Genomic DNA, 72,089 nt, shown 5'->3' on the forward strand with positions numbered 1-72,089 from the left:
CCAAAACCGTGAAGTAAAAATGGGATCTTTATTCGAAACAATATTGGAAGGCACTCCGTGCAATCTCATAATCTCTCTGATTTACAATTGTGCCAACTTGGCCATAGATATCCTCAAATTAACAGGAAGAAAGTGAGTTCTTTGTCAGTCGATCAACTATCACCCAGACTACATCATGACCCTTTACTTATCTTGGTAATGAGTAACAAAAACCATAACAATCGTTATCCCATTTCCACTTAGGAATATCTAATTGCTGCAACAAACCAACAGGTCTTTAATGTTCTACCTTTTCCTTCTGACATGTCAACCATGCAACATCATATTAAGCTATTTCTTTCTTCATGTCTGACCACTAATAAGTGTCATATTTCAATTCATATTAAAATTCAAGCACTTATGGATGTTTATTGATAAAATAACTATAATTTAACCTCTAATTTATGAATTTAAACTTTTTTACATATTTTGTGATTATAATATGAATAAGAACGATTTATTCCCAAATTTGTTTTAATTTCAGAATTTTAGGGAAAAATGGAGATGAAAGGGCAAAAGGAGAATATACAAGACAAAAAGGGAAAGTTGGAACGCTCCTACACTCGCCCAAACTCGCCTAAACCAAAAGCCTCCTAGAGGATTTCACCCAAGCAAGCCCAATCTCACCCAGGAGAGATCATTCCAGAGATGTTGGGCTTGTTTTCGTCCAACTCGCCCAAGCGAGCCCAATCACACCCAAACAATAAGTCACTTAGCCCAAGTCCAATTAGGTTAAATATGAGGCATAAGGCACAACCCTAGAAATTCATTGGGAGAATAGGAGGTGATAAAAACTGTAAAGGAAGCAGCCGTCAAGGAGAAACATCCTGGGTCTTCTTTTCTTGCTTTCCATACTTGTAATGGCCAACATATGTGACTAATTCTACCATTTTATATTGGGAGTAATTTGTTCAAACTCTTATGTATTAGGTGATATTTAAATATAATATTTTGTTCTTGTTGATGATTGGTATTGTTATTTTATTTGTAATGTTTATGTTACCATGATTTTGATTCTTACATTTAACTAAAAAGTATTTCTAAGTTTCTGACCTAAATGATAATGCTTAACATATTTGAAAGCTAAGAATAGATTTGAAATATTAATTGATATCAACATTTAATCGTAATGATAAAGAGTTTTTATAAATATGCGAGGAATCGATATTTAGGACATTCTCTCAATAAGAAATCTATATAAATGAAATTTATAAGGGCATCAACATCAATCAAAGGATATAATTAATATTACTATGCTTTTCAAAATACAAAAAAAGTAAGATGGATGAACCCCAATTCCAATTTTTCTAATTGAATCAACAACATTTTACCTTGTTTTTATTTAATTTTCATGTAAACTATTGTCAATATCAAATCAAATTATTGTACATATTCTTAAACTTAATGAATGTTACTATTAGGATTTTAAATAACTGTACTTTATGGGTCTCTTTAAGGACCAATTATTACTTTTAACTTTGTACATTTACCGTAAAAAGAGTCATCAAGATTTTAGCATCATCGGGGAACAATTTTGTTTAAAATTTGAAAGTATAATTTGTTAAGTATAATGAATATTTTTTAGATGTGAATATTTTTCTGTTGAAGTTTTTTTTATGTGAATATTTTTTAAAGCTTTTTTTTATATGAATATTTTTTAAAGTTTTTTTAATTATTTTTTTTATGTTGGTTAGTGTATTTGTTTTAGTTTGTGTTTACTGTATTTATTTCATTTAATTTTTTTATTTAGTTTTATTGTATTTATTATTTTAATTTATTTTTTTAGTGTATTTATTTGATTTAGTTTTTATTTAGTGTATTTTATTTAACCTTTTAGTGTATTTATTATTTTATTTTGTTTTATTTAGTTTTTTTAGTGTAATTAATTTATTTAATTTTTTCAGTGATTTTATTTAAGTTAGTTTTAGTGTATTTATTTTTTATTTTATTTTATTTAGTGCATTTTTTATTTTATGTATTTTTTTATTTTTATTTTAGTTTTTAGTTTTTTTAATTCACGCAGTGTTTTTTTTAGTTAGTTATTTGCAATTACAAGTTTCCTGTTTTATTTTGTTTTAGTTTTATTTTTTTATTTATTCTTAGTATTTATTTCTTTTTTTATTTATTTAGTTATTTATTTATTATTTTTATTTTTTGAATATTTCTGTTTTAGTTTCATTTTATTCTTAGTATTTTCGTTTCAATTTTCTTTTATTTTATTCTTAGTTTTTATTTTTCGTAAGTTTTTTTTATGGTTATTTCTTTTTTTTCTGAATTTTTTCTTACTTTTAATTTTTCGTAACTTGTTTTTATTTTTATTCTTATTTTTTTATTTTTCTGATTTTTTTATTTAGATAATTTTAATTATACGCTTCTTGTTTTGATTTTTTTTTAATTTATTTATATTTTTTTCTTTATTTAAATTTTTTTTATTTCTAAAAAAAATATTATTTATTTTTTTCTTTATTTAAAATTTTTAGTTTTTCTATTTTATTTTATTTTTTATTTGTTTTTTGTGTTAATAATTGCTTTAGTTGTCTTATTATATATGATATCTAAAGAACATGTTTTTAAGAGATATATTGCACTTAGATTTAGAAATTGAGAAGACAACTCAAAAAATAGAAGAAAAGAAAGAAAAGAAAAGTAAGGAGAAGTTAGAAAAGAATCTTCAACTCTGTCTACCCTTCACATTGAGATAATTCAAGAAAAAAGTAACATGGTCGAGGAAGGACAACCACCACCTAGAATAACACTTATTAAATCTTATGAAGAAGTGGAGTTAGAGGACTCAATGTCACACAAAAGTTGGGTAGTCAATGTTAAAGGCTAAAGCCTTATTTAGGTGGTGTAAATGAAAGGCTCATCACCGTGATTTTGTTGAAAGAACAATCAAGAAATAGGCGTCAAGCTATATGTTAAACAAACGCTTGCTGGGAGGCAACCAAGTATTTTAATTATTATGTTTTATTTTTGTGTATTTTGTTTAAATTCTATGTTATGTGGTGAAACAAAATTTGATGGCCCCAAAACCGTTCAGATTGTATATTGATCTAGGAATAGGTATTATTTTTCTAGAGGGGCAAGTCGACCATCTACAATTGTAGATGAAGATTTTAACACAAAGTTGGTTGAGTTGCTAAGAAGAGATGATTGAACACAAAACATGATTTTATCTTTTAATGACATTTTTCCATTTAATGTACACAAATTATCTTTTTGTTTTACCATTCTTGATAATTTTAAGTTATAATATAAAATTTAAAGTATCAATTTAAAAAAATGGAGGAAAAAATAAACAGATAAAAAATTAATAAAATAGTAGAAAGATATGTCCATTTAAATGTAAATTAAGAAAAGTAATTGATCATATTTTTAAGTTAAGTTAAATTGTAATTAATTAACTTGTTATTATAATATATATTACACTGTTATTATTATTATTAACTACTTTTGATGTTTTTAATTTATTATTCGTAACCTTACAATATATCAATCTTAAAGTAACTACGCAATTTTCAAGTAAAATAAGCGTTTTATTCTTTCATTCTTTTTTTACAAAATCACCTTTTATACGGCCCCACGGTGGGCGCCAGAGAAACCGATATCGCGAGAGCGCTGATCGCCAGCGAAAGGAAACCTCAGCCAGTAGAGGAATGACTCGAGAAGGAGATCAGCGACAAGGTGTTTAAGTTGGAAGGATCCTGGATAGCAAGACGCAAGACCAAATCGCCAAGGTGGATGCGTTCGTGTGGGCTGCTTCAGATATGCTGGGAATCGATCCCGATTTTTTATGCCATCGTTTGGCAATGGACCCCCAGATCAGGCCCATCCGCCAGAGAAGAAGAAAGTTCAACGAGGAGAAAAGGCAAGCGATCAAAGAAGAGACACAGAAACTCCTTGCAGCGGGCCACGTCAGGGAAATCCAATATCCAGAATGGCTCGCTAATGTTGTCCTGGTCAAGAAGAGCAGCGGAAAATGGCGGATGTGCGTTGACTTTACGGACCTGAACAAGGCCTGTCCGAAGGACTCTTACCCTTTGCCAAGCATAGACGCCCTGGTAGACAGTGCATCAGGGTGCAAGCTGCTCAGTTTTCTGGATGCCTTCTCGGGGTACAACCAAATCAAAATGCACCCCATGGACGAAGAGAAGACCGCCTTCATGACGGAAAGGTCGTGTTATTGCTACAAGGTAATGCCCTTCGGGCTGAAGAATGCAGGGGCCACATACCAAAGGCTGGTGGACAAGGTGCTTGCACCCATGCTCGGAAGGAATGTGCAGGCATACGTCGACGACATGGTCGTGACATCCCTGGAAAAAGAAAAGCACGTCGCAGACCTGGAAGAGTTGTTCATCACGATAGCCAGGTACAAGCTAAAACTGAATCCTAAAAAGTGCGTTTTTGGTGTAGAAGCAGGGAAATTTCTGGGGTTTCTCCTGTCAGAGAGGGGAATTGAGGCTAACCCCGAGAAGTGCGCCGCCATTTTGGCAATGAGGAGCCCCGCCAATATGAAGGAGGTGCAGCAACTCACAGGGCGGATGGTCGCCCTGTCCCGATTCGTATCGGCAAGCGGAGAGAAGGGCCACCCATACTTCCAATGTTTGAAGAGGAACAACAGGTTTGTTTGGACAAAGGAGTGTGAGGAGGCCTTCGTAAAGCTCAAGGAATATTTGGCGAGCCCTCCAGTTCTGTGCAAGCCCCAACTCATGACACCGCTTAGGCTGTACTTTGCCATAACTGAGAGGGCGATCAGCGCAGTGTTGGTGCAAGATCAAGATCAGATCCAAAAGCCTATATATTTCGTTAGAAAGGTGCTACAAGGCCCGGAGGTGAGGTACCAGGCCCTAGAAAAGGCAGCATTGGCGGTTGTATTCTCGGCGAGGAGATTGCGCCATTACTTCCAAAGCTTCACGGTACTGGTAATGACCAATCTGCCAATCCAGAAGGTTTTGAAGAAGCCCGATGTGGCTGGAAGGATGGTAAAGTGGGCAGTCGAGCTTTCAAAGTTCGACATCAAATATGAACCCCGGGGGTCGATCAAAGGGCAAGTTTTCGCCGATTTCGTGGTCGAGTTGTCCTCCGAGGTGGCACAGAACGCCGAGGGTGATTTTTGTTGGGTACTCTCAGTTGATGGGTCGTCCAACCAGCTGGGCAGCGGGGTTGGGGTCATTTTGGAAGGTCCCAATAGAGTGTTGATAGAGCAGTCATTGAGGTTCGCTTTCAAAGCAAGCAACAACCAAGCAGAGTATGAGGCTTTGATCGCCGGAATCCTGTTGGCTAAGGAAATGGGGGCGAGAGTGCTGATGGCCAAGAGCGACTCGCTGTTGGTCACAGGACAGGTAATCGGCGAGTTCCAAGCCAAGGACCCGCAAATGGCAGCCTACTTGGAGTACGTGCAAGAGCTAAGAAGATCTTTCACTTTGTTTGAAGTGGTGCACGTGTCAAGAGAACAGAATGCCCGAGCTGACTTGCTAGCCAAGCTCGCCAGTTCGGGCAAGGGGGGCAGGCAGAGGACTGTCATTCAAGAAACCTTGAAAGCGCCTCGAGCATTCGTGGCAGACCACCAGGTTCTCCATGTTTGCAGATCAATGGAAAGACCGACGAGAAGTCATAGATCCCTAACGCAGGAAACTCTGAGGAAGCCGAGGGTCAGAGCGCGCCCAGCGGAAGAGGCAAGACCGATGCAGGTTTTCGCTGTCCACGAACCAGACACGTGGATAACGCCTTACCAACGTTATTTGGCGGATGGCGTGCTTCCAGTTGACTCAACTGAGGCCAGAAAAATAAATAAGAGCTCCAGCAAGTTTACCCTTATTGACGGCGAGCTATACAGGTTTGGATTCACACACCCTCTTCTTGTATGCATACATGGAGAGAAGTGCACGAGGATTATGGCTGAGCTCCATGAGGGAATTTGCGGGAGCCACATTGGAGGTCGATCGTTGGCGACAAGGACTATCCGTGCAGGCTATTACTGGCCCACGATGAGAGAAGATTGCAAGAGATACGCCCAGCGCTGCAAGCAATGCCAGCAGCACACCGATTGGCACAAGGCACCCCAGAAGAGCTGAAGTCAATTTACAGCCCCTGGCCGTTTCATACTTGGGGAATTGACATTCTGGGACCCTTCCCATTGGCGGTCAGGCAGATGAAGTACTTGGTAGTGGCGATCGAATACTTCACCAAGTGGATCGAAGCGGAGCCTGTGGCCCAGATCACCGCACACAAGATCGAGAGCTTTGTATGGAAGAACATAGTGTGCCGATTCGGTGTGCCTAAACGCCTGGTGTCAGACAATGGGACTTAGTTTGCAAGTCACCTCTTGAAAAAGTTGTGCGAAGAGGTGGGAATACAACAGGTGTTTGCATCCATCGAGCAACCACAGACGAATGGCCAAGTGGAGTCTGCCAATCGGGTGTTGCTGAGAGGTTTAAAGAGAAGATTAGAAAAAGCTAAGGGATCGTGGGCTGAAGAGGTACCCCGCATAGTTTGGGCATAGCATACCACTGAGCAGTCAGGAACCCACGAGACCCCGTTTAGTTTGGTTTATGGATGTGATGCGATGATTCCAGTCGAAATCCAGGAAAGCTCGCCGAGATTCCAGAACTTTGTGGCGGAAGACTCGAACGAAGAAAGAAGAATGAACTTGGATTTACTGGATGAGGTCAGGGAGGAGGCGAGAGTGAAGGCCGAAGTAGTAAAGAGAAGAATTGAGCGAAGGTACAACTCTAAGGTAATGTCAAGGCAGTTTAGAATCGGCAATCTGGTGATGAGGAAGGCCCATCAATATGAGATGCAGAACAAGTTATCGCCTAAGTGGACGGGACCGTTCAGAATAACCGAGGTGTTCGGGAATGGCGCCTACCGCTTGGAGACGTTAGAAGGAGGGGCGATTCCTCGCACTTGGAACGCCACAAATCTCAAGTTGTATTACAGTTAAAGCCTTGTAAGTAAAGACGAACATGAGGAGATTGGAATAGTTTCTGTTAAAACAATTTCAAGGGGGCACTCTTTTTTTCCTAAGGAGGGTTTTTTAATGAGGCCACCCAATAAAGAAGAGTTTTTCAAGTTTAAAGCTTCTAAGTTTGCGTGCTCATCGCTTTGAAAGTTTTAGAGAAAGGACCTTATCACTCGTACGTGATCTAGGGCAACATTAAAGTCATATTGCATGCTTCAATAGTTAAAAGTTTTAAAGTCCCCATCGTTTTTCGGCGATCGGTGGCAATAGTTAAAGATTTTGAAGTCCCCGTCGTTTTTCGGCGATCGGTGGCAGTAGTTAAAAGTTTTAGAGACCTCATCGTCTTTCAGCGATCGGAGGTACCAGTAGTGCAGAAGCCCTCAGCGCTCTCGTGCATTTTGAGGCAAGAGAAAAAGTCCTCCTCGCCCTTGAGCGAGTGCAGGCGAGAAAGAGAAGAAGTCCTCCTCGCCTTTGAGCGAGTAAAGGCAAGATTAAAAGTCTTCAGTGCATCCAGGGGGGAGGAGATGTACACCATGGGCAAGTTGAGGCACCAGAGAAAGTCCTTCTCACCTCAGAGTGAGTTCAGGCAAGATGAAACTGAAAAGTCAGGGGTGTTCGTGACCTTAAACGGTGGGAAGGGAAGGTCGATGGAAAATGCCTTCTGCCCTTTAAGTGAAACATAAATATTGACCCAGTAAGACCAGATAAAGCTTCCACGCTTGCGGGCGGTGTGAAGATAGATAAAATCCTTCTCGTCTTGAATGAGTTCAGGTACGGCGTGAAGGGTGGAAGAAGATAAAGGATAACTGAGGTAGGTTCGAAGAGAATACCTCGCTATCCAGATCATTGTTCTAAAACTTAGGAAGTAGAGAAGGATCCGAAAGGCGCCTTTACCCCCAGATAAGGGAACAAGGATCAAGTTATACAAAGAAGAAAGGTAACAACGCCAGAACCCTATGGCGTGAAGGTTGAGACAGTGAAGGGGTTGTACGGCGAGTGCCAGACATAAAGACGACCCAGGTCAACCGGCCGGAACATTTGGCGCCCACCGTGGGGCTCGATATAAAACATCAGTCCCACCACACAAGTTTTTCAGTTCCAGTTGCAGTTTCCCACCTAGTTCCAGCCCTCAAATCGCAGATAGTCAAGGGGGGCTTCCAGAAACCACGAACATGAGACCCGCACGCACTAGGAGCGAAGAGATGACCATACAACAAATCGTGGAGAAGCCCTCCAATCAGTGAATGAAGAAGCCAAGGCTGACTAGTTAAGGCCATTCCTTGAGCGTGGAATGTGGCAAACCTTAAGTTGTATTTCAGCTAAGATATTCGTGCTTAATGCTTTCTCTTTGAACAATGTGTGATAAATCTGTTCTTGGAAGAAGATGCACTTAACTTTGTTGATTTATCTAAATTGGCACATGAAAAGTTGACCTAGCTCGGTATAAGTACGAGCATAGGCGCTCTGTGGAATTGATCTGTTTGTTGATTTGTTTAAGCACAACACAGGTAAAGTTAACCTAGCTCGGTGTCAGTGCAACCACTCGAGTATAGCCCCTTCTCATAATGAGAATGTATATAACCCCATTTCGGTTGGGTCCGGTATAGAATGAACTTAGAATCATGGAATCGACTCGATCATCAGATTTTCGATTCTAAGTTCATAACCCTAGCCCATTGCCATTTTGGGCGGAGCATATCTACTAATTCTTTGATTCCAGTTAGTAAAGCTGGAACTAATCAAGATCAATAGGAAGAGGAGTTAGCTATCCATTCATTTTTTTACAAAGTTCTGGAGTTTGATTCCTTCTTTCTTGCTTTCATATTCATAATAAGAAAGGGAACCTCAATCCAGGGCCCCGTGAGTAAATGGTTACCTAGTGCTAGGTAAGACAGGGGCATGAGTACCATGCAGGAGAGCCCGTCAGCTCGACCCAAGGGTTCGGGGGAGGTCATCGGTGATTGGGCACAAGAGGTGAGTTGTGAGCTCAACTCAGATATTGGTCAGCCCAGAAAAGGTAACAAAGATAAAGAAATATTTTATTTGTTGTGATATTATATTTCTTACGATATTATTATGGAGATAAAAGATAAAAAGATATTTTATTTGTTGTAATATTGTTCTAGAGATAAAAGATAAAGAAATATTTTATCTGTTGAGATATTATTCTAGGAATAAAAGATAAAGAAATATATTATTTTAGAGATAAAAGATAAAGAGATATTTTATCTGTTGAGATATTCTTTTGGAGATAAAAGATAAAGAAATATTTTATCTGTTGTGATATTATTCTAGGGATAAAAGATAAAGAAATATATTATTCTAGAGATAAAAGATAAAGAAATATATTGTTCTAGAGATAAAAGATAAAGAAATATTTTATCTGTTGTGATATTATTCTAGAGATAAAAGATAAAGAAATATATTATTCTAGAGATAAAAGATAAAGAAATATATTATTCTAGAGATAAAAGATAAAGAAATATATTATTCTAGAGATAAAAGATAAGGAAATATTTTATCTGTTGAGATATTATTTTGGAGATAAAAGATAAATAAATATTTTATTTGTTGAATATTATTTTGGAGATAAGAGATAAAAGGATATTTTATCTGTTGTGATATTATGCTGGAGATAAGAGATAAAAAGATATTTTATCTGTTGTGATATTATGCTGGAGATAAAAGATAAAAAGATATTTTATCTGTTGTGATATTATTATGAAGATATTGTGATATTATTCTGGAGATAAAAGATAAATAAATATTTTATCTGTTGTAATGTTATTCCCAAAGATAAATGATTATTATTTTTATCATGTTATTCTGAAGATGACGTGAACAATTAATTATCATTTAAATTTGTTGTGATATTGTTATCATGATCATGATCTCTCACAGTAGAGAAGTTATTCTTGTTGCTGGTCATAGAGCATAGTAGTGAAAAAGTACATGTCTAGGAAAGTTCTGGCGAGGAAAGACTTGGTATTTAAGCATGTCCGTTGATGACCCACCTCTCTTTCCTGGGAACTTACCTGGTGTACTAGTTCACGATCTACAACATGCAAAAAATATCAACTTTGACAAATTTTGCAGAACTCGTGTGTCGAGAATGACAAATTATTATGTCCTACCGTAGCTCGACGGTAAAGGGCAGTACAACTTCAAACTTTTACACCATGCAGAGTCATAAAAGTGTTGGACGACAAAGCCTGTCTGATGTGATTCCACTAGCCATATAGAGAATGATTCTTGACATTCTTAGGAATCACCTTGAGCTGGACATTATTGAGGCACTTTTCTTAGAGTTGGATCATTGTTCTAAGACAAGAACTCACCAAAAACTAGTACCAAATCCCAAACTCATTTGGATGTTCCACATATTGTCAAATTGAACCAACAAAAAGAGGTAAAACTAAAAAGCACCGAATAGAATTGAATAAGAACACATTTGAACCGAACAAAGTGAAATTAAAAAGGCAAGAACAACAAATAGGTGCTGGAAAAACAGAATAGCCGAACCAAACAACAAGACAACAAGCTAGAACAAAGAATTAACAAAGAAGAAAGGAAGGAGAGAAGAATTGCTCATGAAGATGGAAGGATGATGGATGATCTCGCCACTAGAAGTGTGGAATGCTCCTAGATGAGAGTGTTGCCGCCACTTGAGGACTCCATGGATCCATCAAGATAAGACTAGAGAAGAAGGCTCAAAAGCTCTCCAATGATCACTCAAAATTTGAGTATAGTTTTCTTAGATTAATTCCAATCTGAATTGTACAAGCTAAGCACCTTTATTTATAGCCTAGAGGTGCTGAAAAATAGGTGGGAAAATTCAAATAAACTCATTTGAAATTCCCACAAAAAACAAGTCACATGGGAGGTGTGACCTTTTTCTACTATGACACCTCCTAAAAACTACACCTACACCACTCTCCTAAGCCACATGGACAATGTGACTTTATTTTACATTTTTCACACTCCTTTATTTAATAACCACACCTCCTAAAACTATACAAGAGTATTTCAAAGCTTGGCCTTGCCCCTCATGGGATGGACTTGGGCTCTTTGGGCTTTGGCCTTCTTGGGCTTGGGCTTGGGCTTTGGGCTTGGGCCTCATCTTTATTTTATGTCTTCTTTTAATTTTGAGAAGACTAGAAGGAAGAACTTCAAATGTGAGGGTGGATGTCCTCTTCCTCCATTAATAAAAGCCTCCTTTATTTGATTCTCATCACTGTCGGTGAAAAGTCAAGCCATCAGGACAACTCCTCTAACAAATACATTACGACTCATGTGCACTGACCCTTGGCTCAGAGACAATCTGGACATGGGCACCCTTGATCGCAGCTCGCCACCATTGTGGTTTGAGCCTTTGAACAGGTCCGTAGCGACTCTCAAGTCGCCGCTCGCCACCGTTTTGGTTTGCCCCTTTGTCTTTGCAGGTGAGAGGTTTCTTGATCAAGGAAATACGATTCTCCGACGGAGATAGAAGGGCTAAAGTCTACCGTTGGAGTTAACCAACGAGAAGAGGCCTCAGCCAGTCGAGGAGTGGCTTGAGAAGAAGATCAACGGCAAGACGTTTAAGCTGGGGAAAACTTTAGACGGCGAGACACAAGACCAGATCGCCAAGGTAATAATTAGAAGTAGTTTCAGTTAAAGCAGTTTTTCAAGGGGCACTCTTTAAGAAGTAGTTTCAGTTAAAAAAGTTTTATCAAAGTTTCCAAGTTATTTAAGTTCGCATGCTTACCGTTTCAAGTTTTCAGAAAAAAAACCTTATTGCTTTTATGAGATTTAAGGCAACAGTTTAAAGATTATGGCATGCATTCAGTACAAGGTTTTAAAGCATAATGTTTTAAACTCCTCATCGCCATATGGCGATCGGAGGCACAAGTGTGAAGTTTTTTAGTCCTCCTCGCCGTGAGCGAGCGTAGGCGAGAAAAGTTGAGAAAGACCTTCCTCGCCGTGAGCGAGTGTAGGCGAGAAAAGTTGAGAAAGACCTTCCTCGCCGTAAGCAAGTGTAGGCGAGAAGAGTTTAAAAAGACCTTTCTCGCCGTGAGCGGGTGTAGGCGAGAAGAGATTAAGATACATTTGCCTTAGTTTTTCCCTTCCATGTAAAATCAAAGATCAATGAAGAGAACCAAGATGACGTCGCCAGAACAAGGCACTGCCAAGACAAGGCGTCGCCGAGATAGCGATGCCAAGAACAGGTATCACTAGAACAAAGTATCGCCAGAAGTAGGCGTTGCAGCCATATAATCAATCAGATAACATGTATGTTCATCATAAGTTAATATCCAATTTATCAAAGTTTCCTAGTTATTGAGTTTGCATGTTTGTCATTTTAAGTTTTCGAAGAGAAGACTTTGTCGTCCTTGTGTAATTTGGGGCAGATTCAGATCGCATGCATTCAGTCCAAAGTTTTAAAGTATAAAGTTTTAAGACCTCATCGCCACCTGGCGATCGGAGGCACAAGTATAAAGTTTTTAAGTCCTTGTCACCACCTGGCAATCAGAGGTGAAAGTTAAGTTTTAAGTCATACTCGCCAAGAACGAGTTTAGGCGAGAACATATCAGAAGTCCTACTCGCCAAGAACGAGTTTAGGTGAGAACAGATCAAAAGTCCTACTCGCCAAGAACGAGTTTAGGCGAGAACAGATCAGAAGTCCTACTCGCCAAGAACGAGTTTAGGCGAGAGCGATTAGAAGTCCTACTCGCCAAGAACGATTTTAGGCAGTCCTACTCGCCAAGAACGAGTATAGGCGAGAGTTCAGAGCAAGATGACAGGTATGTCCAGTATGAGTTAAAATCCGGGCGCCTAGCCCTTGAGCAGGGGTTAAGGGATTCCTTCGGGACGCCCCCTCCTCAAGTAGGAATACCTAGCCCCGGTACCAGAGAAAGTCCTCCTCACCCTCGAGTGAGTTCAGGCAAGATGAGATTAAAAGTCCTCAGTGCATCCAGGGAAAAGGTAGCCCCTGGGCAAGTTGAGGCACCAGAGAAAGTCCTCCTCACCCTCGAGTGAGTTCAGGAAAGATGAGATTAAAAGTCCTCAGTGCATCCAGGGAAAAGGTAGCCCCTGGGCAAGTTAAGGCACCAGAGAAAATCCTCCTCGCCCTCGAGCGAAGCTGAGGTCAGTTATCAGTTAAATCCTCCTCGCCCTCGAGCGAAGTTGAGGTCAGTTAATAGTTATCAGTTAAATCCTCCTCGCCCTCGAGCGAAGCTGAGGTCAGTTATCAGTTAAATCCTCCTCGCCCTCGAGTGAAGCTGATGTCAGATATCAGATAAATCCTCCTCGCCCTCGAGCGAAGCTGAGGTCAGTTAAATAGTTATGAGATAAATTCTCCTCGCCTAGAACGGGTGCAGGCCAGAACAGATACAAGACCTCTTTGCTTAAGCAAATTGAGGCACTAGAAAGAGTCTGCCTCACCCTCGAGTGAGTTCAGGCAAGAACAGAATACAAGACCTCTTTGCGTAAGAAAATTGAGGCAAGTTCGAAAGTCCTCAATGCAGAACCAGGCCAACAAAGTTTTAGGCGATGACCTAGAAATACACATGTCACTTGGCAGATCAGGCAAGCGAGATTTCAGATACTAAAAATGACTCCCGCCTACTGCTCAGTAAGTAATTTCGTGTCAAATGTTATTGTTATAGACTAACCGTTTGTTCAAGATAAGTTGATTTCCAAGAAATTAAGCATCAGTTTATGCTAAGTTAATTGGGTTGAGTAAAAACCAACCAAGTTATCAGGTGATCGTACAACAGATAAGTTATCAGGGTGGAAGAAGTCACAGGGTGGCTGAGGTAGGTTCGTAAAAGACACCTCACTACTCAGATCAAGTTGTTTCAGATTAAAGGCTCAGGGAAGGCAGAGGGAGGTCTGTTAAAGGCAGCTCTCCTCCCAGAATGAGCAGAATTGATAGCTCAATGTATGAGGCCGCTCCCCAGAGGACGCCTTAGCAGATAAAAAGAAAAATAGCATCCAAAGAAGCCCACGGCTTTGTGATTGAAGCTCGAAAGAAGAAGTACACGGCGAGAACTAAGTTAGCAGAGTTTGAGGCGATGACATAGAAGTGCGCATGTCACTTGGCAGATCAGGCGAGCTAGATTTCAGATACTAAGACTGACCCACGCCTACTGCCCAGTAAGTGATTTTGCGTTAAATGTTATTGTTATAAACTAATAGTTTGTCCAGTTAAGTTGATTTTCACAGAGCTAAGCACCAGTTGGCGCTAAGTCGATTTCTTTAAAGCAAGAGTTAGTCAGTTATATCAGATGATTACACAGCAGATAAAAGCGAAACCATGTGCACATTTATATGTATTGAAGAAGAAAATGGAACAGTGAACTTCTTAGTCTTTTTGCTGAAAACAAGTTATCAGCTCAAGACTGGGGGGCTTGTGTACCGTCCAGGTCATCGGGTGTGATGACGTGGACAAGAGAAAGGTAGGTGGTCAAGAAGTCAACATAGTCGCCGTATAGTCAACATAGCGCAAGAGATACGACGCTTAAGTTAAAGCCCAAGTGGCCGCAAGGTTATACATTGCACTCCATATAAGGGAAGTCCATGGGCCGGATACGCTAAGATCCTAAAGATAGCGGCGCAAGGACCTTCTCCAAGGAACCCTAGATAATAGCAAGCAACGCATAGGTAAACCCTAGTTTTCACCTATATAAAGGGCACGAAGAGCCCCAGTAAGGTACGCTTTCATAGTTATACAGAGCACTAAACCCTAGTTGTTCTTGACGGCACACCCAGCTGTGAGCACAAGGCAATTAGGGCAACACAGTTCCAGTCATTGAGATAATCATACAGTCTCTAGTCACTTTGGTGTTTCTCGCTAGCTGACTTGATCGTCGGAGTGCAAACGGCCGCGAGGGCGCCCCTTTGTTCTTCTTTTTCAGGTACTCGTAGACAAGGCAGAACGAAGGTGTTTTAGCTCGTGGGGACAAGCCACTCATAAAGACGACCCAGGTCAACCGGCCGGAACAACTAGCAAGAACATATGTGTATTTTTAGGTATATGTTGTATTCATATTTTTATTAGATTAAAATATAAATTATTTTATAGTTTTATTATTTTTATAAATAATTAATTAAAAAATAATACAATTTATATATATATATATTTGAAAAAATTATATAATTTTTATTTTTAAAAATAAATTTATTTATTTATTTTAAAATAAAAAAAAATATTTAATTATTTACTTTATTATATAAATAAATAATTAATTTTATTTATTTATTAAAATATAAAATTATCTAATTAAAAAATAAGACCAAACACATATAATGGTAATTGAAATCCATACCTATAGTTACAAATTCCAAAGATTAGGTTTCTAACCTATTTAAAAAAGCACAAATGTTTAAATTTCACTTCCATAATATTATAAATTAACAGAGTGAATGAAATTCTCATTCTCCCACACTTTCTCAATTGGATTTTATTTGATATATAGTTTTGAAGCAATAATTTTGGAAATTTGAAGGGTTATTTTTTTTTTTTACTAAAATGGGGTCCGTTTAAAAAAAAATACAAATTTAGGTAAGTCGTGTCAATTCGGCACTACTTCATATGCACAAATCGTCCCAATTAGACATGACTCTGCCATGTCATACTGAAGTCGTGTCAACTTGGCACGACTTCTGCCTTGTCATACTGAAGTCGTGCCAAGTTGGCACGACTTCTGCCTTGTCATACTGAAGTCGTGCCAAGTTGACACGACTTCTGCCATGTCATACTGAAGTCGTGCCAAGTTGACACGACTTCTGCCATGTCATACTGAAGTCATGTCAACTTGACACGACTTCTGCCACGTCATAAATTTTTATTTTTTATTTTAATTTTATTTTTTTATATATTGGGTAGTAAGTTATGTAATGTTAAAAATTAATTTGGTACACAATTTTCTAAGAGTGTTAGTTTTAAGGAACAAAAAATTGGATAATCGTGTATGGATCATGTTTGAATTGAATGAATAAATACATAGATAAAAAAAATGAGGAAATTAATAATCAAACTTGAATTGAATTTTATTATTAAGCTTGTCTGTGCGGACAATTGCTTCTATTGTGACCTTTCATTCTACAATATGAACATTTTTTTAGCTTATTTGGAATTGAATCATTCATTTCATTACGAATGTGTTGAGTTCTAGGTCTTCCTGATTGATGTCGACGCGTGATGGGGTCAGGTAAGAAATTTGGTCCCGTGTAAGTAGACCAATAATCCTGATTTCGAACTGGATTAAATTGGACCTCATAAGCTTTTAAAATATGTGCAGACGGTATACTGGGGCCACAAATGTCGTTACCTTTAAATGACAAAATGAGCAAACAACAATTACATGTGAACAAAGCAGATGTAAAGCTTGAAATTACTTCTAAAACTATTTATTTTGCAAATTCACAACAATAATTCTCTATTTATTTTCCAAATACAATAAATTTTCATTTATTTATTTCCAAATTCAATAACAATTTTCTTCATTTTTTAATTAATCAAATAATCAAGTTATTATATTACACTACCGTCAAACATGATCCATACATGATTATACAATTTTTTGTTACTTAAAACTAACACTCTTAGAAAATTATGTATCAAATTAATTTTTAGCATTACATAACTTACTACCAATTGTATAAACAATAAAATTTATTAAAAAAAAATTATGACATGACAGAAGTCGTGCCAAGGCACGACTTCAGTATGACATGACAAAGTCGTGTCTAATTGAAACGATTTATGCCTATGAAGTTGTGCCGAATTGACACGACTTGTCTAAATTTGTAATTTTTTTTAAACGGACTCCATTTTAGTAAAAAAAAAATAAAAAAGTCAAAAACCCAATATTTTTTCTTGTTTGAATATGCATTTTGAAACAATGCCCTTTGAATCTTATGTACATTTATATCTTGTTTCTTTAAATTAGTATAATTTCTTAATCATCTCTTTCAATCTCTTATATATTCTGATCTTTATTTCTAAATTCAGTTTATTTTCTAAATCAAATATCTCTATCAATTTATAAACTTTATATCTTTTTATCTCCAAATCAAATTATAAGAGTCTCAATAAAAATTACCAGCTATTCAAATAAAATATATCCATAAGTTTATTAGTTTAATTAAAAATAAGATACAAGAGAGAATAAGGAGCAAGATCGTGTCGGTTGAGGATTAGGTTTCCTTACCTAACATAAAAAAATTTAAAAACTTAATAACTATTTTACATTATATGATATGATATTATTAAATTATTATTTATCTCGAAGGTTATCATTTTTTATTTTATTATATATTTCTAAACACCTATATAAGGAGTAGAAGAGGGCAACACGAGTGCGTGCATTCCCTACTCAGTTCAGAGAAGAACATGGCTGCGGAGAACAACAACGTGGTTCAGTTCTCAGACTTACCCGTCAAGAGACCCAGAGAAGAAGAACAAGACGGCGGAGGAAATGGCGTCCCCGACACCCTTTCAAAGCTCCCCAATCACGCTGGTCTCTCTGCGGTTATTCCTGGTTGGTTCTCTGAAATCAGCCCAATGTGGCCTGGTTAGTAAAAACCCTCTCTTTTCCTCCTCCCCCTTCTCTCTAAACCTTAAATTTCAAGACTTTTCATCAACCCTCTGTTTAATTGCTTATTGGGTATGAAGTGTTTGTTTTTGTGGAGTCCTTGTTTCAATTGTTACATGTTGGTTATCGTATAACGGACTATAGAGTGTTTTCAAATCTGTGTCCTTTAATACTTTTTTATTTTTGTTTTCCGGGTTTGGTTTTATTGGGTAGAATCTAGACTATGTTTAGTTTTTCAGTTCTTTTGTTATGTCGCTACATTTTTTTTTTCGTATTTTATGAAGAGGGAGATTTTGTTTTTAAATCAATGAGAAGTGTATGTATCATTGTTAGAAGGATGCACATGATGTTAGTAGTAGAAGCGCATCGTCAAGTTTTTGTTCTTGTGAATGTTTGTGCTGGTGTTTTGCAATAACACACGAGAGATGGAATCTGATTTTAATTTTGCAGGGGAGGCGCATTCTTTGAAGGTGGAAAAGATTCTTTTTGAAGGGAAGTCTGAATATCAGAATGTCATGGTCTTCCAGGTAAATATCTACTTTCTGTTAAATTTGATAATTTTATTATGTTTGCCCCCCTTTTAGTCGTCTTGGTTTTATTTGATGATGTATTCTATGATTTTTTTTCGGCAGTCGTCAACTTATGGCAAGGTTCTTGTTCTGGATGGGGTCATTCAGCTTACAGAGAGGGATGAGTGTGCCTACCAAGAGATGATAACACATCTTCCTCTTTGCTCTATTCCAAACCCCAAAAAGGTAATTTAGAGTATGAGTAGTTTGATCACTTTGTGTGGTTTGACAACGTTAGCAGAGTGGGGAAGGCGAGGGTTTTCCAGAAGAATTTTGTGAAAAAATGTTCATATTGATTTGTTTACTCGGATTGTTGATGTGTCCATCCATCATCATGCTGGCTTGGGCTGCATTGCTGGTGTGGTGTGTATTTAGCATGTCAATATTAGTTTGTCTGCAGTCTTTTTATGTATTTGGTTGTTGAGTTTACATTTTATTAGAAGAGTAAAGAAGGGCATTTATTGATGAGAGTAGAAAGAATCATACTGGTGGGGGAAGGCATTTGAGATATGTCTTGAACCATGAGAATGGAATGTTCCAAACTATAAGCAATAATCTTTTTGTGGAATATATTAGCCTGTTTGGATAACATTCTATGCATTTATGTATGGAATTAATTGTTCTTTTCCTTGCTCCTTTTCTTCTGTTAGGTTTTGGTTATTGGAGGAGGAGATGGTGGAGTCCTGCGTGAAGTAGCACGCCATTCCTCAGTAGAAAAGATAGACATTTGCGAAATAGACAAGATGGTTGTTGACGTAAGTAATAGCCATAAAACTATTATTTCCAATCTCTAATCAAAGCAAACCATTTTAGTAACAGACTACTATCTTGCATAATATGTTTCTCTTGCTTTTTCTAGTTCTTCTAACTTGAGAGAGGGTTTTCTACTTTAGTATATTGGTTATTGCCATACTTTTTCCCCCTTCGCCTAAAAAAATAATCTTTTTATGCTAAATGTGGAATAACCTCTATTATAGCAGTGTATGAGTTCAATGTTTGAAGTTGTTACAATTTGCAGGTCTCCAAACAATTTTTTCCAGATGTATCTGTAGGTTTCGAAGATCCACGCGTGACACTTAATATTGGTGATGGTATGATTAGCTACTCTCCATATTTTATTATGTTCCTGAACTACTTTACTGTTGAAGATAACTTTTCTCACGGTGGTTTGTCTCTATGATCTAGGAGTTGCATTTTTGAAGGCTGTTGAAGAAGGAACTTATGATGCAGTTATAGTGGATTCATCCGACCCTATTGGTAGGATTTACTGTAATTCCTTTCATTTGAATTTTCCTGGTCTTTTACAGTCAAATGTAAATGTTTCTAAATGAGATTATATTTGATATCTTTAAGGTCCTGCTCAAGAACTGTTTGAAAAGCCTTTTTTCAACTCGGTTGCAAGGGCTCTTCGTCCAGGAGGAGTTATGTGTACTCAAGCAGAAAGTATATGGCTTCATATGGATATCATTGAGGGCATTGTGGCAAATTGTCGCCAGATATTCAAAGGCTCTGTCAACTATGCATGGACCACAGTTCCTACATACCCAAGGTATGTATGCTGCTTCAAAATTTGTTATCTATTTCCCATTTGCATGGATGTCTTCAAAACAAGCATACCCTTATGATTGTCCTCATTTATGCTGCTTTGATTTTCTCCATTTCAGTGGGATGATTGGTTTTATGCTTTGTTCAACTGAGGGTCCTACTGTGGACTTCAAGAATCCAGTGTATTCTATAGATGAGGATGATAAACAGTCAACTAGACCATTGAAATTTTACAACTCTGAGGTTTGCTGCTCCAACCATGATCTTTTTTCCCTTTCACCTCAACTACCAATTGTTTTTTCATTTTCTTACAGAACTGTTATATTTTGTCTACGTTTTTTACTACAGATTCATTCTGCGGCTTTCTGTTTGCCATCTTTTGCCAAAAGGGCTATTGGTTCTAAAGCAAATTGAGAACATTTTTCATGGGATTGAAGGAGAAAGTGTGGCTGTAACGTTCATGCTTTTACTGGATTGGTCCATCTGTCAATGAACAGTGGAATAAGTTAAGAGCTTCAAGGTGATAACTATGAAGAGTAACTTTTATTTCATGAAATGAGTTGATAGATGACGGATTCAGTTCCTAGTAATTTACGTTGTTGACAGTTTAGAACTTCGGTTGAAGATAACATTTTGTTTAATGCGTATGTTTTGCTTAGTTCCTTTTAGTAGTAAGTATATAGTTTGGTTATTTACGCATGATAAATTTTTGTTTTTATATTATTAGAATTTATAATAAAAGTAGCTTTCAGTATGCATTTTATTACAATTATAGACATTTTTTTAATAAATATTAAATATCAATTTAGAGAATAATAACGAGAAAAGATAAATGATGAGTAAACAAGCACTTTAGGGTTTTTTTTTATAGTTAGGTCCTTAAAAAATTGTCAAGTTAAGTCCTTGAATGGTTGGTTGTTAAGTGTTATTATGATAATTAGTCCTAAGTTCTTTTTACTTTTATATCCTCCATTGGAAATCAGAGTTTGTGAGTGCTTGTGTTTTTGAAGAGGAACTTCCTTGTATGTTCATCATGGTTCAAATTGATGATTTTTTTTTTGTTTAGTATGGTTAGTATGAGTTAGTGAGACTCTAAATTAATTTGATATCGATTGGTATTTTTTTTTTTGGAAATCAATTTTAGGTCAAAAATATTTTAAAATTATTATGCAATTTATAAGAATAAAAATGTATTTGGATATATCATATTTCATAAGATGTGTAATTAATGAATAATTCAAAAAATAAATTAATTATTTTATACTTTGTATATATTTTTATTATAATTGACTATAATGTTTCATACATTCTAAAACATCAGTCTCCCAAAAATATAAATACTTTATTCTTTTAAAATTTTATATATAAATATAACTTAACAAGTTTAAATCTATCAATACTCATATATCAAGGGTTTATAAAAATCATAATTAATTGACCAACAACACATAAACATTTGACTCTACTTCTTAAAGATCAATGTATTAAAGTAACACTCTCTGTACACATATACATAATTAAATAAAAATAAAAATTTGTACTCGATAAAAATAATAAAAAATATAATAAATTAAGCTTCCGTAGGCAAAAGTAAATTTTTTAGTTTTTTTAGTTTTTTTAGTTTGAGCGAAAATAATCTTGCTTAAGCATAAATAAATATTAAGACACCGATATTTCATTCTACTTTTGGTTGAGCTTCCCTCTCAGTTGGAAAAAAATAGGTCTTGCCTGAGCAAGATTCATTTTCACTTAGTGAAAACGAATTCGAGAGTACCCCCATTTTTCACTCTATTCTCGCTTGAGCGAGAATTTTCTTCCTTGAGTGAGATATGCACCAAAATATGATATATTACACATTCAATTTTTTTATTCAAACTTGTATATATTTAAGCATATCAAATTAAAAAAAAGCAATTTCTTGCTAGAATTGGGTAGTTACTCCTTAAATCCATAATACCCTATATGTATTTAACATTTCTAAATCAAAATCATCACAAACAACTAAAAAATAGGATTTTTGTACATCAATTATATCACAATAAAATTCAATTCACTCATATTAACATTAATACCAAACAAAACACATTTGATACTTATTCTCATAAAAAACAACATATAATGTACAAAATCAACTATTTCACAATTTATGTTCAGTCAAAACACTACTTTACTCATAATCAAACAATCCTGCAAGAAAATTTAAGGTTGGTGACCACATCTCCCCCACAAGCAGATCCTCTAACCTAGGATTCTATTTGAAAATAAAATCAGTTTCCCTTACCTAAGTTTGAGCAGGTGTTCACTAAGAGTTCCAACTTCTACAGGACCTCAAGGATAGCTTAACATGCACCACATGATAAAAAAACTATGTCACTAGGACTCTGAGCCAACAAGGACTAATCTCGAAGCTAAAAGTGTCACATGCAAACACCTATACTAAAGAAAAAAACTAACTAAATCCAAACTGACTCAAAGGAAAGAAGCCAAAAGAGATTACTTTGTCTAAGATTATAATCGGGTAGTCTTGTAGTGATCACTGCCAGGAGTCCAATGGCGGACTTTGATCATCAATTTGATGAGCGTGTAGGTTAGAATTTTAGAGAGAAGGTAGAGGAAGGGAAAAAAAGAAGTTTTAGAGAGATTGTGGTTCTTTTAAAATAAAATCTGAATAACTGAATTTTCCATTTATATATTATTTTCACTTTAATAATAAAATATTCAGGTGTCATTTAAAATATATCACTTCTACTCTAAAGTTATTTTCTAGATTCTTACAAGTGTATATGTGTATGTGTGAACACATGTGTGTTTGTTTATGCGTGTAAGTGCATATATGTGTATGTTTGTCTGTCAATGAATGCATATTTGTGTGTGTGCATGTAAGAAATTCTCGAGAAACCCTTTCAATTTATTCAATATACCAAAAGTTGTTTACAAATAAATGAGAATGTTATTTATATACTCATAAATCCGAACACTACAAGAAAATCATGAAATAAAAGCCAATTTTTAGAGACCAAAATAATTATTTGCAATAGTAACTAAATTAGATACCATTTTAGAAACTAAAAAAAAAATTGGTTTCTAAATTAATTTCTATTATTGTTAAATAGTTTCTAAATTGATATTTAGTTAGCAACCAAGGTTTTAACTACCAATTGTAGTATTTGTCCCAAAGCTAAACAGACAAGGCTACCCTTTTCTTTAAGCACAATAAAATCTCATTCTCCATTTAATCTATTGCATTGTGACATTTGGGGTCCTCATAAAACCCCAACTCATTTTGGAAAACGTTTTTTCTCACTATAGTCGATGACTATACTAGATGTACTTGGCTATTTCTTATGAATCACAAATCTGAAACCCAACATCTCTTAGAGTCATTCATTACATTTGCACAAAATCAATTTCAGGCATCTATTAAAACCATCCGCGTTGACAACGGACTGGAATTTATTTTAATGTATGATTTTTTTCTCAAAAAAGGTATTGAATGTCAACGCACTTGTGTCTACACTCCTTAACAAAATGGAGTAGTAGAACGTAAACATAGACACATTTTAAACACAGCACGAGCCCTCCTTTGGGGAGAATGTGTTTTAACCGCCACATATATCATTAATCGCTTGCCATCACCTTTACTAAAAAATAAATCACCTTTTGAGCTACTATATAATCAACCACCTTCACTTTCTCACCTAAAAACTTTTGGTTGCCTCTGTTACGCAATTGTTGTTTCACCTAAGCAAAAATTTGATCCGCGCGCCCGACAATGCATCTTCATTGGTTATACTCACAGTAAAAAAGCATACAAATTATTTGATATAGATGCAGACACTTTTTTTACAAGTCGGGATGTCATCTTCCATGAAAATGTTTTCCCATTTTGCCAACAGCCACAAACACAATCCTCACCTCCATTACAAGGTATTTTGCCCACTATTGACATTTACTTACCCACTCCTGTCCAACATTCACTCGATCAACCTTCTTCTCTTACTCATCACAATGCACCTGAACCTCCATCAAACCAACCTTCTTCCCCTACTCATCATAATACACCTGAACCTCTAGTAGACCAACTTTCTTCTCCCATGCCAAGAAGTCTAACACCCATTACCAAACCTTCTCCAACCGACCTTCCTGTTCGACGATCCAGTCGCACATCAACCCCACCTTCCTGGCTTCAAGACTACGTAACGGGATCCCAAGCCATTCATTCGACCACTGCCCAAATTCGGCCGACTGGAACCAGGTATCCTATGCATCATTTTCTTTCTAATTCACGATTTTCTTCTACACATAGTGCATATCCTGCTAACATCACAGCCACCAAAGAACCTCACACTTATGCTCAAGCTATCCTTGATCCAAATTGGCAAAAAGCAATGGACAAAGAGCTTTCCGCCTTGCAGCTAAATCAAACGTGGACCTTGACATCATTACCCGCTGGGCAGAAACCCATCGGATGCAAATTGGTCTATAAAATAAAGTACAACTCAGATGGTAGCGTCGACAAATATATGGCGCGCCTTGTCGCAAAGGGGTACACTCAGATTGAAGGTGTCGACTATTCTGAAAATTTTTCACCAACAACAAAATTAACAACTTTGAGGTGTCTCCTCACCATTGCAGCAGCCAGAAATTGGTTTACTCACCAGCTAGATGTGCAAAATGCCTTCTTACATGGCACATTGCATGAAATTATTTACATGGACTTGCCACCCAGGCATCATCGATAGGGGGAGAATATTGTATGTCGACTCAACAAATCCCTTTATGGTCTCAAACAAGCATCTCGAACATGGTTTTTAACATTTTCTCATGTGATTAAATCTGTAGGATTTCAACAGTCCAAGACAGATTACTCTCTATTCACAAGACAGAACAACTCATCATTTACTGTTCTTTTGATTTATGTGGATGATATTCTTTTGACAAAAATTCAGCGTGTTAAAGATTGTCTATTACAACAATTTCGCATTAAAGATCTTGCAGACTTAAAATATTTTCTAGGGATTGAATTTTCCCGTTCCAAAGCTGGTATTTACATGTCCCAAAGAAAATATGCGCTTGATATTTTGTAGGATACGGGACTCACAGGTGCTCGTCCAAACAAATTTCCAATGGAACAATACCTAAAACTCACACCAGACGATGGAAAGTTATTAAAGGATCCAGTCAAATACAGGCGACTCGTGGGACGACTGATATACCTCACGATTACTCGGCCTAACATAGCATTTTCGGTTCGGACCCTAAGTCAATATATACAGGATACACGGAAACCTCATTGGGATGCCTCAATTCGAGTCCTAAAGTACATCAAAGGATCACCAGGACAAGGATTGTTATTGCCATCCGAAAACAATCTGACATTAACAGCTTATTGCGACTCAGACTGGGGAGGTTGTCAGACAACTCGGAGATCAGTATCGGGGTATTGCATTTTTCTTGGTTCTTCTATTATCTCATGGAAGTAAAAAAAACAGACAAACGTATCAAGATCATCAGCGGAAGCAGAATACCGCACGATGGCCAATACTTGTTTGGAGATAGTTTGGTTGCGATATCTGTTGCAGGATTTAAAGGTGTCATGTAACTTGCCAGCTCAACTTTTCTGTGACAATCAAGCGATATTACATATAGCAGCAAACCCAGTATTATTTCATGAACGCACAAAACACATTGAGATAGACTGTCACATTGTGCGAGAAAAATTACAAGTTGGGATAATCAGTCCTTCATATGTACCGACACAGTATCAGCTCGCAGATATTTTTACAAAGGCACTAGGCAAGGAACGATTTTTGACGCTACGACAGAAGTTGAGGGTTCATGATCTTCACCTACCAACTTGAAGGGGAGAATTAAGGAAATAATAATTATCATATTATATGCAATTATTGTATGCAATATTGTACGATATTATACCCAATTATATGAAATTAATTTAATAATGATAGAATCTCATGATTAGTATCCCTACCTAATTAGATTGTAATTTGGAGAGAGAAACTCCCTATATATTTCCTATACATGAAGTGATGTAACTATACACATAAGAGAATAAAAAACATCTCTTCTTCTTACCATTTTCTATCATTTTCTTATATATATTGATTAAATTAGATAGTATTTTATAAACTAAAAAAATTATTGGTTTCTAAAGTAATTTCTATTATTAGTAAAAATTTATAAATTAATTTCTAAGTTGACAAGGAAATGCAATATTGTTTATTCTATTTCATTACAAACTACTTTTAATTCATTTCGAAACACTAAAATTATAATGGGTTATTTCTTGGGATGTACAATCCAACAAAATATCTTGTATGATTTTTTTTTATTAGTAATGAATAAATAAAATTAAAGGAGATACTTCAGGGGTATCCCAACCCATATACATTATCCAGAAGTGGATTTCCTAAAAATAACCAACATCGGCGACCACCGACTACACCTATGGGTAACGCTGTTTCATCGATCGGCGATCATGCTGACAGAACGCCGCTTCATCAACCGGCGATCATGGTGACCTTTGCTTACATACGGCGACCACCGACTACACACATGGAGATCGTCGTTTCATACCGGCGATCATGGTGACCTTGTATAGCTTTTGCACCCTCCGACTACACACAACCAGCGATCATGTTGACCTTTACATACCTACGGCTACCACCGACTGAGCACATGGTGATCGCCGTTTCATCGACCGGCGATCATATTGACCTTGTATAACTTCAGCAACCTCCAACTACACATAACCAGCGATCATGTTGACCTTTGCATACTTACGGCGACCACCGACTACACACATGGAGATCGCCGTTTCATACCGGCGATCATGTTGACCTTGTATAGCTTCTGCACCCTCCGACTACACACAACCAACGATCATGTTGACCTTTACATACTTACGGCAACCACCGGCTAAGCACATGGTGATCGTCGTTTCATCGACCGGCGATCATATTGACCTTGTATAACTTCAGCAACCTCCAACTACACATAACCAGCGATCATGTTGACCTTTGCATACTTACCGACTACACATGGAGATCGCCAATTATGATGACCTTGTATAACTTCAGCAACCTCCGATAACACACTTATGGAGAACGCCTCTTCTTCGATCGGCGATCATGTTGAATGGAGAACGCTGCTTCATCAACCGGCGATCATGACAACCATGCAAGAGGTCACTAAGCTTAGAAGATGTCACCGGTCTCCTCTCGCTTAGAAGAGGTCACTACGCTTGACGTGTATGAACGTATTTTCCTGCGTCCTCATCCACCCTTGCCACAATCCACCCCTGCCACAACCGAGTGCACACTATGCCCTTCCTACCCAGACCCTCGTACAGCCAACTTCCCTTGGAAGATTGATATACACCCGCTCGACCAGATAGCAGCTGCGACAGAACCTCAGTTTATTGCTAACACACGCCCCACCTCTACACTAACCCGCACCTCCAAGCCTCCAATTTTCCAAATTGAGCATATGTTGCTTCCAGGCTACTGCACCCTTAGGTACTGGAGCACCAACCCCCTCCCTTACGAACATAACTATGCAAGCGAGACAGCATCATCCTACTTACACTACTCCATCTCGATTTTATGCAACCACCTTCCTACTTACAGATTTTTAGGCAGATATTTGGGTTGAGAACCCATTCTACGAAGGAGTGATTAAAGGATTGCATCTTATGTTTCATCCACATCCAAGTCTTAAGTTGCACCTTTTGGAAAATCTCCTCCGCGTCTACTACCCCTTGCTTGAAGATGATCAGGTTCCTTTGATCCCATTTGCATCTGACAACAGCTACCCATACTCCTTTCCAAATCAGATTTTGGTTGTTACTGACTTGGAACATGTGGAAGCTAAGGAAGTGTGACCTCAGGTCATTCTGCTGGACAAAGGAGATATCTAACCACCGGAAACACATACACCACACTCTTTGAGCGTGACAACACTCCATGAAGAGATGTTGAGCCGACTCCTCCTCCTGCTGGCATAGGGGACACTCCATGGAACTTAACTGCACCCCTCTCATGTTTAAGTTCACTCTCGTAGGAAGTTTGTCCAACAACACCCTCCACGCTGTCACAACTGCATTTGGAAAAGCCTTAGTCTTCCACAAGAGTTCGTACACCTCGGACTGATGACCTCTAACTTGATTGGACAGTATCTCATATGCAGACGTCACGGAGAACTGCCCTGGTTCCTCCTTCCCCCACACCTGAATATCCGAAACATTGTATTTCATATTGACCCTGGACAAAAGCAAGACAAGCTCCTGTTCCAGATCTGACTCCCATAAAAATTTATCACGTCTCCACCTTAGCCTCCACCTCCATACCGAATTACTCCATTCACCAACCTCGCCTACTTTTTGTCCCTTATTCATGGACATGGAGAATAGCCGTGGGAACAAAGTCTTTAAATCCTTCCTACCAAACCATCTTTCCTCCCAGAAATAAGCTTTGTCACCACAACCTAGCTCCCATCCTAACTCTGCTTGAAACCACCCTTTACCTCCTCCCTCCTTACATATTTTCAATAAATCTCTTCACCACCACGATTGGAATTTGAAGGGTGTATGGCCACTTTCATGCCCCAGAATATACTTCGAGTCCAAAATCTGCTTCCACCTCCCAGTCTCTTCCGATATACATCTCCACCTCCATTTGGCTAGAAGAGCTTGATTGAATCTTCTTATGTCCCTACATCCCAACCCTCCCTCCTCCTTTGCTTTACAAACGTCTTTCCAGCTGACCCAGGCAATAGGTTTATTTACCTTTCCCCATCCCCACAAAAATCTCGATTGAATGCTTATAATCTTTTTACAAATCGAGGACGGTGCTTTGAACATAGATAAGTAGAACAGCGGAACAGCAGTAAGAACAGAATTAATAAGACAGATTCTCCCTGCCATGGATAAAAACCTTCCTTTCCACACACTGAGTCTTGCTTTTAGCTTGTCTAATACTGGTTCCCAGAACTGCTTCTTTCTTGGATTTCCTCCCACTTCCAAACCCAAATACTTGAACGGCACTCCCATTTGAGTACAATTCAAAATCTTCGAGTAATATGTAACGACATTGCTTTGTACATTTATGCCTGCTAGCCTTGACTTATGGAAATTAATCCTCAGGCCTGAGGCTATCTCAAACCCCCTCAAAATAGCCTTCAGGGTAATCACATTATCTAGTGAATCCTCACAAAGGAAGAGAGTATCATCTGCGAATTGGAGAATACTCATCTCTACCTCTTTACTACCAATCTTTAGACCCGTCAGCATATTGGCCCTTAGAGCTTGTCTTACTATCCCAGCAAGGCCTTCTGCAACCACTAAGAAGAGAAAAGGTGCTAAGGGGTCGCCCTGCCTCAATCCTCTAGATGGCTTAAACTCTTCCGTGGGGCTCCCATTAACTAACACAGACACGGTTGCGGATTCAAGGCATCCTTTAATCCATAAAATCCATAAACTATGAAATCCCATCCTTTGTAACATATCATATAGGAATTCCCATTTGACCGAGTCGTATGCTTTCTCGAAGTCCACCTTAAGGCACAACCCACTTCTCCCTTTCTTTCTAAGTTCCTCCACCGCTTCATTTGCCATGAGCACACTATCTAACAACCTTCTGCCCCTAAGAAAGGCTGATTGACTTTCGTCTATGATCGCAGGCATCACCTTCTTTAATCTTCCGGCCAACACCTTTGCAATGATCTTATATAAGGCTCCAACTAATGAGATGGGTCTATACTGTTCAAGCTTTGAGGGGTCCTTTACCTTAGGGATTAGAGCTATGAATGAGGCATTACAGCCCTTCGGGATAATCCCAGTCTCATGAAACAAGTTCATTGCTACTACTAACTCATCTTTTATGAAGTCCCAGCTCTTCCTGATGAAGTTGAAATTAAAGCCATCTGGCCCTGGGCTCTTAGTTCCATCACACTGCCACACTGCCTCCCTTATCTCTAACTCTGTGAATTCCGCTACAAGGCTCTCGTTTTCCAACCTGGTTAGACACTTAAAATCTACCTCGTCCAACCGTACCCCGAAATCCTTCGTAGCTTTGAATCTAGCTTCAAACAGCTTTTTTGCTTCTATGCGAACCGTACTTGGTACCTCACACCAAACACCTCCTACCTGCACACCCTTCACTTCGTTCCTAAGCCTTCTCCACCTCAAAGATGAGTGATAGAATCTAGTGCACGAATCCCCATACTTAAACCAGCTTGCTCTAGCCTTTTGACATAAGAGAGAGTCAATCTTTCTATCAATCTCTACCAAGCGGCTTGTTAGCTCCTTTCTTTTTAACCTTTCACTTTCCTCTAAACCCCCATTGCAATCTTCACAATCTAACTCCTCTAGTTCCTGTACAACCCTCCCCTTAGTAGTATGCAAGTTACCAAACACATCCTTATTCCATGATTTCAGGTCAATCTTCAGGAGCTTTAGTTTTTCTTTAAATTTCCAGATACCGTTTCCCTGGACTGAGTACGACTTCCATTTAACCTTGACCATGTTGTTGAAACCCCTCTCCAAGAACCACGCATTAATAGACCTGAATGGTTTAGGTCCCCAATCCTTCTCCACGAACTTTATTACCAGAGCGCAGTGATCGGAAACTTCCCTTCTCAAAACATATTGTCTGCTCATAGGCCACTGTTGTAACCATTCCTCTGTAACAAGCGCTCTATCAATTCTACTCTTGGCCGTTCCATCAGGTTTAAACCATGTGTAGAGCTTGCCTACCAGAGGTAAATCTAACAAGGAATTAGATTCAATGAAACTATTAAAGCCATTCATCTCGCTTGACTGACCGCCCCTACCAATACCTTTTCTTTCACTTCTACTCCTCACGACATTAAAGTCACCACAGACACACCAAGCTAACTTTTGAGAGTCTAGTTTAGCATTAGTGAGCTCCTCCCATAGAGACTTCTTGGCACTCAGGGCACAGGGTGAATAGACGTTGACCACGGCACACCTGAACGAAGATTTTAAATGTTGGCCAAAAACCACAATATACCCTCTACCCATAAGGTGATTTTCGTAGCAGAAGGCTTCTTTGTACCACATGGATAGCAAACTTCCACTCCCTTCATCCCCTCTATTATGAATCCAACCAATTTTGTTCGCACCCCATAAGGAAAAACACCTAGCTTCCGTAATCTCTTTAGCTTTCGTTTCTTGCACACACACAAAATCCGCTTCCTCCCTTCCTATTATATGCCTCAAGTACCTAGATTTCGTACCTCCCCCCAACCCTCTTATGTTTAAGTTGACAATAATCATAAACCATCATTCTTCCCCTCTTCCACACTCTTCGTAACCACCAAATCTCTTTCTTCCATGCAAGCGTATTCATCAATAACCTCCTTTTCAACCCTTTGACAGATGAGCCTTACTCGTCTACCAACCTCCCACAACTTGGTCGGCTCTGCTGGCAATACAGGATCCCGCAACCGTGTGTTACAATTCTCGATATCCCCGTCGGATAGAGAAACTGACGCCACTCCTTGATTGGATTGGGAGTTCCTGGCAGTCAGTTGTTGTCTGTTTTTTAATCTACCTAATCGTCGTGGGTGAGACTTGGACACCTCCAACCCTGATGATGCTTTGAACTTTCGTCGTCGCTGAGTAGTTCGTAATGCACTCTCCGGTGATCCTAGTTTTCCACCTGGGCATGTCGAGCGTGCACTGTCTACATGTGAAGCTCCAAGACCAATTTTGTCGTCCACGGGTTCTGCACAATGAGTCCCTACTTGCTCGGTACTCTCGATGTTATTCGTCGCCGACCCACACTCCTTTATTGCATTCTCGAAGGACCTCTGGTCATGCACCGCCTGGGTCCCCGCGCCTCCCATGAGAGGGTTCCTTTCTTCCCGCTCCGACCCAGAGTCCAAATGGGTCTGCCCCGATCCGGGTCTAACCTTTTCCACCTCAACCTGCCCCTCCTCTTTTTGGGCCTTCACCTGTCCACTAAGGCCCATACCTAATGTTTTTTCGTTATGAGATACCCCTCTTTCTATATCCACCACTAGCTTTGCCAGTTCAGCGTGTGCACATGGTTTAAGAAGGGGGGAAACGCATGCTTCGACTGAATCAACAACAAAAGCTGGTTCTGTAAAAGCCATTTGAATCTGGATTTCCTCCTTTGTGAAAGTTTTTCCGCTTTTTCCCTGACAAGCCCTGCTGCTGGATGAATTTTCCACAAGTGAAACCTTTGACTTTTGTACCGCTTCACCTTCCTCCCTCCCTTCTCCGACCTCCTTGCCTTTCGCCCGGCTGTCCTCCCCGACCTTTACACTCTGCTCCTCCTCATCACTTTTCACATAAAAAGTCGACTCCTCTACATAAGTTTCAACAGATGAGATACTATCTGAATCCGTGTATAAACGATGGTAACCTTTGCACAGGCCTGCTTGAGCTGCTGGTTCTTCCTCTACAAGGGCAATACTAAAAGATTGATTATTAATCCTCATTATCTTTGTCGTCTTAACAAACCAATCTTTCTTAATACGGACTTTCATGCGTGCATACTCCAGATTATCCCACAACAACGTAGCATTATCAATATCAATCAACGTGGCTTCTTCTCCGAGCAGTTTTGCAAAGCAATCTCTATTCCAAAGGGATATCGGTAGGCCGAAACATCGAACCCAGACAACTCTGTGATTTGTTGCAAAAGCTGCTGACCATGGCTCCATCCTTACAAAGATATTGTCAAACCATTCTCTATTTAATTGTATCAGTTCCTCCATGGTGTCCCCTTCTCTTGGTGTTAGGAGAGCATAGTTGTCCCCCATCGATCTGACCTGTATCATGTTCATGCCCCCTCTTACAAACTCTTCACCCAGCTGAACAAAATCCCACTCTGCACTGTATTGACCGACCACACTAGCCTTCATCCATGGCAAGGATATTCTTTGAGTTGTAAGAACTTGTCCTTTCCACTCTCGTCGTGCAGGCCTATCCCTTGTAATGAACAACTCTACTTATACCTAAAATTATAACAATTGCAAACACAACAAACATAAAAACCTCCAAATATTTTAACTACATTTCACTGTTAAAAAATCATTAAATAGAAACTAATTTTAAAAACAAAAAATAGTTAGTAACTATATTAATTAAATTAGATATTATTTTATAAATTAAAAATATTATTGGTTTCTAAAGTAATTTCTATTATTAGTAAAAATTTCTAAATTAATTTCTAAAGTAATGTTCTTACAACAAGGACCGAGAACACTCAAATAAGTTGACAAGATTAACTTCTTCCACTGATCTTTCGGTTTTGAGCTTTCGACTCCTCTCCAGGTTCGGCTTTTGGGATGCTCCTCAGGCTGGACTCTCTCGGCTTCTTCTCCTCCCGGGTGGTTGTGTGTACCTGCAAGGCGCTCTGATGCCAAAGTCAGATATAGTTTTATGTTTATTAGATAAATTCCATCCCCCTTACCTCTTGTGTTGAACCCATATTTATAAGGCTCTTATTGGGCTTAAAAGTTACCTGGGTCTTTTCTTTTTGCACCTAACATTTTGAAAACACACACATGTATATTTGGGCCCATCTTATGGGCTTTGCTATAATAACTAATTTAATTTTACTTATTTATTTTTTATATTTAACCTTTCGCCCGAGACTTTCGGTACAACCTTTCGGTTGATTTTTCGACCTAAATAGTACACTAGCCCCCCAGGCATGAGGATTTCAAAAAGACGTTATGCCTAATGAAAAGGACAAATTTTTTATTTAATGTCAGTAGAAATATCTCTTAGAAATGATTTTGATTTTGTATTAAATGCCTTTCGTATCAAAGTATTGCTTCGTTTCGTGTGCTTTTCTTGATTGTGCCGATTGACATGACGAGTTACAAACATTCGACCACTAGATGTAACATATCTCAACGATTGTAATATCGTAACGCTTCGTTTGGAAGGGTTTTACTATTACTATAAATATTAGTTTCATATGATCTACCTTACGCTTTTTTGTATTTATTGATTCGGGAAGATTGAACCGAATACTCTCAAAAGGTACAATGTCTTCTTCAACCTCTGTTTCCGTTTCTGATGAATTTACAGAATTTTCGGACACGAGTAACGGGGCTATCAAGAAAGTGATTGAGCTGAATGAGGATATTCATTCAATTGTTTCATTTGCCATCATTTCTGTTGTGAGGAATAAAGCTAGTAATGATATGAGTTCAAGTGAAGAAGCTATAGATCTTGAAGCTGAAGAAAGAGTTGGTTGAATCCAACAAGAGTCTTGAATTCACTCTCGAGGCCAATTTATTATTGAACACTCAAATCAAAGAGTTGTCGATTGAACATGAAAGTGCAAAAGAATCATTGAAGGATGAGATTGCTAGGTTATCTGCCAAAATGTTGGAATTTCAAAGTGAAAATCAAAGATTGAAGGAAGATTTGTCTAATTTATTTACTACTAAGCAAGCTAATGCCGAAAAGATTCATCATTTAGATCTTGAGATTAGTGAAGTGAAGAAAAACTTTTCCAAAGTCGAGAGATTTATTGTTAAACAACACGAATTGGATCTCTCTAAAGCTCTTCAACAGGTCAAATACTTTTACAATATTCCCATTGATCCTGCCGGTTGACTCAGCGCAAGAGCGTTGCCTCGTCACCGTCTTCCCTACCAGCTTGTCGCCACGTGTCCTCCAAGCCCACACAGCAGATAGCCTCTCTGAGAACCTAAAAAACACACAGTGCGCCTCTGCGGCCGGTGGCGCTCCGACGCTCAAGTCAGTGACAAGAACACCCAAAAAACTAAGAGAGAAATATGCTCTGTAGGACCGTACTGTAGGCACACAACCCTAGCAGTATCAGCCGTAATGAAAAACGTATCTCTACAAATTCTGTTAAGGTTACCTTTATAGCTAGGTTTCTTCTCTCTCCAGGCCGTTATGCTTTTGAACGCGTGGCTCGCATCCAGCCCTGCACGTGTCGCCATCTGGGCTGGGATAGCAGGTAGCGCCCAACCCTACACGTGTCGTCATCTGAGCTAAGGCAAATTGAGCGTCATTTCTCCATCGCTCCTAACCCTACACGTGTCATCATCTAGGTTGGAGTAACTGGTGACATCCAACCCTACACGTGTCATCATCTGGATTGGGGCAACTTGAACGTCATTCTTTGTGTAGTAACCAGCCGCACAGCTAAGTCCTCAACTCAAGGAGCAACCTAGCACGTAATGCGCTGTGAAACACCACCCGACAAGGCGAGTATCGGATGCAACAAGGTGCATCATCTCTATGATATCGCTCGTCGCGAATGGCACCCTTCTTACTACTACGCCATGCATGTTCTAACTGGGGAAACCTTGCCACCAACGAATGTCCATTCTGGGAATCCTGTCGCTGATGTCCAAGGTGTTTCCCCCAACCCCCTCGACTTTCATGCCCCAAGCTGGTGCCACAATCGTCTTACTGAACTTACACGCTTGGAATTACCCTTCTGAGCCTTCGACAGCCTTAACTAAGTTCGCTGGGAGACCCGACGATGTGCTCCTTGTGGCGGTGTGTAAACCACCCGATCTCCTAGCATTCTCATACGGCGACTGCGACGCAACTCTGGTGACCGCCGGTTACGCACACTAGAGATCGGAGAACGCCAATTCAGCGATCAACGACTATGCCCACTTCCGAGCCATTCATCTTTTCTAGCCTACGCATTCCATTGAGCACGCCCCACTCGAGCACGTGCAAGACACGTCATCACGCCTGATGACCTGGTCGATACACAAGCCCCCCAGTCTCGAGCTGCGACTTGTTCGGCGAGGAGACTAAAGAGGTTTAAAATCCGACGGCTTACGTGGCTTTGCGCGTTGGCGCTAGAACTGTTTACTGACTTGACATTTCACCAACTCCTTCGATCGTTCGACACGTGGACCCATCAACGGCCATTGTTCGCTGTCGTTTGCGCTTCCTACAACGTTCGAAACCCTTAAACCCTTCGCGCTATTCACTGTTTCATTATCTTTCTTCACCTTCAAGCATTGTGAACGCTCTCTCTGCGAACTGCGAAACCTACGCCTCCCTCAATCTTCAACTTCTTTCAACACTCATCCGATCATCAAAAGGTAACTCTTTTACTCCTTCTACTGGTACCTGTTGCATTTTAATCGGTTTGCATCATCCATTAACTGTCTGGAGCATTCGTTGTGGGTTGTTTCTCTTTTTTCCCGTAACTTAGAGTTTCATTCTTGATAGCGTTTTCCCCAACGAACTCTCGCTCGTTCGTTTTGTCTTCGTTGTCTTCGACCGAGTCATTCTTTTGTTATCCTCATTTCCTCCCTTTTCTTTCCTTTGCAGTTCCTGCGATGGCTCAGACAAAGTCCACCTCTAACCCACCTTCCTCATCGCAAAACCCTCCCCCCAATACTCGTAGGGTTACCACTGGACAAACCCTCCACCAACACGCAACCCCCCACGAGCCTCTGGTGCTCCTTCCTCACAGGCTAAAAGGCCTGCCTCATCCCGTGCCAATCTTACCCAAGCAACTCCACCACAGGCCGGGGGAGTCTCCCCTCCTTCTCAAGACTTCAAAAAGCTCTACCCTTGGGCCTCCCCGATTCTACTGAAGGAAACTTCATCGATAAATACTGATGTGGGGGTACATCGACTGAGGAAAGGGGATCCATCTGACCTCTCATTTCACAAGGAGCACGATAGCAAAGTGACAGTGCTGCCTTGCCTCCCTGGAGAGCCAATCTGTGTGGACGACAAGATGAGCAACGGCGAGTTGTTCTGCTTCATCTACGCCACGCTGTTTAAGAAGGTGAAACTTAGGTTTCCTTTCACCCGCTTCGAGAGGGAGCTGTTGACCGAGCTCAACATCGCCCCCGCCCAGCTCCATCCCAACAGCTGGGCATTCGTGAGGGCGTTCCAGATCCTTTGCGCACACTTGGGACTACCAGCTTCGGTGGATGTCTTCCTCTTTTTGTTCGAGGCAAAGAATCCTGGAGATCGCCCCTGGGTCAGCCTGAACGGGATTGCTGGGAGGTCAGTCCTCTCCATCTTCCAGCAATCCTACAAAGATTGGAAGGGGAAGTTCGTCAAGGTGTGTCAGAACGATCAAGACCCTTCACTGCTTGATGGCTTCCCCTTGTATTGGGTAAACAAGGGGCACAAGGACCCCAAAGACAACTTCAGGAGACCAAGAAGTCCTGACAACATGGGGGAGCTGGACAAAGACCTTTGTCTCTTCTGGAAGAGTGTGGCTTATGCCAACATCACCTTCCCCACCGCTCAAATAATCTCCTTTGAATTCCTTGAGGACCAACTCGAAATGTACATAGGTTAGCCCCTTTCACAACACCAAAACTCTCACTTCGCGTTAAAACTGACTTAGCATTTTTACCATTCTGTCTTCGGCATTCCATTATTCTTTATTGGCCTTGATCATTCACCCATGTGCTATTCGCTTATGTTATCTTTGTATGTATATACTTGCATACTCTGCTTCCACCTGGGTTACTCATCTATTTTACCTTGTGCAGACGCAATGTTAGGCAAAGGAAAACTGGCTGAATTGAAGGCGATTGCCCGATCCCACAAACTCGCGGCGGGCTCTCAAACGATCCCGAACTCCGTTGCGGAGATCGCCGCCGCCCAGGGCCAATCCCCACCAGTTGGTCCACCTGCTGCTGCCGCTCTTCCAGCCCCCCTACGCAAAAAACTACCTCTTAAGAAGGCCAAAAGGAAAGCCCCCAGGGTAGTATCTGACGAAGAGGCGGATGAAAGCACCGAGGACGGGCTAATCTGCAAAAGGACAAGGGTGGCAGTTACCGAGCCCTCAGCAATTGGGAGCGCCGCTCCACACTTCATCGAGGACCCCCCCAGCGCCTCCACACCATTTGAGTTCGCTGGGGACGTTCTCGTTTCGAACGCTTCAGTTGCTGAGGCTGCTCCTGAGCAACTTGCTGACATGCAAGCCTCCTCACAAGCCGCCTCGAAGCTGCCTCCCTCAGCACCACGCCTCGAAGCTCCCCCCGCCGTCCAACCTTGCGAGGGTGGTGGTGAACACCAACCTTCGCCTCCACCAGCAACCTCAGGCCTCCCAGCCGCTATTCAAGAGGCTTTGAAGTCCTTCACCGTGCGCCTAAGTGCCATGGTTGACGATTGTCTTCTGCAAATCGTCGGCGAAGGGCTCAAAGACTCTTTGGAGATGTTTGAGCTCGACAATCGGATCAACGAGGAGGTGGCGAGCACCGCGAAAGCTGAAGCCGAAAAGCCCAAGTGCGATATAATGATGCAAGGCTTGGAGTTTTCGCGAGTTGAAAACGCCCTCAAGGACGAGCTCCAGAGCGTGTGACAAGATAACAAAGAGCTGCGCAAGAAGCTTCATGACAAACTCCAAGACATTGTCGAGCTAGAGAGCAACATCGTCCCTCTGAGGGAGAAAATTGCCGCGCTGGAGGAGGCAAAGAAGACTGACGCTCAGAAGATGGCCAACCTGGAAAAGAGGTCAATCGAGAGAGAGACCCTTCTAGGAAAGGTTGAGTAAGATCGGGATAAGGCCTCCAAGGAACTCAGTGAAACTGCTACTGAGCTAGCTCGAGTTCGCAAGGAGAACAGCGGGCTCAAGAAGAAGGCCGACGAGCTCGAGCTTGAAGTCACCGAGTTCGTGAAGAGAACAGTGGGTTCAAGACGAAGATCGACGAGCTTCGGCTTGAGGCTGCCCAGGTTCTAACTTCCGGCATTGGCGTTGCTCTGGAGCAGTTTGCTTGCAAATATCCTAACCTCGATCTTTCTGAGTTCTCGGTGTACAACGAGGTGGTGGACGGCAAAATCGTGCCCCCGATCGACTTATCTCCTTGAAAACTCTTATGCTTTACCTTGGTCTATAATATTTTTCATTTTGTTCGAACTGTTCGATGCTCAAGTGCACATATATGCATATATAATCTTTTAATTTATCTGCTACGCAATCAACTGGTTTAACTAAAATAACTGGCGAAACTTACTCGACTGCATGAACTCAGCAATGCTTGAACTTAACCCTTCACATACCGCTTCTAACTCGAGTAAATTGCTAACCTTATGACAATCTTAGTGAGTCGTTACCTCAAAGTAAATTTGAGCAGCTATCAACTCTTCGGCAATGTCACTCAATAAAACTTGTGAACTTAGGGTAGCAAACCTTAACATAAAATCACTTACTAGGCAGCAGGTTTTAACTCAAACTAGTATTAAAATACAGTTTACCTGCTCTGCCAGGTGAAGTGCCCCTTACTTCTGCCATTGCCTGGAACTCTTCTAGTCTGGCACTCGCCGTACAACCCCTTCACCGTCTCAACCTTCACGCCATAGGGTTCTGGCGTTGTTACCTTTCTTCTTTGTATGACTTGATCCTTGTTCCCTCATCTGGGGGTAAAGGCGCCTTTCAGATCCTTCTCTACCTCCTGAGTTTTAGAACAATGATCTGGATAGCGAGGTGTTCTCTTCGAACCTACCTCAGTTATCCTTTATCTTCTTCCACCCTTCACGCCGTACCTGAACTCATTCAAGACGAGAAGGATTTTATCTATCTTCACACCGCCCACAAGCGTGGAAGCTTTATCTGGTCTTACTGGGTCAATATTGATGTTTCACATAAAGGGCAGAAGGCATTTTCCATCGACCTTCCCTTCCCACCGTTTAAGGTCACGAACACCCCTGACTTTTCAGTTTCATCTTACCTGAACTCACTCTGAGGTGAGAAGGACTTTCTCTGGTGCCTCAACTTGCCCAGGGTGTACATCTCCTCCCCCCCTGGATGCACTGAGGACTTTTAATCTTTCCTTTACTTGCTCAAAGGTGAGGAGGACTTCTTCTCTTTCTCGCCTGCACTCGCCTCAAAATGCACGAGAGCGCTGAGGGCTTCTGCACTATTGGTACCTCCGATCGCCGAAAGACGATGAGGTCTCTAAAACTTTTAACTACTGCCACCGATCGCCGAAATACGATGGGGACTTTAAAACTTTTAACTATTGAAGCATGCAATATGACTTTAATGTTGCCCTAGATCACGTACGAGTGATAAGGTCCTTTCTCTAAAACTTTCAAAGCGATGAGCACGCAAACTTAGAAGCTTTAAACTTGAAAAACTCTTCTTTATTGGGTGGCCTCATTAAAAACCCTCCTTAGGGAAAAAAGAGTGCCCCCTTGAAATTGTTTTAACAGAAACTATTCCAATCTCCTCATGTTCGTCTTTACTTACAAGGTTTTAACTGTAATACAACTTGAGATGTGTGGCGTTCCAAATGCGAGGAATCGCCCCTCCTTCTAACGTCTCCAAGCGGTAGGCGCCATTCCCAAGCACCTCGGTTATTCTGAACGGTCCCGTCCACTTAGGCGATAACTTGTTCTGCATCTCATACTGATGGGCCTTCCTCATCACCAGATCGCCGCTTCTAAACTGCCTTGACATTACCTTAGAGTTGTACCTTCGCTCAATTCTTCTCTTTACTGCTTCGGCCTTCACTCTCGCCTCCTCCCTGACCTCATCCAGTAAATCCAGGTTCATTCTTCTTTCTTCGTTCGAGTCTTCCGCCACAAAGTTCTGGAATCTCGGCGAGCTTTCCTGGATTTCGACTGGAATCATCGCATCACATCCATAAACCAAACTAAACGGGGTCTCGTGGGTTCCTGACTACTCACTGGTATGGTATGCCCAAACTATGCAGGGTACCTCTTCAGCCCACGATCCCTTAGCTTTTTCTAATCTTCTCTTTAAACCTCTCAGCAACACCCGATTGGCAGACTCCACTTGGCCATTCGTCTGTGGGTGCTCGACGGATGCAAACACCTGTTGTATTCCCACCTCGTCGCACAGCTTTTTCAAGAGGTGACTTGCAAACTGAGTCCCATTGTCTGACACCAGGCATTTAGGCACACCGAACCGGCACACTATGTTCTTCCATACAAAGCTCTCGATCTTGTGTGCGGTGATCTGGGCCACAGGCTCCGCTTCGATCCACTTGGTGAAGTATTCGATCGCCACTACCAAGTACTTCATCTTCCTGACCACCAATGGGAAGGGTCCCAGAATGTCAATTCCCCAAGTATGAAACAGCCAGGGGCTGTAAATTGACTTCAGCTCTTCTGGGGGTGCCTTGTGCCAATCGGCGTGCTGCTGGCATTGCTTGCAGCGCTGGGCGTATCTCTTGCAATCTTCTTTCATCGTAGGCCAGTAATAGCCTGCACGGATAGTCCTTGTCGCCAACGATCGACCTCCAATGTGGCTCCCGCAAATTCCCTCATGGAGCTCAGCCATAATCCTCGTGCAATTCTCTCCGTGTATGCATACAAGAAGAGGGTGTGTGAATCCAAACCTGTACAGCTCGCCGTCAATAAGGGTAAACTTGCTGGAGCTCTTCTTTATTTTTCTGGCCTCAGTTGAGTCAACTGGAAGCACGCCATCCGCCAAATAACGTTGGTAAGGCGTTATCCACGTGTCTGGTTCGTGCACAACGAAAACCTGCATCGGTCTTGCCTTTTCCGCTGGGCGCGCTCTGACCCTCGGCCTCCTCAGAGTTTCTTGCGTTAGGGATCTATGACTTCTCGTCGGTCTTTCCATTGATCTGCAAACATGGAGAACCTGGTGGTCTGCCACGAATGCTCGAGGCGCTTTCAAGGTTTCTTGAATGACAGTCCTCTGCCTACCCCCCTTGCCCGAACTGGCGAGCTTGGCTAGCAAGTCAGCTCGGGCATTTTGTTCTCTTGGCACGTGCACCACTTCAAACGAAGTGAAAGATCTTCTTAGCTCTTGCACGTACTCCAAGTAGGCTGCCATCTGTGGGTCCTTGGCTTGGAACTCGCCAGTTACCTGTCCTGTGACCAACAGCGAGTCGCTCTTGGCCATCAGCACTCTCGCCCCCATTTCCTTAGCCATCAGGATTCCGACGATCAAAGCCTCATACTCTGCTTGGTTGTTGCTTGCTTTGAAAGCGAACCTCAATGACTGCTCTATCAACACTCCGTTGGGACCTTCCAAAATGACCCCAGCCCCGCTGCCCAGCTGGTTGGACGACCCATCAACTGAGAGTACCCAACGAAAATCACCCTCGGCGTTCTGCGCCACCTCGGAGGACAACTCGACCACGAAATCGGCGAAAACTTGCCCTTTGATCGACCCCCGGGGTTCATATCTAATGTCAAACTCTGAAAGCTCGACTGCCCACTTTACCATCCTTCCAGCCACATCGGGCTTCTTCAAAACCTTCTGGATTCGCAGATCGATCATTACCAGTACCGTAAAGCTTTGGAAGTAATGGCGCAATCTCCTCGCCGAGAATACAACCGCCAATGATGCCTTTTCTAGGGCCTGGTACCTCACCTCCGGGCCTTGTAGCACCTTGCTAACGAAATATATAGGCCTTTGGATCTGATCTTGATCTTGCACCAGCACTGCGCTGATCGCCCTCTCAGTTATGGCAAAGTACAGCCTGAGCGGTGTCATGAGTTAGGGCTTGCACAGAACTGGAGGGCTCGCCAAATATTCCTTGAGCTTTACGAAGGCCTCCTCACACTCCTTTGTCCAAACAAACCTGTTGTTCCTCTTCAAACATTGGAAGTATGGGTGGCCCTTCTCTCCGCTTGTCGATACGAATTGGGATAGGGCGGCCATCCGCCCTGTGAGTTGCTGCACCTCCTTCACATTGGCGGGGCTCCTCATTTCCAAAATGGCGGCGCACTTCTCGGGGTTAGCCTCAATTCCCCTCTCTGACAGGAGAAACCCCATAAATTTCCCTGCTTCTGCACCAAAAACGCACTTTTCAGGATTCAGTTTTAGCTTGTACCTGGCTATCGTAATGAACAACTCTTCCAGGTCTGCGACGTGCTTTTCTTTTTCCAGGGATGTCACGACCATGTCGTCGATGTATGCCTGCAGATTCCTTCTGAGCATGGGTGCAAGCACCTTGTCCATCAGCCTTTGGTATGTGGCCCCTGCATTCTTCAGCCCGAAAGGCATTACCCTGTAGCAATAACACGACCTTTCCGTCATGAAGGCGGTCTTCTCTTCGTCCATGGGGTGCATTTTGATTTGGTTGTACCCCGAGAAGGCATCCAGAAAACTGAGCAGCTTGCACCCTGATGCACTGTCTACCAGGGCGTCTATGCTTGGCAAAGGGTAAGAGTCCTTCGGACAGGCCTTGTTCAGGTCCGTAAAGTCAACGCACATCCGCCATTTTCTGCTGCTATTCTTGACCAGGACAACATTAGCGAGCCATTCTGTGTCTCTTCTTTGATCGCCTGCATCTTCTCCTCGTTGAACTTTCTTCTTGTCTGGCGGATGGGCCTGATCTGGGGGTCCATTGCCAAACGATGGCACAAAAAATCGAGATCGATTCCCGGCATATCTGAAGCAGCCCACGCGAACGCATCCAAGTGTCTACTTATCACCTTGGCGATTTGGTCTTGCGTCTGGCTATCTAGGGTCCTTCCCAACTTAAACATCTTGCCGCTGATCTCCTTCTCGAGCCATTCCTCTACTGGTTGAGGTTTCCTTTCTCTGGCGATCAGCGCTCTCGCGATACCGATTTCTCTGGCGGTCTCCGAGCAGTTTCTTTCTCCCTTCCCGCTCTCCGGCCTCGCCTCTACACTCCCCATCGGCACATCGCCCTCGACGACCACCTCTAACGCCGATTCCGAAACTCACCGGGGTTCGCGCTCCGGCTTCACGCCAAGGGGAGGCGTTGTGGTTACGTGGCACACAGACCTCTTGTTCTTGAGGCTGTTTTCGTAACACTTCTTCGCCTCCTTCTAGTTGAAGCAAACAGTGATGATCATGCCCTCCATAGACGGCAGCTTGACCTTCATGTTCCTTGTCGAAGGCACATCTCCTGTTCTGTTGAGCGTTGGCCTTCCCAGCAGTATGTTGTACGCTGACGGGGCGTTCACAACAAGATACATGATCTTCTCCGTTCGTGAGGCTAAGCCGTCAGTGAAGGTCGTCCTCAGCTCGATATACCCCCTCACCTCCACTTGGTCGCCGGCAAAACCGTACAAGCAGCCCCCAAATGGTCTTAGTTGATCAGGGGACAGTTGTAACTTCTCAAAAGTTGGCCAAAACATCACATCTGCTGAGTTTCCTTGGTTGACCAGCACCCGGTGGACGGTCCTTCCCGCCGTGACAAGCGAGATTACAATAGGGTCGTTGTCGTGAGGCACCACGTCCCTTAGGTCCCCCTTGGTGAACATGATGTCCACGTCGGGCGAGTGATCCTCAAAGACTTCCACTGACATTACCGACCTCACCTACCTCTTTCGTTGCGACGCTGTGCACCCCCCGCCGGAGAATCCGCCAGCTATGGTGTGGATCTCGCCGTGAATGGGCACCTCGTGTTGTTGCCCTCCGCTGCTCGCCGGTTGAGACCCTAACGCTTGGTTCGCTTGCTTCTCTGGCAAGTAATCCTTCAGGAAACCACATTTGACCAGCTCGGCGAGCTGGTGTCCCAGAGCCAAACACAAGTTAATAGAGTGGCCAAAACTCTTGTGGAACTCACACCATGCGTCTGGCTTTGGCCCCAAAATCTTCTCCGTCGTTTTCTCAGGCACTTTGAGCCTGGCAGCAATGTTTGGGATGGCGATCAAATCAGCAAAACCCATTACAAACTCATACCTTGGGGGGCGATTACCCTCCCTGGGGCGCCCTGGCCCCTTGCTCTTATTTTTCTTGGGGTCGTAAGGGTGGTGCGTCCTTTGATCCCTCTTTCCCACCGCCGCCTCCATTACCCTCTGCGGTTGTACCCGTGCTTGGGCGCGCGGTTTGGTTGGGGCCACGTTTCCCCTCTTCTCGGTGACCTCGCTTTCTGCGACGATGTGACCCACAGCACGTCGCCGGATTTCAGCAAACGTGGCGGGGTGGCTTCTGATGAGCGACTCACTAAAAGGCCCAGGTAACACGCCCTTTTTGAAGGCGTGCACGATCATCTCTTCGTCCTTTCCTGGCAAACGGACTATCCGAGCTCCGAACCTGTTCAGGAAATCCTTCAGGGACTCCCCTTGGTACTGCCTTATATCAAACAAGTCGTAAGACACCAAAGGTGGCGCCTTGTTCACTATGTACAGCTCAACAAACATCTTGGAAAACTGTTGGAACGTGGTAATGTGGCCAGTGGGTATACTGACGAACCAGTCCAACGCCATTCCACTCAAAGTGCTCAAGAACACCTTACAATACACCGCGTCTGAGCCCCCTGAGAGCATCATCTGAGTATGAAACGCCGTGAGATGGGCTTCAAGGTCCTCCACCCCAGTGAAAGACGCTTTCACTACCACAGTATTAGCCGGGACCACCGAGTCCATGATCTCTTGGGAAAACGGCATAGGAAAGTTGCGTCAGATATAGTTTTATGTTTATCAGATAAATTCCATCCCCCTTACCTCTTGGGTTGAACCTCTATTTATAAGGCTCTCTTATTGGGCTTAAAAGTTACCTGGGTCTTTTCTTTTTGCACCTAACATTTTGAAAACACACACATGTATATTTGGGGCCATCTTATGGACTTTGCTACAATAACTAATTTAATTTTATTTATTTATTTTTTATATTTAACCTTTTGCCCGAGACTTTCGGTACAACTTTATGGTTGACCTTTCGGCCTAGACAGTACACAAGGTTTTAGCTACCAACTACTTTAAATTCTAAAATTGGTAGCTAATTAGATACCAATTTATAAAGTAGTTTATAATTTTTTATTAATAATAAAAACTATTTAGATACTAATAATTTTTTAGTCTATAAAGTAATATTTAATTTATTCAATATAATAACAAATTATTTTTTATCTCTAAAATTAGTTTTTATTTAATAATTTTTTATAATAATAACGAAATTATTTATTCAGTATTATGTCATGACTTTTGCTTCGTGATAACATGTATTGATTCTAACACATCCCTTGAATTTTCTTTAGTATTTCTGTTTGTTTACTAAAAAAAGTTGTAACTAATTGAATTAGTGGTCCTACATGAAAACAAAAACTCAAATGTCAAGACCATTAGAGCCAAATCCAAATTAAAATGAGCTCAACATGAATAATGTCATGCCCTTGGCAAATGACAAGTATAAGTATAGGAACATAATAGAAATTAATCAATTTAATTTAAACATTAATATCTTATATTAATATTTTCCTTTTAACTTTAACTGTATAAATACTTTATTATGATTTAATATATATCTTCCACCCTCAATATTAATTAATAAAAATTGTTGGCTTTCACTTGTCTTATGATGTAAATGATCAAATTAAAATTTGCAACCACTTCTCTAGCTTTTATTGGAATTTACAACAAACTAAGCATGATGTCACTTTTTGAGAGCAAAGAATGATGATTGTATTAGTATCTTTTTTGCAATCACCAAAACAAATTATTGTTTTTTGGCAAAAAGTGGAGGTGAGATCTTGATTGCTGTGTTTTGCAGTAGAAATAAATGTTTTCATAGGCTTCATGGATTGGAAGTATGAGCAGTGCAGATGATTGGCATAATTATTGAAATAATTTAGTAGCCAGCAACACAGATTTCAAGCTTCTTCACTCATGATTACTCATACTAATATGTTAATGATTTTGTGGCACATTACAAGGATAAGCACTGGTATAAATAAAGGACATAGGTAAAAGTCAAAAACTATTATGACAAGGTTAAGTCACTATATAGTAGTAATCATCAACTCACCAAATTTTAAATACTGTAACTATTGCATCAAATGATTCACTACCTCATACATTCTATTCAATCTTCTTCCACTGGGCCACTATTATTTTATTTTTTTCAAAGAATCCTGTTATTTGAGTAATGATATCAATATACATTAAATAAGTAATGATAAGTAATTAAGTTTAAAAACTTTTAATTTTAAAATTAATATGAAATGAAAGCACTAAACATTTTCTTGAATTAATCATCCTCAAAATCCATAAGGTAGTTTCTTCCTACACCCCTACATTTTTCTTCCTGCACCTCTACAATGTTATGCAAAGACCAAACTGTCCCTATTATTTTCTAAAAACCCTAAAATGCACTTGAACAGTATTTATTTTTTTTACATTCTAGATTATGGAATCTGGAAAATTTTCGGATTCGCACTTCTAGTAAAACTTCGGATCCACCAATCTGTAATTTAAAATATGCATTTCACATTCAAAAATTCATCATTCAAAAAAAACATTCCAGATTCACCAATTCGTAGTAGAAATATGCATTTCAGATTCAAAAATCCATAATTCAAAAAAAAAACATTCCATGTCCACCAATCCATAACAGAATTGGGCTTCCAGATTCAGCAATCCAAAAATCAATAATTTATGCAAAATTTGCTTCTGGAATATTCCCTCATCCGAAACAAAAAAGTGATTCAGTTCCGAATTGACAAATCTGTAGGACACTCCCAGATACCGATTTCCGATAACCACTATGTCCTTTTTCAAATAAAAGGTCAATGTCAGTTTAGGGATTTAGAAAAAATTTTAGGGTGTAGGAAGAAGAAGCCAATCCATAATCCGTATTCTTTGATGATGGGTTTTCCGGGTCCATATGATGGATTTCAATAAAACTGAATGACAATTTCTTTTTGCACGTTTATATTGCACCTTCATATTTTTCAAAAAATATCAAAATTACCTTTTGACATTGATGTATTTTCTCGGTTAGTTTTTTGTTGACCTTTTTTTAATTCTACACCTTCATATTTTTCAAAAATATCAAAAATTACCTTTTGATATTGATGTGTTGTCTCAGTTTGTTTTTTGTTGACCTTTTTTTTTAATTCTGAAATATAGAATTCAAAGAATTTATAAATTATAATATCTAAAATTTAAAATTTATGACTTTTTGTTTTCAAATTACAAATTTCAAAGTATAATATTTTTATTTCAGAAAGAATATGTAATCTGAACTACAAAATTTACATTTAATTATTCAATTGATAATGTAAATTTTGTATTTTAGATTTGTACAATCTCAAATACAAATTTGTATTTCAGATTAGATAATTCAAAATACAAATTTATATTTTAAAATTTAAAATAGATCATTTCAAAAAATTTGAAATTATGGAGGTAAAATAGACATGGATGTGGGAAAAAATTGGAACTAAATATAATTCTTGTTAGTGGACCAACTACAGGAGACAACAAAGAATAGTCATTAATGGGCTGAAATATTCTCCGGTCCCCGCTTTGTCTTATTTCATTAATATATGAAAATAATATACTACGCCTTCTCTTAGTTTAATAAATATCTACAAAAATAATTATAAAAAAATATGAAAAAAAATCAGTCCAATTAATAACAACAATTGAACATTCAATTAATATCTTTTTCCACAAGCATTTCTAGAACATACTTTCCAAAGTTATGAAATCTTTTCCAGAACATATTTTCTGGAATTCACGAAATGTGTTATGGAAAACGTTTTCTGAAATTAAATTTTTGGAATAAACTTTCAGAACATATATAATATATTATAAAATATATTTTTTAAATAATTTTTTATAATATGTTCTGGAAAGAACTTTTCAGAATGAAAATAAATAGAGCATTTGGACATTTCATCTATTTAATGAAAGTGCAGAAAAAAAACATTCTGATTAGTATTTTGAAATGTGTAATCTGGAATACAAATTTTGTATGTACAAATCGAAATACAACATTACACCATTCGAAATGAATTTAATGTTTTAGATTATATAATCTATAATACAAATTTTATATTTCAGATTATAAAATTTGAAATGAATAATTTTAATATTTTTTGAATTATGAGGGTACAGGATAATAAAAACATGGGATGCAGGAAGAAATTGGCAATTGAAAATACATATAATTCTGTTTGATGGGCCAAGCCTAGGAGACAATAAACAAGGTTATTTCTTCCTGCACCTCCATAGTTTCGCTGGCATCCCATAGGTCAGACGAAAAGACTATTTTATCCTTAAATATATTCATTTTAGATTCCACATTCTGAAAAAACAATTCTATTTACACCTTCTTGATTTTACAATTCAAATTTTTTTTTTTTTTTTAAAATGCATTTCAGATTATAGTTTCTAGAAGTTATTCTTTTATCTGGAAGTACTTTCAAATTTTATAATCTAAAAATATCTTCTAAATTCCATAATCTATTTAAAGAACTTCATTTTAAATTATAGAATTTAAAAGAAAAATACTTTTTGAATTCTACAATCATCAGATATTTTGTTAGACCATTCATTCTAGAGTTCAGGAAGAAGACACAGCCACAAACAATTCTCATTAATGGGCTGATATTCTCCTGTCCCCTTTTTGTCTTATTTCTTATTATATGAAAACAATATAATAAGGCTTCTCTTAGTTTAATAAATCTCTATAAAAATAGTTATAATAAAAACATGAAAAATTATGAGTCCAATAATTTGAACATTAAATTCCCTCTTAAACATCAAAGAGCTTCCGTTAAAGTTTGTATTGTGTTTATTGATAGTCTTTTTCATAAATCAACAAAATATTAAGATAGAGAAAAAGATGCAAAAGATATGTCCTTAATTTTCTTAGCTCCTGAGAATTAGGTCCTTAAAATGTAAGGCGTTGGTTAGGGCATCACAGCTGGAACTTGTTGAACTCAGTATAATTTGGTATGCAAGCAAGGGTAGGTTGCTTTATACGTGGAGTGTACCTAAAGGGTACACAGAACTCTCTTTGATATTGTGTCATCTTATAATTTAAAGAAAGAAATATAATAAAGAAAATTGAAGTTTATACCATTAATTGTTTGGTTTGGTTAGGTGTATCCGACCTTTTTGTTTCTTTACCATAATTCCATATTAATCCAATCACATAGAGTTTTATTATTGTTTCCATTGTTTAAATTTAATGGAATAAACTATATAATAATATCATTAAATGGATTCCATGCCATACTATCCAAAACTCTTATTTCTTTATTATGTACATTGCCAAGTCTACGGATATCCAATTCAATTATAATATATAGTATAATTTTTATCCTCTTAATTTAAACCCTAACACATTTCTCATTTTGTACATTCTATCGTTTTCAAGCCATCTAGGTAGCATTCGGTGTATTTCTCATAACTAATTAATTTCTCACTATTATTAATTGAATTTCTATTCATCCAAGTATTTTCTCATTATATATATCAAATAATGAAAATTCAACATAAAAAAATTCAAATGAAAAAGATTTTTTATTTTATTTCATATATTAGAAAGTGGATTTTAAGTTTAACTTATTCTTGCGTAATCAACTCGTGAGATAAGGATTACACTTACTTATATATTTTGTAAATTAGTTTTATTTAGTTTACGTTCAACACACGCTTCTCATGCCGAGTCATGCACATCTCAAGTGTGGAACTATATATTATGGGTAAATAAGGGGTGACACACTAAGTCCAACAAATTTGATAGTATATTAGGAAGTGGGTAAACCTAATCAAGGATGACAGCAAACAAGACGAATGCGAGTTTGACTATCCCCATCCTCATCACAAAGTAAAATTTCTTCTTCATTCTCATTTTCATATTCAACGGGTATGAACTTTTTGTCTCATCCTCATCTCGAATGAAGAATGGGTATAGCCATAACCACATTCGTATTCATCCTCTTATTGTTCCAAATATTAATTAAACATTTTATATACAAAGTAAAAATCATAGTAAACAAAACATAATATTATCAAGTATTCAATATCAAAAGGATATACATTTTCTTTTTTCCAATGTCAAATATCAAGAAAAAATTATAATTGTATAAATATTAAATGATAGTATCAAATAACAAGTGTATAGAGGTCAAATAATTATAAAAAATTATCAAATATGTGACCTAAAAATAAGTTATGAAACTAAGGATCAAAGAAAAGTTAATATAAGTTTTTTAGGTTACCTAATATATTAAATATGTTTTAATAATTTAAAACAAGAACGAGTATAAGGATGGAGATGGATATTGGGACGGACGAATATGTGTACTCATTCTCATACTTAATTTAAAAAATTAGATATTACTCATACTCGTACATACTCAATTCTCCATCAAATTTGGGATATGTTTAGACAATACTTTCTTAAACGAGTCCATTTGTCATTCATAAACTTTACTATCCTCACAATGTCTTGATGTGATAGTTATTTGTTACAAATCTCATATCAACTCAAAATAGGCAAATTTATAATACATAAACGAAGACGAACTTTATTTTACAAGTTAATTTTGTAAAAATTAATTAGAATTTTAACCCTAATTCATAATACCATACATAAAAGACCTAATGAAATATAAAAAAACTTAGACTTTTTTTTCTTTGCTTTTTACTCGAGAGACACAAGCTTTATATTATTTCATGTGACACCTCAAATTAAATTTTAGTTTTATAGATTTCGTTTTTTTTTTCTTTCCAACACGTATTTTTATTGTGTCACCTAATGATTCTCATGACGAGCTGCACAAAAAATACGCAAAAGTGTCATAATTTGAGATGCATGAATCAGTTCAAAGTTCGTAGGGAGTTGAAAGTTCAAAGTTCGTAGAAACAATATTTTTTCTATAAAGAGTTTAGTAATCATATACTCTTAATTATAACATTCAATTATAAATTATCATCAATCAGTATATATAGTAGAAATCACACGGGATATCTTGAAATGCAAAGAGATAGATTATTAAAAACATTAAATAAAATTATAATAAAAATAAGTAGGGTCATTGCATTCTAGGGTAGTTGGTTGTGCATTTATCTAGAATGCATAATAGTGGAAGTGTTGAGGGACAAGGTCTGAAAAAGACATGATAACAATGTTTATCCATATTAGGGGTGCCCTCAAAATTGGAGGACACTTGAGCCCAAAAAAACCGCAACATCATAGACACAAAAGGTCGTAATAAAGAAGAACAAGATAAACTCTGGGCATTTGTTTCCCTTGGTCTGGGGTGCACCATGAAACGTGTATACTTACCCTTCAAAATTGGGTATGGTGTCCTATTCCAATGATTCCAAAGAGTACAGAATAATGGGTAAAGTTGAAAACCTGGGATAAGTGTCATCCTATTAATAGATGCTAGAAACAACTTATAAAACCGAACATAGCCATGCAAATGAAGACAATTTTATTATTATTATCGGGTCACATTCCAAAAATATTTTTTCTTCAATATGTAAAATTATTATAGAGGTAATATATGTCTTAAAGTATTTAAACTTGAATTATTAATTGAGTTATAACAATTTTTCCTTTATTCTGCCTTTAGTTTTCTTTACTTCAAATAGTTGTTCACCGATCTCATTTGCTGAATTCAGTTGGTTCATTTGAGTTAAGTCTAAGTCTATGAGTTAAATCTAAGTCTATGATGGTGTTATTTAATATGTTTATAAGAAAATTTTATAAGAAAATTGTACGTAGGAAGATGGAAAGAAGAAAAAGATTTTTTTTTTTTTTTTGGGTATATTTGGTATATTTACATCATTGTATAGGAAATATATATTAGTGTAGGGATTTTCTTTCTCCAAATTACAATCTAATTAGATAGGAATTTACTGTGATTCTATCATTATTAAATTAATTGGGTATAATTGGGTACAATATTGCATACAATAATTGCGTATAATTTGATAATTATTATTTTCTTAATACTCCCTCTAATTGGTAGGTGAAAATTATGAACCCCAACATTGGCCATCATTAGGTATTCTGCTTCCGCTGATGATTTTGTTTGTCTATTTTTTTTACTTCCATGAGATAATAGAAGAACCAAGAAAAATGCAATAAGCTGATGTCCGAGTTATCTTGTCTAACAACCTCCCCGTCTGAGTCGCAATAAGCTGTCAATGTTAGATTGTTCTCAGATGGCAATAACAATCCTTGTTTCGATGATCCTTTGATGTACTTTAGGACTCTAATTGTGGCATCCCAATGAGGTTGACGTGGAGTTTGTATATATTGACTTAGGGTCCAAACCGAAAATGCTATGTCAGGCCGAGTAACCATGAGGTATATCAGTCGTCCCACACGAGCCGCCTGTATTTGACTGGATCCTTTAATAACTCTCCATCGTCTGGTGTGAGTTTTAGGTATTGTTCCATTGGAAATTTGTCTGGACGAGCACTTGTGAGTCCCGTATCCTGCAAAATATCAAGCGCATATTTTCTTTGGCACATGTAAATACCAGCTTTGGAACGGGAAAATTCAATCCCTACAAAATATTTTAAGTCTCCAAGATCTTTAATGCGAAATTGTTGTAATAGACAGTATTTAACACGCTGAATTTTCTGTCAAAAGAATATCATCCACATAAATCAAAAGGGCAGTAAATGATGAGTTATTTTGTCTTGTGAATAGAGAGTAGTCTGTCTTGGACGGTTGAAATCCTACAGATTTAATCACATGAGAAAATGTTGAAAACCATGTTTGGATTCCTGTTTGAGACCATAAAGGGATTTGTTGAGTCGACATACAATGTTCTCCCCTGTCCATGATGCCGGGTGACAAGTCCATGTAAATAATTCCATGCAATGTGCCATGTAAGGAGGCATTTTGCACATTTAGCTGGTAAGTAAATCAATTTTTGGCTGCTGCAATGGTGAGGAGACACCTCAAAATTTTGTTGTTGGTGAAAAAGTTTCAAAATAATTGACACCTCTTCGTCCATTGGTTTTTGCCAATTTGGATCAAGGATAGCTTGAGCATAAATGTGAGGTTCTTTGGTGGTTGTGATGTTAGCAAGATATGCACTATGTGTAGAAGAAAATCGTGAATTAGAAAGAAAATGATACATGATTCCATTTGACCGGTCTTGGGCAGTGGTCGAATGATTGGCTTGGGATCCCGTTACATAGTCTTGAAGCCAGGAAGGTGGGGTTGATGTGCAACTAGATCGTCGAACGGTCGGTTGGAGAAGATTTGGTAATGGGTGCTAGACTTCTTGGCATGGGAGAAGAAGGTTGGTCTGCTGGAGGTTCAGGTGCATTATGACGAGTAAGAGAAGAAGGTTGGTTTAATGGAGGTTTAGGTGCATTGTGACGAGTAAGAGAAGAAGGTTGGTTTGATGGAGGTTCAAGTACATTGTAATGAATAGCATAAGAAGGTTGATCGAGTGAATGTTAGACAGGAGTGGGTAAGTCAATGTCAATAGTTGACAAAATACCTTGTAATCGAGGTGAGGATTGTGTCTGAGATTGTTGGCAAAATGGGAAAACACCTTCATGAAATATGACATCCCGACTTGTAAAAAAAGTGCAAGCATCTCTATCAAATAATTTGTATGCTTTTTGATTGAGAGGATAACCAATGAAAATGCATTGTCGAGCACGCGGATCAAATTTTTGCTTAGGTGAAATAACAGTTGCATAACAAAGGCAACCAAAAGTTTTTAAGTGAGAAAGTGAAGGTGGGCGATTATATAGCATCTCAAAAGGTGATTTATTTTTTTAGTAAAGGTGTTGACAAACAATTAATTATATATGTGGCGTTTAAAACGCATTCCCCAAAATTCTAATTGTAAATGGGACTGAAATAGGAGGGCTCGTGTTGTGTTTAAAATGGGTTGTGTTATACTACTTCATCATTTTGTTGAGAAGTGTAGACACAAGTACATTGACATTCAATACTTTTTTTTGAGAAAAAAATTACGCATAAAAATAAATTCTAATCCGTTGTCAATGTGGATGATTTTAATAGATGTCTGAAATTGATTTTGTGCAAAAGTAATGAATGATTGTAAGAAATGTTGGGTTTCAGGACTTGTGATTCATAAGAAATAACCAAGTACATCTAGTATAGTCATCGACTATAGTGAGAAAAAAAAACGTTTTTCAAAATGAGTTGGGGTTTTATGAGAACCCAAAATGTCACAATGCAATAGATTAAATGGAGAATGAGATTTTATTGTGCTTAAAGAAAAGGTAGTCTTCTTTGAGACAAATACTACAATTATTATGAATGAGAATGAGATTTTTACTAATAGGTAGCAAGGAAGATGCAAGTTGTAGACACGCCGGAGAAGGATGTCTGAGGCGCTTGTGCCATAATTCAGGGTCAGTCGAAATTTGAGATGTGTGCGCTTGGTTTGGAAGAGGGGACATGTAGTATAAGTTTGCGTGTTGTTTACCCGAGCCAATCATCATCACCGTAGCCAAGTCCTGCAAAACGCGGAGTAAAAACGACACAACATTTAGTGAACTGATTATCTTACTCACGAACATGAGATTTAAATTAAAAGAAGTAACGCAAATAACATTTGAGAGAGTAGAGTGATATTGTCATTGAATTTAATTGTGTCCGTAGATGAGATAGATACAGTTGAGCCTGTGGGCAAATTAACTATCACGTGACAATCTCAATATAAGAAAATGTATTAAAAATCACATAACAACTAAAGTTCATAATATATAAATAAATACAAAATTTACATTAAGAACAATTAACTAATTTTATAAAGTTAGTTATATATGCTTAAAATCGACTCTCATAAATTCTTAATATTTCATACGTTCTTCTACTAAATGATTGCTAACGTAATTTATAATTTTACGATAAACATTTTTTTGTATATGGATTAATTGTGTCATAATTTGTGAGACATGGAATCGAGTGAATGTGATGATTATAGGCACATGCTAAAGTCAAATAATCTTGGCGTTGATGTTAATGTATGATATTTCCTCGCAGTTCCATCTAAGTTATTGATTTGAACTTTGACCAAATGAGTTTATTCCCTTTTCACGGTGTAATATTGATTTTATTTTATTATTTATCTGTTTATTTTGGTTTTATTTGTTATATTGAGATCGATAGACTATTTGGTGCAGGGAAATGGCATTTGAGAATAGGTTTGTGAAAATGGATTTAATATAGATTAGATTAAAATCCGTAAAATAGATTGGATTAAGTTAAAAAATTATGTTCTAAATTGAATTAGATTTTTTTTAGTTTGTTTAAGTCGACAAATGGATTTAGGTTGGAGTAGTATATAAATTTATATATTTATTTATAAAATAATTATTATATTTTTAAAACTAGAAAGAGTATAGAGAAAATATTAAAATTATATTTTATTAATATATATATATATATTAATTTATACCAAAATATTTTATCAAAAATCAAAATTAATTTGATTAATATACTTAAATTCTAAAAATAGATTTTATAAATTATTTACTTTACCTGTTGAGAAGGTCAAAATTATTTATCAACTCATTTAGACACAAAAATCGTATCATAGAGATAAGTTAATTGAATTTTTTTAATTGGCGAGTATGTGGTTAGATACCTCTATTTCAGAGTTGTATAAAAAATATTTCAATTTAATTTATAAATTCACTTTTTAAGTGTTAAAATTAATATTTTATGCATCAGAGAGAGTAGTGGAAGTTTCATCTTTAGTTTTCCTCCATTTTAATCTTTAGTGCTTAAATCCATATGTTTCTTGCTCATAAAAAAAAACTATGGTCAAACTTAAGCAAAATTCTGATGAGCAATTATTATAGATGTGCTATCACCATATTGTTTTGTCTCACGTTTTAGTAAAAGGAAAATATCTCATTTTAATTTCTATTTCATAAAATTATTAAATATAGTTTTTTGTTTTGCTATTATATCCTTAACTATTTATCGTGGAGTTAAAAAAATCTAATAATATATATATATATATATGAAAGATAAAATATACACTAAGAAATTGTACATTAATTACATATTTAAAATTTTTGAAAGTTGTTTTGAGATCTAGATAAGACATGATAAAATAATTATTTTATGATGTTGTAATCAATTATTTGATGCCTTCATGATACTATTTGTTTATTATAGTGTCTATTTTCTTTGTCATGTGCAATGACTTCATCTTTTTGAAGGATATTTTATAAGATTGAGAATGAAACTAAATAAATTTAGTTCTTGAAACAATTTTATTAAAGTAACTTTAGTTTCTCAATAAATATCTTTAATATATAAAATGCTAAACTTGATTCATTCCATCAAAATGTGGAATTGATCCCATTTTATTTATTTCAATATATACACCAATAATAAGCCATTGCTTTCAATGCATAGCTGTTGTAGCAGCTATTATGTACCAAATCGTTTTCTTATTCTGTCAAAAACGTCGTATTATCAAACATTTTCATCTAAAATCTTACACAGTTACAGACAAAAACCCATTAAAACATTTAATTATGTTATATATATATATAAGTCGGTGCAAATAAGCTACAAAAGGAATTGAAAATAATGAAAATTCCAAAACCCTAATTTCTTTTCTTTTTTTCTGGTTCACCTAGATTCTCTATTTGAAACGGACACTGACCACTCAACAAGGTACTGTTAATTAAACATAAATGGTGTAAGCATGTCCAATTCTTTTGTTGACCCCTCGTGCTTTGAGACTTTTAGAATATAAACAAAGAGACAACATCATTTTCATACAACTTTTTTTTTATATTACTAGAATTATTATTCTACCACACCTTTAGAAAATTCAACTAATAATGCTATTTAATACCACAAACTCCTTTTCCTTTTGTCACAATCGATCCCAAAGTCTACGTGTTAAACTCCTAAGAAACTGTAGCTAGGTTTAATGGATTAATTACTTGCTTGTAACCCTAATAATTTACTATACTCAAACCTTTTTGAATTTGACCTAACAATTGATACGTATACGCTGACAACTATGTTGTTTAACGGAATATTATTAATTATTTAGTCTTTCTCCTGTTTGGATTAGACCTAATTAAGCACCAAATAAAGCATGTGGGTTAATTTCGTATTAATTATTAGTGGGCATTTGTGCAAAGTTTTATGTGTTAATTATGAATAAGAAGAATGGTGTTAGTTAATTGTTCTGCTATGGTGTCATTTTCTTAGCCTAATTTTGTATGGGTTGATTAGGTTTGATAAACTCCGAAAAACCTACCTTTTGGTAACACAGAGACAGGAAGATGATGATGATGATGATGAGATGAAATAATCTCCATTAAAATGGTGTGGCACTTGTGTGTGCGCACTTGAAAGAAGAAAGAAAATGACGTGCATAACAACAATTCATCCATCAACATTCTTTCAGTATAGCTAAATTTCTATATAATAAAAATATATTATATCACTTTAGTTTCCAACTGCTGAAAACAGCTAATTTAATATTTAAAATTACAACATAAAATCAGAATGTTCATTTAAAAAAAAAATCTTATGGTTGCAGAAACTTATTTAATAATTGTGAAAGGATTTCATAGCGTGCACTAGCCACGCGTAACGCATAGGCCACCATGCGCCAGTGAGTGTTCGTAATATATAATTCTGCATATACTCATTACGCATTCTCTGCAACTTTTTCATCTTATGAATATTCCCTGGTTTTCAACCACTTTTTTTTTTTTCTGCATTTCTTTCTACACACCATAAGATCACCAAAATTATTAATTCACTTTGTTTTAAAAAAATACCTTAAATTTAAAATTGTAATAATATTTTTAAGATAAATATGTTTTTCATTAATATACTGTACTAAATTGAGCTTTATCTTTAATTCAAACATTAAATTATTTAAATAATAAAAAGTTGGATCCTAAATCCTTTGGTTTGTATGAGGTTGATTCGTTAATATTGGCTAGAGTTGGTCTGGGTGCTGATATGTTTTGTCGGTTGACGCTTTTTCAAGTGTATGATGTCTTATTTTTATGTATAAGAGTTGAACCACCCGTGAGGTGGTTCCTATTTTTTTTTTATTATTGATAAAAAATAAAAATAAAACTGTAAAAAATTTATTAAAATAATTAAATTTTTAGATTAGGATTACATACTCATTGATTGAGGTTACAATATTGTAATACAATTTCAAATTTTTTTCAGAGAAAGAGAACATAAAAAGATTATGGAAGTAAAAAAAAAAAAAAAAGTCTGTTATGTCAAAAGAAAGTGAAAAAAAAGTATTTATTACAATAGTTTTCTCGTATTGATCTAAAATTCGAAGTAAAAAAAAAAGTATATTATCATACAGATAAAAAACATATTTGATTCTATTTTTTAAAGTAATATTTTTATTATACAAAATATTAAATATTAAAAAATAAAAATAAAAATAATTAAAGATAATATTATTAGACGAACGTTTACCGTAAAACAAAACATGACCTGTGTGATAAGACAATGGATGTAACTCAACACTAATATAGAAACATATTTTTTTCTTAATTTGTAAAATGTATTTTTTTCATGAAAATATATATAAACATATATTGAATATTTTTTTTTTTAAAAGAAAGAAAGAATGTTTTTTAAATTGTGAAATGAAGTCAACAGAAGAACATGAATAAAGCGAATGTTTTAAATGGCAGACCATAATGCTATGAGAACGTTGTGTTATCAGCATTGAGATTTTGGTAGACAAAATGTACGTCACATGTCAATTTAGTGTTTTCTTTGCCAATCTTTTTATAAAAACAATTAAAGAGAGAAAACAAATTACAAGTTTAGACACAAATTAATAATAAAAGTTTAAATAAAAAAGTTTTAATAAATTAATTTTAACTCACGCTTTAATTTTAAGTTCGTTGAGACAAGATCTATATCAATCACTATATTTGAATTATTATTTCTTCTGAAATTTAGAATTTCATTACAATTTTATCTTTTAAGTAATATCTTACCGAAATTTTTAAAAATAATACATATAAATTATCCTTAATTTTTATCCTTAAATGATGTAGGACTAAATTAAACTTATTAAAACAATTTATAAAAAGAATTAATTTTTATTTTATCATAAATTTATAAAAAAAGGGTAATTATATTTTTATCTTATTTTCATTCTTTTAAAAAAAAAAATCTTCCCATTTTTTTTAAGAAAAACACCCATAAAAACAACTTATTAACTTCCTCCCCAATTGTTCCATCTCTTAATTTGTGTTTGGTTATTCTTAATTGGTGTGTTAGATTTTATTTCAAAACTTATATTTAACTTTAAATAAGTTAAATACAAATTAGTAAAGGTAAATTGTGTGAAACTAAGAGGTAGTTGATCCTAGTAACACTAAATATTTAATATTTTTCAGTAAAATTTGAAGTTGAAGTTTTGTAAATGCAAAAAAAAAACATAATTAAAAGAAAAAAAATAGTTTGAGAGTTAATTAAACAAACATTTTATTCTTTCTCAAAGAGTTTATTTACAAAATATTAGGAACATTTAATGACGTACGCACTTTTATTTGTAACTGTTTTCAAAATATTTATGAAAATAGGTTATATATTCAATTATAAATTTATTTTAATAAGCATTGTAGATTGTAGGATAATATATTAATAACATATCAAAATATTTATCTATCTAACCTAAACTTTATAATATAAAACACCCAAATAATTTACCAAATTAAATATAATCACCCAAAATTATACACATTTCAAAATTTTCTTTCCAACTTTCATATATGTTCCACCACGGACCTAAAATATTATTTTTTTAAACTAATATTTTCGTTACAACTATAAAAAAAAACTATTAAATAAAAACTAATTTAAAAAATAAATTAATTACTACGTTATTAAATTATATATTATTTTATAAAAAAATTAATATTTAAAATAAATTTTATTATTAATCAAAATTTATAAACTAATTTCTAAATATATATCTAACATTTTAATTACTAACTATTTTAAATTTTAAATTAATATTTATAGATTAAGTAATTAATGTTAAATATAATTTAAAAACTAATTTATAAATTTTTATTAATAATAAAAATTATTTTAAATATTAATAAATTTTAATTTAAATAATATAATAATAAATTATTTTTTATTTTTAAAATTTATTATTATTTAATAATTTTATTGTAGTGTATATTAATTCAACAATAAATAAATAGTTCACTATAATTTAATTACCTCAACGATAAACATACAACTTTAATATCATGTTACTTCTCAAACAAATAGTCATTTCCTATCTTATCCTACATCCATAAAGTTATCTATTAATTACTTTTTTTACTTCACTTAGAACCTTCAAATACTCAATGAATTAAAATTAAACTTGTAACTTGTCATCTTTCGGAAAATATGTGTTAAAAACTTAATCAAATAGTCATTAAGATTAGAATTTAATTACTCAAAATAAATTAAGAAAATAAACATTTGACCAAATTTGAAGTATATATAATAAATTAGGTGTTTGAGATGTTAAGTTAAAGGTGATGAAAAGTTTTTATATATAATTGAGGAAGGAAAATACATGGTTTTGGCACTATTGATGTTATTTATTTTCCATGTTTTAATGTGAGGATTGAAAATGATTAAAAAAGAGAGAGTGGTGGTTATTGTCAAATATTAGGTTCTGAAAAGACAAAGAAAATAGTGTTAGAAAAGTGAGATGTAGACTTTCTCTAAATATGAGATTCCACTTCGGCCACCGCAGAAACCAATATTTATGGCAAATATGAGACTCTGCTTATACACAAAACAACAGTAATCTATTTTGTATGATAACCTATCATCTTTAATTTTGGGTCAACACCACCACAATAACTACTATTCAAAACCATAATCATCTTCAATTACTTTATTAACTTAAACAAAACTGAAACACCCCTTCATTAAATGTTTTAGTTTTATAACAATCTGACAAAACATCTCATGTCAAAGCACTCTCTCTCCACCTGTTACTACAATCTAATTACATTTATTGCTCTTCTACACATTCTTTATATGCATAACTGGATAGGAGGAAACTCACTCAGATTATCACTGCCCTTACCAAAAGAAAGAAAACAACCTTTGGCCCAATCAATTTCAATGCTGCATAGTCACTTATCTATAACAACTCTTTCTGTGATGTGCACCATACACAACACAGTGTGGTGTTATCAATAGTATTAATCATTTGGACTTTTTACACTATTACTATCTTGCATAGTTCAATTGTTGAGGGACCTGCACAGTTAATGAGATTTTTGCAATGTTCGCTTACAATTTACACTTCATGAAATTTTTTTTTATGTGTCAGGTTTGACATAGATCTTATCATTTTGAGCATAACTTTATTGTACGATATTACCTAATTATATATAACTAATTTAATAATGATATAATTCCTATTTAATTAAATTGTAAATACTTACCATCTCGAGCGTAACTTTATTTTAACTGTATTATTTAATTTTTAATGAGTTGTGTTGATATTATAGAAAAAAATTCATTATTTAAAAAATAAATAACATTTTGTTTTCACTTTACTTTATTTAACATTTAAGAAAGAAAAAAAATGGAATAGAACTTACTTTGTTGACTGTTATTCTATGTAAAAGAACAAAACAAACAAAAAAGGGGAAGCTAGAGAGGAGAGTTAATTTCTGAGTGATGAAGAAAAGGGAAAAAAGAAAAGATTAATCACTGGTAATAAAAACATTCCATAAAACTCCCAATTACTAAAGTAAACGTAAACACTTGTAGAAAGATGATACTCACAAATTCAAATTAACAAATTCTTGAGCATTCATTTAAAGTAAGTTGCAAAATGAACCAAAAACGTGTCACTCTAAGCCTCTAATTTATGAGGATGTGGAAAAGATGAGGCTCTTATCAGTAATTACCCAAAAACAAGACAAAACTTAACCAAACCCTACCAACCCCACCACTAACTTTCAAGTTTTTCTCACTCTTTCTATAATCCTTCACTTTATCTTAAACGCACACGAAAACAAAACTTTCATTGGGTTCAATTTTTTTTTTTATGCACACAATTCGTGGCTTTTCGACTTTCCTGTGAACCTCTTTTTGTTGCACGATAACTTCTCACATAAGAGAACCTTTTCCTTTTTTTTCTTCTTTCCCTTAACCTCTTCCTATTTAATTAAATAAAATAATGAAACCCATATTTCGTGTTCATCTTTATTTTCTCCAAATAAACCTACAAGCTGGGAGGGTCGTTTTCTCAGAGTTGAATCTTCTTATTTTACTCCAAATTTTGGATTCTTCGTTTTGTTTAATACCTCGTCATCGATCTTGAAAGTTACTTTTAAGATATTATTATTCTATTTATTACTATCTCATAAATCATAATTATTACAATTAAAAAAAAAACAGGTTTAATTTACTCTCTTTTTTTCTAATTTCTGAATTAAACAATTTCACACTCAAAATATATACAGCACATACAAATTCTTAATGTTGAACTAGTTTCAGCAATTGTGTGATCTTCAATTTCTCTTAAAAATGCTTCTCTGAGACGCACGAATAGGCATGCGATGGATCTAGAAGGTAGAACTTGTCGATACTCTGCTAAGGTGAGAGAACCAACCAAACGTTTTCTGAAACCAGCAATGTTTCAATTTCGATGTATACAACGTTGTTGTTGTGATTGTTGTTGTTCTTGTCATTGTCTGAGAATGCAGAGATTTTTTTTTATTGCAGAGAGAGTCGTGGAGAACGGTTCTGACTCTAGCGTACCAGAGTCTAGGTGTAGTGTACGGTGATTTGAGCATTTCGCCGTTGTACGTTTTCAGAAGCACGTTTGCGGAGGACATTAAGCACACGGAGAGCAACGACGAGGTTTTCGGCGTTTTGTCGCTGGTGTTTTGGACTATAACTCTGGTTCCTTTGGTTAAGTACGTGTTTGTTGTGCTCAAAGCTGATGATAACGGCGAGGGAGGCACGTTCGCGTTGTACTCGTTACTGTGCCGCCACGCGCGGGTGAGTTCGCTGCCGAATTGCCAGGTGGCGGACGAGGAGTTGTCGGAGTACAAGAAGGATTCGCGCGGCGCGGCTCCCGATAGAAGCTTCGCGTTGCGGCTCAAAACCACGTTTGAGAAGCACAAAGTTCTGCAGAGGGTTTTACTCATTCTGGCTCTGATTGGGACTTGCATGGTCATTGGGGATGGCATCCTCACGCCGGCTATTTCTGGTGAGGTCAATGATTGTGTTATTGTTTTGTAGAAGCAATTCCTTGTGTGTGCTTCTCTTGTGTTTTTCGATTCGAATTCAAGTTTCATCTCAATATTTTACATAAATGTTTACGTTGAAGGTCAATATAGTTTCTCGAAATGAAACTCTGATTCTGATAAGAGAACAGACTAAAAGTACTTGAAGAACTCGGTGTAAGTTTTGTCCTTTGACTTTGGAGAAAACTTAGATGCGTTTTTTTTGTGTTTTTGGAGTGGTTCTTTTGTTAGAGTTGAAGTTTCATCTTGATAATTCCCGTAATATATGTTTAAATTAAAGGTGCCATAGGTTTTCCAGGTGAAACTTTGATTCTGATTAGTGAACAGTGTAAATGTTGTTCTTTGAGTTTTGGGGTTCTGTTGGGGAACTGAGTTGGATTGTTTGGATGAGTGCTTGCAGTTTTCTCGGCTGTTTCTGGATTGGAGCTTTCAATGTCCAAGGAGACGCACACATGTGAGTTCAGCTTGATTTTTTTTTGTGCCTGATTATTTATTAGTTTTTTAAGAAGTTGGATTCTGGTGATAATTGGAAACTTTATGCATAATTTTGTTGCCCGTTGATCAAAAGGAGATTCCTGTTGACCTGAGCATGTTCTATTCCATGAAAAAAGAAGTTCTGTTTCTCCAATAATCTTACATCACTATAAGTTTATCTCTTTGGTTGTGTATGCTTATTTTCTCCGCTTTGTGAGTGTTTCTTAGTAGTTTATACTAAATACTCGTCTTGTGAGGAACTGTGCATGAAGTACAAGTCATGTTGTTGCATTTGTCTGTGCACTTTTAGGGTGTCCTATATTTAGTAGAAATCTTCATGAGTCACATGTGAAGATCCGCAATCACAGTGAATGCTTTAGGGATTGTATTTAACATGTAAACTAAGCAACCTGTTTGATAAATTGGGTGGAATGTGAAATACTGTGCTGTATCTTCTGAATTTGACACTTTCCCACTCACTCAATTCTGGCGTTAATTGAAACTTGGGTTATGTGTTTACTCATAAATTTTCATTTCAACAAACTATTTTTAGGGATCCTAAAATCAGTTTGGCATCACGAGCCTAACTCTGCAGCAATAACCAGCTATACTGTGGCTACAGTGAAATACAGTTTTTTCAAAGTGACGGGTTGGGATTAATGATTAGTTATTGTTAAAATTATGAGTGGATACAAATGTGTAGCTAACCTATTCTTTTGTTTTTGTTGATTCGGCATTGTGTGATTTCTTATCCTATCTGTTTAAGCTTTAAAATAAAAAAATGACCTTGTTACAGCTTTTTCCTCATAAACTATTATTTTTAGCTTTTAAGCAAAACACTATTTTTTCAAAATATTTCATAATTATTATAATTTTTATTATTTTATTATTTTAATTAAAAATATTTAATAAATCCCAAACAATTATGCCCTTTATCTGATGAGGGGAAATTGCTTGTCTTATAGCTGTTTTCAAGTGACAGTACTTCTTTAAACTTGGATGTCCATTATCAACTTTTATCTTTATTTTTTGACAAATTGGAGTTTGGTCCTTGAGAATTAGAGAATAAAAGACAAAGAAAAGTAGTTGCTGGTCCAATATGCTTTAATTTTTGTTTGCCCACTATATATTTTATTTGCTTTTCTATTTTCACTTAAATTTTGATATCACTCTTCTATATTATGTGAGAAATGGGAACATTTCCTTGCTGATATGAAGTTTTAAACTTGATACCTGGCAGATGTTGAAGTTCCAGCTTCATGCATCATATTGATAGGCTTGTTTGCTCTTCAACATTATGGCACGCACAGAGTTGGCTTCTTGTTTGCTCCTGTAATTATTGTGTGGCTTTTCTGCATTAGTGCCATTGGAATATACAACATATTTCACTGGAATCCCCATGTATACAAAGCACTCTCTCCGCACTATGCTATCCAACTCTTGAGGAAAACTCAGAAAGGAGGTTGGATGGCCCTCGGTGGAATTTTACTGTGCATCACAGGTTGGTCAGTCTACATGATGGTTAACTTATATTTTACATCAATTTGTTGTCAATATTCATACCATTTCGATTGCACTTTTGCAGGATCAGAAGCCATGTTTGCTGATCTTGGGCACTTTAGCCAATTATCAATCAAGGTATGCTATTTTAAATTTGGTTTTGTTTGCTGTAGGATAACGGATCTACCTATTATATACTGTATACTGTAAACACGATACAGCAGTATACTTAGCAATGTGCGATCTTCAAGTTTTGCTTCTGTTGGGTTTGTTATCATGACTGGTTCACTTCAAAAACTGTAATTTATGTTCCTTGACAAGTGCTAACGTCTCTTCTCACTAAGTAATGCACTAAAATATAGTATAACTCTTGTCAGTGTTAGTTATGCAGCTCAATAGCCTTTTGGAAATGCTTATATTTTACCATCTCTTCTGCAGATTGCTTTTACTTCTGTGGTTTATCCATCTTTAATTCTTGCATATATGGGGCAAGCTGCTTATCTATCTAAACATCATAACATTGAACAAGATTATCACTTTGGGTTTTACGTATCTGTACCAGGTAGTTGGTGTAACTCATTCTTTTTGAGGGAGAAAGTAGATGATGGGGAATTCTCAGCTATTTGACCGTTTTCATTCTTTTGCTTTCCAGAGAAATTGAGATGGCCTGTTCTGGTTATAGCCATACTTGCTGCAGTTGTTGGTAGTCAAGCCATTATCACTGGAACATTCTCAATCATCAAGCAGTGCTCTGCATTAAGTTGTTTCCCGAGAGTTAAAGTGATTCACACATCATCAAAAATTCATGGGCAAATATATATCCCTGAGATCAATTGGCTATTGATGATATTGTGTTTGGCAGTAACTATTTGTTTCAGAGACACAAAGCGCCTGGGTAATGCCTCAGGTATGGCACTGATTGCTATTTATGTAGACATTAATTTTGCAGCAATATAATATGGAATTGGAAGCATCAAGAACATTCATTTTAAAGATGCAATTGTAGTTTTTATGGGGAAGAAAGCAACTCAGAAGTTAACTTTTTGAGTTGGGATCATAACTAGGAAGGGGGAGAGGTGTGTTAGAGGTATGCGTTTTTTTTTTCTGACAAGAATATGACACACTTTACTTTGCTCAACAGGTTTGGCAGTTATCACAGTGATGCTGGTGACCACCTGTTTGATGTCACTGGTTATTGTGCTATGCTGGCACCAGAATGTCCTCCTTGCACTTGGGTTTGTTTTCATATTTGGCAGCATTGAGGCTCTCTTCTTCTCTGCTTCTCTTATCAAGTTCCTGCAAGGAGCATGGGTGCCTATAGCGTTGGCTCTTGTATTTCTGACTTTCATGTATGTTTGGCACTACGGCACACTAAAAAAGTATGAATATGATGTTCAAAACAAGGTTTCTATCAACTGGCTTCTGGGCCTAGGTCCCAGCATAGGTATAGTTCGAGTGCGTGGGGTTGGCCTTATACACACCGAGCTAGTTTCTGGAATTCCAGTAATCTTCTCGCACTTTGTAACCAACCTCCCAGCCTTCCATGAAGTCCTAGTTTTCCTCTGCATCAAACACGTGCCAGTTCCACATGTTAGACCTGATGAACGGTTTCTAGTTGGTCGCGTTGGTCCAAAAGAGTTCAGACTCTACCGGTGCATAGTACGATATGGATACCGAGATGTCCACAAAGATGATGTTGAGTTTGAGAATGATCTTTTGTGCAGCATAGCAGAGTTCATTCGCACAGAAAAAACTGGATTGAACTATTCAAATGATGAGTCTGGAAAGGATGACAGAATGGCAGTTTTTGGAACATGTTCTACACATTCCCTTTTGATGAGTGAGGATAATGTAGAGAATGTTGAGAATGTAGACAAGGCAGGGCCATCAGAACTGAAGGAGATTAAGTCACCCAAGGTTATAAAGCAGCAGAAGAAAAGGGTAAGATTTTTGGTACCAGAGAGTCCAAAGATGGACACAGGTGCAATGGAAGAGTTGGAGGCAGTGATGGAAGCTAGGGAGGGTGGGGTAGCTTACATTATAGGACAGACACACATGAGAGCAAAGCCAGGGTCTAGCATGGTGAAAAAAATAGCGATTGATTTAGTGTATGAATTCCTAAGAAGAAATACCAGAGCACCATCCTTTGTCACTGGTGTACCTCATGCATCATCTCTGGAAGTTGGGATGTTGTACCAAGTTTAATTTTTTGTTTCACCTAGGATACACCTATCTCATGTACATACTGCATCTTATAGATAGTCAAAAGCTACAACCCTTCAGGTGGTGAAGGAAACATCATAGTATAAAAGTTTTTGGTCATTTTTGCCCCTAATATTTTCTCTTATCCATGTTTTGGTGAATGGTGCCTAAAATTTAATCCAGTACCAAACCTCAGCCATCAAGATATAAAAAATGGAATGCTCAACCTCATTCTTAATTTAATTCTAATTTATCTTAATTGAAACCTCAATTTTCATGTCAGTAAAACTAATAAACGGTTGAAGTTTAAAATAAATAAATTATTGATATTTTTCTTTGGTGGCAGTTTATTATTAAGTTAGTAATTAATCCAGGATAAAAGGTAAGTTAGAAGAATTAATTGAGCTGAAATTGACATTAAAATTACATTTAAGGTATTTATTTATAATGATAGTAAAAAAGTTTAAGTTTAAGATTAAGAAAGACAACAAATAAAGTTTAACGTGTTTATAGAAATAAAATTTAATTATTAACTTTCCCCTAGACAATAACAATAATAATAAAAGATGGACCTAGCAAGTATTTGGCCTATTGACTGTAACTTCTAAATGCTAGTGAACACATTAAAAAAAATTCAAAATATTGATTCATTAATAAAATATTTTAAGCGTGATTTGTAACCTTTTAATAGAAAAAATTCAAGTTGATTAAAAATAAAGAAATCAGCCACTTAAAAATATGTTTAATGAGTTTTAAGATAGTTATTATCATGCAATTTGTGATTAGATGATCATTAGAAGAAGAAAAACATACACTATCCACACCCATCTTATTTTCTTCATAATTAATAGAGGAGAGAAAAAACATTGATGTGACATTTAAATTTCAAAAAACATTTCATGGAATATACTCTAAAAGATTACAAAATGTTGTAAATACATGTTATTTTCCTTCCTAGAATCAAAATTAGAAGTAATAATATTAGAATGAATATGATTCCAGAAAAAACATACATGAAAACATGAAATAGAAACCGATTTTAGAGACAAAAATAATTAATTACTATAATAACTAAATTAGATATCATTTTAAAAACTAAAAAAAAATATTAGTTTTTATTGTTAAATGGTTTCTAAATTGGTATATAATTAACTACTAAGGTTTTAACTAACAATTATTTAGTTTCTAAATTTGGTAGCAAAAACCTTAGTTATTAATTAGATACCAATTTAAAAACCATCTAACAAATGATAGAAATTAATTTAGAAATCAAAAAATAATTTAGTCTCTAAAATGATCTTTAATTTAGTCACTATAGCAACTAATTATTTTTTTATCTAAAATTGGTTTCTATTTCATGATTTTCTTGTAGTGAACTATGAGGTTGGAGAAAAGGATCCACTTAGACATCAAATTAGTGATGTTAATTTTTGAGTTCCGTAAGTTGTTGATTGTGATTTGATTTTGAGTTCCATAAGTTGTTGATTGTGATTTTGAGTTGTCACAAACATCCTTGTTTATGAAAAAACATAACATATTACATAATAACTGGTTCATGTTTTAGAACAGCACTTGGTCACGGGCTGCAAACTATTGGGTATCTTTCTGATGGAGTGGTGTTTTCAAATCATTCATTATCTGGCTAAGTCCATGCTGGGGAATTGACAAGAAAACACAAAATAATTGTTTTTAAGTATTTTATTAAAAATAGTAAATGCATAACTAATTAAAAAATAAAAATGTTAATTTAATACATAACTGGAAAGGAAGTTAATGTTAGAAAAAGTAATAAGTATAAAAAAAAGTTGGAATCAACTAGTGTATCACTGAACATAACTTAAATGGTAGAAGAGTAAAATAATTATAAAAAAATTAAAAATAAGCCAGTATATATAACATTTGAAATTTATTATTTTCTATCATGTTATAAAAAAGTATAATTTTAAGAGATAAAATTACTGTTAACCTATATTGGTTTGTTGAAAATGTCACCCAAATTTACACTTTGATTTTTGAATCGGACATATTCTTGTGAAACCTAGCTACATCTCTCATAATAAGAGATAGAGTTCTCTCTATTATTTAAAAATTAAGAAATTTCTTAGTTAAGGTTAAGTCCCTTGTAAATTTGAATTTATGTTAAAAAAATATTTTCTTTTGAGAAAAATTAAGAAATTTCTTACTTAAGTTTAAGTTTCATGTAAATTTGAATCTTTATAAAAAAAAGGTTTTAAGTATTCAAAAAATTTATATTTTTTAATCAAGTTCGTAAACTTAATTAGAATGGCATAACCGTTTGAATTTATGGTATAAAGCATAACACAACGGATTGGAGCAGTATAAAAATAATAACTATCTTTATAAAAAAAAATATTATTTCATTTTATAATTAAATACTAAAATAAAGATCTAATTCATCTTAAGACACACAATAGTAACATTTGATAAAGGTAATTAAAGTTTTAATTTTATTTTTTTTATTGTCTAAGTTTGTAGTCTATTATTTAAGATTGTAAAATAAAACCTAAACCCTAAAATGAAACGGTCAAGTCATTCTTTTTTTTTATCAGCAAAGAATTAAATTAAATTAAGGGGATACAAGAGGGGTATCCCAACCCTTTACAAAACTCAAACCCTATTTTCTACGCACGCTCAGAGATCACCACTTCATTTCTAAGACGACAATGATGCACAACTTCGGCGATCCCCGACTACACACGCACGGAGACCGCCTCTTCGGCGATCATGTTGGTCACGGTGATGATGCATACCTTCGGCGACCACCGACTACGCACGCATGGAGGTCGCCGCTTTATCGACTGGCGATCATATTGGTCTTCCACGTGTCCTCATCCACATCGCCCCTCACTTCCAATGACCTTCTGTTCTTCAAGGGCGGCGATGATGCACAACTTCGGCGACCACCGACTATGTACGCACAGAGATCGTCGCTTTATCGACTGGCGATCATATTGGTCTTCCACGTGTCCTCATCCACATCGCCCCTCACTTCCAATGACCTTCTGTTCTTCAAGGACGGCGATGATGCACAACTTTGGCGACCACCGACTACGTACGAACGGAGATCGCCGCTTCATCGAAACTTCGGCGACAACCGACTACGTACACACAGAGATCACCGCTTTATCGACTGGCGATCATATTGGCCTTCCACGTGTCCTCATCCACATCGCCCCTCACTTCCAATGACCTTCTGCTCTTCAAGGATGACGATGATGCACAACTTTGGCGACCACCGACTACGTACGCACGGAGATCGCCGCTTCATCGAAACTTCGGCGACAACCGACTATGCGCGCATGGAGAACGCCTCTTTTATCGCGACGATCATGTTGGCCTTCTTAAAAAACGGCGATGATGCATACCTTCGGCGACCACCGACTACTCATGCCTGGAGAGCGCCGCTTTATCGACCGGCGATCATATTGGCCTTCCACGTGTCCTCATCCACCTTAAGCACTACCAAGCTCTCACACAATCGATTACTGATGTTCCTTCTTGAAATCATCTCGAGCTACACAGGGCATGCTCGTTAGTTCATACAACAACGAACCGGTACCACCTATATAAGCACCAGAAACACAAACACCACAGACACAACAAGCCAAATACTACCGTCCAGGATTATTATCTGCTCAGTACCTGCTTCTACACACTGCTACAAAACTCGTCACAAAACTCCAATCTGGGGGTTACCTGCCTAGAGCACCCCGCACGACAGCTTATAGTACATCTCAGCGTTGACCTGAACCAGCAACAGTAACGCTTCTCAAGCATTTGTGGGAATGGTGCTATCAACGAATAACATGGAGGCACTGATTTGGATTCAAGATCCAGTCAGATAGCCCATATGAGAAATCCGTTGCCTTGTGTTTTATCCACAACCAAGATTGCACTTGGGCATTTTGGAGGATTTCATCCGTATCCGGTACCCCATCCTTGAATACAATCAAATTCCTCTGCTCCCAAATGCACCTGACAATTGTCGCCCATACTCTTATCCACACTTGATTTTGCTTGCTAGAGAGATGAATTAAGTGAGAGTTTAGCATATGGTTCCTAATGTCGTTGTTATGGACCCCCAAAACTCCAATCCAGCGGTAGCAACGGGACCAAATTTGTTGTGCAAAAGCACAATCAAGGAAAAGGTGTTGGGATGATTCTTCTGATAGGCTGCAGAAAGGGCATAGAGGAGATATCACGGGCACTCCTCTCCTAGATAGGTTATC

General features: G+C 37.2%; 4 protein-coding genes across 4 annotated transcripts; 2 read left to right on the forward strand and 2 right to left on the reverse strand.

Annotated features, from left to right (window-relative positions):
• Positions 1–17,333: 17,333 nt before the first annotated feature.
• Positions 17,334–20,352, forward strand: LOC137810633 (spermidine synthase 1-like). The gene is made up of 9 exons (XM_068612014.1): positions 17,334–17,559; positions 18,031–18,107; positions 18,213–18,335; positions 18,800–18,904; positions 19,168–19,240; positions 19,335–19,406; positions 19,503–19,698; positions 19,814–19,937; positions 20,043–20,352. Exons 1-9 carry the CDS (start codon positions 17,379–17,381, stop codon positions 20,106–20,108), a joined length of 1,017 nt encoding a protein of 338 aa, XP_068468115.1. The 5' UTR covers positions 17,334–17,378; the 3' UTR covers positions 20,109–20,352.
• A 6,978-nt stretch (positions 20,353–27,330) lies between these two features.
• LOC137809034 (uncharacterized) lies at positions 27,331–28,107 on the reverse strand. The gene has a single exon (XM_068610176.1). The coding sequence runs from the start codon at positions 28,105–28,107 to the stop codon at positions 27,331–27,333; it is 777 nt and encodes a 258-aa protein (XP_068466277.1).
• A 15,375-nt stretch (positions 28,108–43,482) lies between these two features.
• Positions 43,483–43,965, reverse strand: LOC137809035 (uncharacterized). The gene has a single exon (XM_068610177.1). It carries the CDS (start codon positions 43,963–43,965, stop codon positions 43,483–43,485), a length of 483 nt encoding a protein of 160 aa, XP_068466278.1.
• An 18,450-nt stretch (positions 43,966–62,415) lies between these two features.
• LOC137810635 (potassium transporter 6-like) lies at positions 62,416–67,972 on the forward strand. Its single transcript, XM_068612015.1, has 8 exons — positions 62,416–63,009; positions 63,137–63,626; positions 64,064–64,117; positions 65,378–65,638; positions 65,723–65,775; positions 66,076–66,199; positions 66,290–66,544; positions 66,779–67,972. Exons 1-8 carry the CDS (start codon positions 62,971–62,973, stop codon positions 67,840–67,842), a joined length of 2,340 nt encoding a protein of 779 aa, XP_068468116.1. The 5' UTR covers positions 62,416–62,970; the 3' UTR covers positions 67,843–67,972.
• Positions 67,973–72,089: the final 4,117 nt, after the last annotated feature.

The sequence above is a fragment of the Phaseolus vulgaris genome, chromosome 2, assembly GCF_000499845.2.
Source record: "Phaseolus vulgaris cultivar G19833 chromosome 2, P. vulgaris v2.0, whole genome shotgun sequence".
In the NCBI taxonomy this organism is placed as follows: domain Eukaryota; kingdom Viridiplantae; phylum Streptophyta; class Magnoliopsida; order Fabales; family Fabaceae; genus Phaseolus; species Phaseolus vulgaris.

What these genes read in the sequence shown, in the direction of transcription:
- LOC137810635 (XM_068612015.1), top strand. Translation starts at nt 62,971, where the DNA reads ATGGATCTAGAAGGTAGAACTTGTCGATACTCTGCTAAG. An exon ending in CTTGTCGATACTCTGCTAAG is followed by an intron (nt 63,010 to 63,136) that starts GTGAGAGAACCA and finishes TTTTTATTGCAG; the next exon opens with AGAGAGTCGTGGAGAACGGT. An exon ending in GTTTTACGTATCTGTACCAG is followed by an intron (nt 66,200 to 66,289) that starts GTAGTTGGTGTA and finishes TTTGCTTTCCAG; the next exon opens with AGAAATTGAGATGGCCTGTT.
- LOC137810633 (XM_068612014.1), top strand. Translation starts at nt 17,379, where the DNA reads ATGGCTGCGGAGAACAACAACGTGGTTCAGTTCTCAGACTTACCCGTC. An exon ending in AGAATGTCATGGTCTTCCAG is followed by an intron (nt 18,108 to 18,212) that starts GTAAATATCTAC and finishes TTTTTTCGGCAG; the next exon opens with TCGTCAACTTATGGCAAGGT. An exon ending in TAGACAAGATGGTTGTTGAC is followed by an intron (nt 18,905 to 19,167) that starts GTAAGTAATAGC and finishes TACAATTTGCAG; the next exon opens with GTCTCCAAACAATTTTTTCC.
- LOC137809035 (XM_068610177.1), bottom strand. Translation starts at nt 43,965, where the DNA reads ATGTCAGTGGAAGTCTTTGAGGATCACTCGCCCGACGTGGACATCATG.
- LOC137809034 (XM_068610176.1), bottom strand. Translation starts at nt 28,107, where the DNA reads ATGAATAAGGGACAAAAAGTAGGCGAGGTTGGTGAATGGAGTAATTCG.